The sequence below is a fragment of the Hordeum vulgare genome, chromosome 3H (assembly GCF_904849725.1).
Source record: "Hordeum vulgare subsp. vulgare chromosome 3H, MorexV3_pseudomolecules_assembly, whole genome shotgun sequence".
NCBI lineage: Eukaryota > Viridiplantae > Streptophyta > Magnoliopsida > Poales > Poaceae > Hordeum > Hordeum vulgare.
This window is the reverse complement of record NC_058520.1, coordinates 277,213,553-277,285,641: the sequence shown is the minus strand read 5'-3', so window position 1 is coordinate 277,285,641 and position 72,089 is coordinate 277,213,553. Positions and strand designations below refer to the sequence as shown.

Below are 72,089 nucleotides of genomic sequence, written 5' to 3'. Positions count from 1 at the left end.
CTATTAGTGAATTTGGAGTGACTCTTTGTTCCATGTTGAGGGCTAGTTATATGATCCAATTATGTTATCATTGTTGAGAGAACTTCACTAGTGAAAGTATGAACCCTAGGCCTTGTTTCCACGCATTGCAATACCGTTCGTGCTCACTTTTATTATTAATAACCTTGCTGTTTTTATAATTTCAGATTACAAAAACCTATAACTACTATCTATATTGCACTTGTATCACCATCTCTTCGCTGAACTAGTGCACCTATACAATTTACCATTGTATTGGGTGTGTTGGGGACACAAGAGACTCTTTGTTATTTGGTTGCAGGATTGCTTGAGAGAGACCATATTCATCCTACGCCTCCCACGAATTGAGAAAACATAGGTCACCCACTTGAGGGAAAATTGCTACTGTCCTACAAACTCTACAATTGGAGGCCCAACAACGTCTACAAGGAGAAGGTTGCATAGTAGACAACTGCGGCGCATGTGATTCGCTCGGGGGAGGCGAGAGTGCCGCGGTGCACTGGGAGCGCGCCGCCTGGCGGGAAAAGGATGGCACCGAGAGGGCGTGGTAGGAGGAGTAGTGCCACCGATAGGAGAACGCGGGGAGGAGGTCCACTCCGCAATGGACAGCTCTAGAGGAGCGGACGACAGGGCATCATGGGGGAGCTGAGGCTGACACCCACACCACGACGGAGAGGCGCGCCCCATACAGGGACGTATTGGACGTGGAGGACGCCTTGAGGCCCGAGGGAGACTGTGCGGAATCCCCCGACATAGGGCGGGGTCCCATCGAGGCCAGGAAGGGTGGAGTCGGAGGCAACACCGACGCTCCGGACGTCACAGTGCTAGAGAAGTCGGTCGCCTCCCCCCAGCTGACTCCGTGCCGATGCATTGGGAGCCAGCACCGGGGTGTCGAGCTGCATGCCGTTGTCCAACACCGGGTCCCTTGCGGTGGTGCCGGGTGGGGGGGGGGGGGGTCGACTCGGAGCGGAGCCGGATCCGTCTCCAGGACCCAGCCATAGGAGTCGTGGGCGGTGGCGAGAGACGCCACCAGCTGGAGGGCCGCCAGCGCACTGGCAGTAGCGGTGCGCACTGTCCAGTACTAGTTTGCCGACTGTGCGGTGTAGGCAAAGCTAGATGGGAACACGGCGTTGGGCTGACTGAATCACCTGGAGTAGTCTGTGGCGGTAAGTACTGACTTGTTTTTTGAATTTTTGCTCTTCACGCTTCTCTTCTTTTGAGTGGGGGCAAGCTAGCGCACCCACTAGGTGTATCCCCCGAGACTCAGGACGGCTACGAGGCAGTCGGGTCGAGTCTTTAGGCGACGCTTCTCATTACCTTGTTGTCCATAGGGTCTCCACGACTGTTGGGTGGTCGCCTACAACAGACTTTTGGCCATGAATCGGGAAGCCAAGAGGCGGCTGGCAGCCGCATAGGCGCACCTTCAGCGGGCACATGGTAAGTGTCTACTTTGTGCTTGATTTTTCTTCTGGGAGACGGGTTGTGATCGTGGCCTTGTGCAAGCTTGACCCTAGAGGCAGAGAACCTTCCGCGCCTGCTGACCACGGCGGGTCAACAGCGAAACTACCTGTAGGCGGATTGCGGCCGGCTCTACAAGGCGGCATCCCGCCGGCTAGAGGAGAGGCGAGCGCTCGAGATGACCCACCAGTCGGAGCTAGATCACCTCGACCGAGCCCACAACCAGGCATTGGCAGACAAGGAGGCGGTGGTGGAGAGGACCCTTGAGGAGGCTCGCATGGCAAGGAAGGGGTACGAGAAGCAAGCCTGCACATGGTCCCTAAAGGAGGAGGGCATGTTGCAGGAGGCGCACAAGCTCGACCAGCTCCTTGGCCGTGAGTTCCTCTTTCTTGTTTGCATTTACCTTAGATCTTCGGGAGCTTTAACCTCCTTCTCTTACTTCCTTCTTTGTTCTTTCTTGAGGGGTCTTTCCCTAGATACAGGAGATGACAGATGTGGCCGTAGAGGCCCATCGAGAGGAGCAACATGCCGAGAGAGGTCTACATGGGGAAGATCCCTAGCTGGACCGCGGAGGAGGTTAAGATTGAAGCTCGGGCCCGTATGAACTAGGTGGTGACCGTCACGCAGTAGCTCCAGAAAGCCGCACTGAAACAAGTCCGGACCCTCTGGTCGGAGGCGGTGCGACCTGAGACCGTGAGCCGACTGGCCAGGTGGCTCGAGGTTGGGCTGGCGCACGTCAACGCCTCGAGGGCTTCAGACATGCGAGTCGGAGCGGATAAGGCGTTCATCTTCGTTAGGTCTTGGCATCTAGACCTAGCCCTAGAGCCGACGGCTTCTCGCTGGGAGGGCACGGAGGTGGATCTGGCTACGACCGCCGAGCCCCTAGCGTTCCGAGCGAGCGACCTTGCATCGTACGTTGAGTGGGATGTGTATTTCCCTGAGTGGGCTACTGACTGCGCGGCACTCCCAAAGGATGAGTAGGCGCTGTCCCATCTGACCCAGACGGTAGCTCGAGTGAGACGGGAGATGAGGGGACCGGCACCAGTGTCGGCGCGTACACTGACGCCGAGGAGGCAGAGACTGGTGCCACGGTCGGAGTAGACGGCGCCTACACCAGCTAGAGCCATCTTCTTTTTTCCTGTCTTTAGTGAGTACCAGTACTCACCCACTGGGGGTGTAAACTTTTGTTTAGGAAAAACTCTACGGTTGTGGGCCTTCTGTTTTATTGTAATATATGCATGCAATTTACTTTGAACAACCTTCGCGTCTCGACTCACCTTTCCCTTTTGTCCACTTATCTTTTTTCCGTGCCCTTCCACCTCCGGACTTGGTCCCGCCAACCGGAAAGTCGAGAGCCGGTCTGTGACTGGGGCGGGGCCTCGGACTTTGGGGAAAGCGGTGCAGTACTTGGGATTGGGAGACTTGAGGTGAGGACGAGCACGAGAGGGGACGGTTGGAGGGGAACCGGGCGCCCAAGGCGGCCGTTCTCCCTCGGGTGCCTTTTGTATGCGAGCGCTTTCGACCTCCGACTCTTGCCAGCCGGACAGCCGGGAGCCGGTTTGTAGGTGGGGCGTAGAGTGGGCCTCGATGTTTTGCACACTACTTGGCCACTTTTAGGTGGACATTGCCCGGACTGACCGGCTAGCCCCTGGGTCTGGGGAGCCGGAGCCGAGGGCCGGAAAAGAAAGACAGAAATGCGCTTGAGAGAGACGATGAAAAGGTAGCCCCCGAGTCTGGGTCAGGGTTCCTGCTGCATTCATAAAGCCCGAAAGATGGGGGGAATACATACACATGCTGTGTTAGGTGTAAAACAGGAAGAGAGCGCCACGTTCCATGGGTGCCTTTTCTCTTCGTCAGAGGCAACTCTCTTGCACTTCTACGGCTTGTGGGCGTCTATGAGGTAGTACGCGTTGTTGTGCAGCGCCCTGCTGACGATGAAGGGTCCTTCCCATGGGTCAGCTAGCTTGTGTTGGCTGGCGATCTTTGGACCCGCCAAAGCACTAGGTCACCCTTGTGAAAAGCAAGGGGTCTAATCCTCTTGTTGTGGTAGTGCTGCCGCTTCAGCTGGTAGATGGTCGTCGGGCTCATGGCCAGAAGGCGTGCTTCCTTGAGCAGGTCAATGTTGTCTTCCCTTGTTTCCTTGGCTTGCACCTCCGTGTAGAGCGTCACGCCAAGGGACTCGAACTTGATGTCTATAGGGATGACCGCCATGAACCCATAGACTAGGAAGAACAGTGTGAAGCCGATCGGCCGATTGGGTGCGGTGCAAAGGCTCCAGAGCACGGTCGGCAGTTCCTTGATCCAGCAGCCGACCAAGCGTACCAGCGGCTTGGCTAGTCGGGGTTGATGCCGGCTAGGATGAGGTCGTTGGCGTTCTCCGCCTGGCCGTTTGACTCGGGGTGGGATATGGATGACAGGTTGAGCCAGATGCCGTGGGCGGAGCAGAAGCGGGCCAAGGCACCCTTGGTGAAGTTGGTGCCATTGTCGGTGATGGTGCTTTGGGGAACACCATAGCGGATGGTGATGTCATTGATGAACGTGACGGCCATGGGGTTGTCTAGCTTCTTGATCAGACTCACTTCAATGCACTTGGGATCTTGTCGACGTCCACCAGAAGGTGCGTCATGTCGCCCCGCACCGTCTTGAAGGGCCCCACCATGTTGATCCCCCATACAGCAAAGGGCCACGAGATGGGGATGATCTCTAGCCCCATCGCGCGCAGATGACTTTGGTCGCTGAAGCGCTCGCACCCCTCGCACTTGCCCATGAGGACCTTGGCGTCATCCAGAGTTGTTGGCCAATAGAAGCCATGGCAAAATGCCTTGGCCACCAGGGACCTGAAGGCGGCGTGGTGGCCGCAGTCGCCCTAGTAGATTTCTTTCAGGATTTCGTACCCTTTTGGACGCCTCCACACAGTGCGAGAAAACGGCCATCACTGTATGCTTGACGAGCTCGCAGTTGATGATGGCGTAGGCAGGAGCTCTGCATTGCACTTGTCGCGCCTCGGCCTCGTCGAGCGGGAGCTCGCCGCGCACAAGGAAAGGAAGGATGGCCTCGGCCCAATATGGAGCGGAGACTGCTTCTAGAGCCGACTCTTGCTTGGAGCTGGCCCGTACTTGATTACGGCCGGCAGCCCCTGGGTCGGGGCTGGTCGGAAGCGCCTCTCTGGTAGTGAGGACGATGTCAGAGTCGGAGCCGGTTGTGGTCGGAGTCGGTGATAGAGTCACCGAGTCGGGGAATTCGACAAGGAGTCAGCCTTGGCCAAGCCAGAGCTGGGCGTTGCCGAGGGAGTCCCCGAGTCAGAGGGTGTGATGCTGGAATCTGTTGGGAGGAAAATTGACTCCGACTTGGGAGACGGCTTCACCAATGGCTTGAGTAGCTGCTCGAGGATACCCTATCTGGGATGGCCTGCCGGGTGGATCCGATCTTGGCCAGCGTGTCTGCGGCCTCATTGTCCGCCTGTGGGACGTGATGAAAATCGCAACCGTCGAAGGAACCAGTGAGTTGTTGCACGAGGAAGTGATAGCTCGCCATGTTGGCATCCCGGGCATCCAACTCGCCCGAGATTAGCTACACCACGAGGCTCGAGTCCCTAAAGCAGTTGATGCATCGGGTGCCGATTTCTTGGGCGAGCCGGAGGCCACGGACGAGTTCCTCATACTCGACAATGTTTTTGTAGTCGGTGAAATAGATTTGTAGTGCATACCTGAGTTGGCCCCCTTTGAGGAGTAAAGGACGTTGTCGGCCCCCAGGTCGGTGCGCTTCTTCGAGCCGTCGAAGTGCATGCACGAGTGCGTCAAGTCGGGGCGCGGGTGCACGTACTAGGTCTCCGCCTAGTCAACAAGGAAGTCGGCCACCATCTGAGACTTGATGGTCGTGCAGGGCTTGTAGCGGATGTCGTGGTCGACCATGGTGATGGCCCACTTGGCGATCCGGACGGTGGCATCCCGATTACCCATGATCTCCGAAAGGGGAGCCGTGATTACCACGGTGATGGTGTGCTCCTGGAAGTATTGCTTCAACTTTGTGGAAGCGAAGTACACGCCGAAGCACATCTTCTGGTAGTGGGGGTTAGTTTTGCTTGGATTTGGGGACGACCTCGCTGAGGTAGTAGACATGACGTTGCACCGGTAGTGCCCTTCCCTCCTCCGGCCGCTCCATGACCAAACGACGCTCACCACGCGGGTGGTGACCGCGGTCCAGGCAAGGATGGGCTCCTTCTCCTTCGGTGCGGCGAGGACGGGTGCGGTGGAGAGCACGCACTTGAGGCCGTGGATGGCTTCACCCGCTTGTTCGGTCCACTCGAAGGGCACCATCTTCTTCATGAGCTGGTAGTGGGGCAAGGCCTTCTCCCCCAGCTGGCCGATGAATCGACTAAGAGAGGCAAGGCAGCTGACAAACTTCTGGACGTCCCACAGCTTGGCCAGCTTGGCCACGTGCTCGATGGACTTGATCTTCTCTAGGTTTTCTTTGATTCCATGTGCAGAAAAGAAGAAATCAAGGAGCTGGCCTGTTGGGACGCTGAACATGCGCTTCTCCGGATTGAGCCGGATCTTGTACTCGCACAGGTTGGTGAAGGTCTCCTAGAGATCTTCGAGGAGGCCAAAGTGCTTATTGGTATTGATGATGATGTCGTCCATGTATACGTGCATGTTCCTGCCGATCTGAGGTAGGAGGCACTTCTACATGCATCCTCGGAACGTGGCGTCGACGATCTTTAGGCTGAACTACATGGTGACGTAGCAGTAGGCCCTGAAGGGGATGATGAAGGAGGTCTTGAGCCGGTAGTTCGGGTCAAGCTTGATCTGGTGGTAGCTGGAGTATGCATCTAGGAAGGACAGGAAATCATAGCCGACGATAGAATCGATCACCTGATCGATCCTAGGTATGGCAAACGAATCCTTGGGGCATGTCTTGTTGAGGCTGGTGTAGTTGATGAACATGCGCCAGGTCTTGTTCTTCTTTAGCACCAGGACTGGGTTTGCCAGGTAGTCTGGGTGGTACACTTCCATGATGAACCCGGCTGCGAGGGGCGAGGCGATCTCTTCACTGATTACACGTCGCTTGTCTTCTGAGAAACGGCAGAGGGGTTGTTTCACCGGCTTGACCTCGGGTTGGACGAGGAGCTTGTGCTCAGTGAACTTCCTCGGCACACGAGGCATGTCTTTGGGAGACGATGTGAATATGTCCCAATTCTCATGAAGGAAGTCGACGAGGTCGCCTTCCTATTTGTTACTAAGGCCGACGCCGATGGTGACACACTACTTGGGGTTGGCCGGGTCGAGAGGCACTTGCTTGGTGTCCTTGGAGGCTGTGAAGGCCGCATCATTAGGCGACTGGCGAGGCGGAGCCGGCATGGCCAGCTGCAACGTGGCCTGGGCCACGAGTCGGTCGAGTTGGCGCCGCTCCTCGGCGATGACCAAGTACTCAGCTAGCCAACTGCCGGCTTGTGCGCACTCGATGATATTCTTATCATCCCCGTCAATGGTGATGATGCCCTTGGGACCCGACATATTCATCTTGAGGTAGGTATAGTAGGGGATAGCCATGAACTTGGCCAGACCCTGACGACTAAGGAGCGTGTGGTAGGGGCTTCTTAGGTCCACCACCACGAACCACACCGTCTCATGCCAGAAGTGGCCCTTGGTGCCGAAGAGGAGGTCCAGGCGGATCTTGCCTATGGGAGAGCAATACTGCCCCGACACCATACTGCGGTAGACCGTCCGGGTCGGCTGCACGTGGATCTCCTTGAGACCATACTTAAGAAGGGTGGTGCGGTAGAGAATGTTGATGCTGCTGCCACCATCGACCAGCACCCGCGAGAATCGGCTGATAAGCTTCTCGGACGCGATGGTGGGGTGGAGGACGAGGGTGTAGCTTCCCGAATTCAGCATCATAGCGGGGTTGTCTGACCCACTCCAGGCGATGGGTTTCTCAGACCAATGCATGTATTGAGGGACAGAGGGTACCGTGGCTTTCACCTCGTGATGTAGCTTGCGCTCGGCATGTTTGCTATCATCCTTGCTGGTAAAGAAAATGTATGCTCCATCCTTCTCAGGTAAGTGGTCCATGTGCAGGCCATTGTTGGGAGGCTGAGTCGGCACCGCCGAAGGCGCCGAAGCTGGAGCCCGCTGACTCAGAGTGGGAGGAATCGGAAGACCCTCTCCCCGAGCCAGCCACTGTGAGAATCTACATTGACGAAGGGTGTGCATGGACGGCTTCACGCGGCTGTGCATCTTTCACGATGCGTCGAGCATCTGATCAAAGGTTAGCTTGCGCATCCGTGAGACTTGCCAATGCGCTGCCATTGCGCCGCTCCCTGGCCTGCCAGCTGCTATTCTTCCGTGGTCACCACAAGATAGTTGTTGTAGCACCGGTATGGCTGGTCCTTCTTGTGCTTGATGTTGGGGACGTTGTTCTCCCGGGGCCGGCTATCGCCGATCGACTTCTGGGCAACCGTACAAGCCAACGTGACATTGCCTGTTGCGTCAACCTTCACGTGCATGGCTGAGTCGGCGGTGGCGTACTCGTTCGCCTTGATCATGAGGTCCTCCAGGGAGGTCGGCTCGGAGCAAATGAGCTTGTGCTTTAGCAGGGTGCTGTCGCGGCAGACCTCAGAGATGTACACGGTCTCCTAGACCTCGTGCACTACTTCGCAGGAGTTGGGCAGCTCGGTCCATCACGTAAGGTAGTCGCACAAGGACTCGTCTAGGCCCTGTACGCACATTGCTATCTTACGGGGGACGACACAGAGGATTGTAGGTGTCGCTAAAGTTATGCACGGACACCTTTTCAAAGTCGGTCACGTGTTGATCCTGCCGGCAGGTACGTTGTTGAGCCATGTCCGTGCCGAGCCGAGCAACATGAGTGGAACGTAGCACACCACCACGTGCTTGTTGCCCTGGGCGATGCCGACTGCGGTGGTGTAGTCAACTAGACAGTAATCTGGTTTGGCGGAGCCGTTGTACCTCAGGGTGTCGCGTGGCAATAAAAAGACAGAAAGGAATGGCTCATTGCAGATGTGGGGGCTGAAGCAGGCCGGGCCGATCGGCCCTTCCTCCTCCACGAGGTTCGACTCGGCCGGCCGGTCGAGGTTGCGGCGAGCATTGTTCTTGTCGTGGTCGCGGGGGCCTAGCCGGGCGGAAAGCTGAGGCCGCACTGTTGGGCTAACTACGGCGGCCCTGTCCATTCGTGGTGCACGCACGTCCGTCCGGAGCCGGCCAATTTCCTGCCGATCGTCCGGGCACTAGTGATGACCGACTAATCGTCGAGGCATCAGGGATGCTCGTCTTGGCTCCGGCAGGCACGGAGACCAGAGCCAGAGAGGGAGGGAGTCTGCTGCATAGCCTGAGCCCTGTCGTTGCCACGAACATGGGGGACATCGAGCCAGCATGGACTGGCTTGAATTGGTCTTGGAGGGCATTGGGGGTGTCAATGAGTTCACGGCCGCGCTACTCCTCCAGCATGCGCTCCTCACCCTTCAAGTTTGCTAGGTCATTCATAGCGATGCCAGCGGACTTGAGGTTGGCCACATGCATGTCTTAGGTGGGAAAGTTCCCACCAAGTGTGTGGGCGACAACGCGGCCATGCTACCGCACCTCACCGAGCCGGCTTGGCTCGTTACTAGCTGGGGTGAGGCCGCAGACGGTGTTGTACTCGCGCTACGGGCACCATCCGGCACTGCATGGTCGCAAGGGCGGTAGGCTCTGCAAACAACTTCTTGCGGGCCACGTCGAGCTCAGCCGTGGCAGCGTCCTCATTGGCACATGGCGCGATGAGAGTTCACAGTCCTTCTAGGGTGGCGCACAAGGGATCGGACGGGCGGACGTGTGTCGCGGCCATGGCCGTGGCCGTTGCCGCTTCGGACATGGCACGCTCAGAGCTAGAGGAGGTGTCGGTGACCATCACCTCAACATAGAGGTGACGGCGGCTGGCATCGCCTGCAGAACTGCTCCCGAGGGCAGGCAGTGGGCTAGATATGTCGAGCACCAAGTCGGGGTAGTCGTTGGAGGCGGGACCAGCGCTGATGCACTACTCAGTGAAGATCGTTGATGTCGCTGGAAGACACGCTGCCGGTTGACAGTAGCTGGTCGGAGATGGCAAGTCCCTTGTCACGGTACTCACCGAAGGCTAGCGAGTCACCGATCCACAGTTCACCGAAGAGCTCACAGAGGCCGCCGACGTCGACAGGGTTGTCGTCGCTCAGCAGCATGTCAAGCGAGACGATAGTGTCGCCTGCGAGGCAGACGGGGCCAACGACGTGCGACACACCATCATTCACGGGAGCAGATGGTGAGAGGGTGTAGAGTACCCTGGGAACTATGCGCTCGGACGGAGTCACGAGGAGTCCCGCTTGGAGTGTGTCTAAGGCCGACATCGCGCACGGCCCCACGGTGGGCACCAACTGTCATCATTTTTGTCACAATAGTCGAGATGAGATGGCTTATCTTGTGTGGTTGCGGCCAATGTGCGTCGACGAACTTCGTAAATGAGATTGGGAACAACCGGTGATGACACGCAATGTATGTCGGCATCAAAACCGGCAGATCTTGGGTAGGGGGTCCCGAAATGTGGACCTTAGATCGATGGGTTGCAGCAAAGAGGAGAAAGTGTTTACCCAGGTACGGTCCCTCTGAAGGATGTAATACCCTACGTCCTGCTTGATTATATTGATGTGGATGGTTATTACAGAGTCTATCTCAAGATCGTGTAGACTAAACCCTAAAAAATTAACCTGTCTACACGGACGAGGACCCCCAGTTTATATAGTCACTGGGGGACCTAGGGTTACACACAACTGGCCTAGTCTACTTAACTTGGATGTCACACCTGTCTTAGGTGTTTTCATTATTGAGCACGAGGTGTTCGCACAACTCGACCTACCATAGGCCAGCCATCAGGGCCGACCTCTTCATAGTAAGCCGACCACTTGAGGACGCCTAAATCCCGGACTCCCTTAGTAGCCCCCGAACTAGTCTTCAATGCCGATGTCTAGGATCTTTGGATGATCACGCCCAAAGTGTTTGGCTTCCAAGGTGAGTTCCTTTGTTTCCTCCGAGCAAGTAATGGTGATTTTTTTCCTCGACCGGTTCATGACTATCAAAGCGTCCCAAGGTGTGGCACCCTGGCTCAGAGGAAACCAGAACGCCCCGTATTCCAGCCCAAGGACCAGTCTTCTAGAATACGGAACCGTTGGCACAGAACAAATCAGCTCTTTATTACTATGGAAACGATTACAGGGATACATGAATTTATCGCCTTGGCGATACTACGCCTGCCTACGGTAAATCCTTCGCTAGCAGCGGAACAGCTACCGATGTGATGAACTCTACTCCGCAGGTACTCTGGCTGGAACGCGCATCCTAGCTCGTAACTCGGAATCCTCAACAATCAAACAATCAAGGCATGACCTGCAAACTGGCATGACAAGCCATGTGAGTACTTTGAATGTACTCGCAAGCTCACAACAAACATCACCATTAAGGCAAGACAACATCATAGCAATCAAGATTAAGTAAAGGGTTGTTATTACTAAAGGAGTGGTAGCAAACTAACTATACCAGCCTACTCTCACCGTACTCAGAGAATACCAACTCTTGTGTTATTTCCAAGAACCTTTAGCGAGTATCCTCAAGACGGATACCAATACTTATCACCGGCACGATGCCCAACTGTTACACCGGCACGATGCCCAACTATAACAAACTAAAACATTGTTCTTCCATCATTACTAACATCAACATGGTTGACCATCTAGTAAGGTATGCTCGGCTGTCCAATACCGTGGACTCGGCTATTCGAATAGGTTTGACACGCTGCATAGGTTGCACACTTTACCCACACAATGGAGCACTGACATCGTGATCCCATTCGGGTGGACCAGTGTTACTTCAACGAAACTTGGCTGGACCGTGACTCTTTCATCGTACCACCACCATTCGTCCTCCCTCGGAGTCCTGCCCTGGGTGGCCCCGTGTACTCATGACACCGGCCACCGTCGTGGCCAAACTAAACTGTCCAATCGAGGGACGCCGGCAAAAACAACTCAACTGGCTCAAAGGGTTGTCAAAGCCCACCGGGCCAAGGTAGCACGCGTGCATAACCCTCCCTCTTTGGAAGTACGAGTGAAAGGGCACGCGATCAGCTCAAGTCAAGGCCGTCCTATATCGGCAAATATGGTTGCACTGATGAGCCCAGACAGGTGACTCTGATCAACCAACTAGATTATATTATCTTCGAATAATATGTCTGTCATAGCTGACACTCAAAGGTCATAGCAATCCGATAATTAATAAGCTCAAGCCACTACTGTTGATCCATGTTCACAAAGTAATCATAGACATTAATCTCAACAGTATAGTGTAAATTAGAGGGTGAAAGTAATAGTTACTAACGGTCTTGTGCTCAACACGGCAGTCATCTATTCACACAGTGCATGCTCACATTCCAAACTATAAACAAATATATTCTTTAGTAAAGTAGTTAATTAGACTATGATATTGCAACGCAATGAAGCAAATGAAGGTTGCGGCTTCCCTAGGATGATGAAACCGCCGGGAGGAAGGGTGAGAAGCTCGCGGAAGGGATTGCCGGAAACAGATCTCTCCCGGAGGAGGGCTGTATACGGCAAGGGCAACATGGTCATTTCCACTGTGTGTACACATAGTGCAAATGATACCATCATGACAGGCTCGACGAGGCAAAGACGTGGGCTTTGGAATCACTGGAATCGGAGCTACGGGTAAAAAGATATGAAGGTTTTGGTGCTAGGGACTATTGTGCAAAACGTTTATTCACAAACAGGTCCCTGGCTGAAATAACTATTGGTGCCTTTGGTGGAATACGTTTCCCAGAGGGGGAAACGTATTTACGGCCGGGCGCTTCCACTTATCCACGTGGGCAGTGGCGGGCCGGTCTCTGGTCGCTTACACGTGGGGCCCGCGCTCCTTCTCTCTCCTCCCCGTATCTCCCTCCTCCCTCCTTACCTTCTTCCTCCTACCGATAGAGGAAACAGAGGAGGTCGGGCAACGCTCGGCCGTCGAGGAGGGGGGGGGGTGCGTTTCTCCGGTGAGCTACTCCGGTCGACGAGCGGTCGGGAGTACCCCCCCCCCCCCCGGCGAGCACCGCGTCCCGGGGACGCTTGAGGCAGGAGAAGAGCTCGCCCAGGTGGCAGGGAGGCCACGGCCAGTTGCGGCCATCAGTGGCGCCGATGGCTCCTGGCACTAGGGGCGCTTTGGTGGCGAGCTGAGAAGGGGAAAAGGATCCCCGACACTCAGGGAAAGGGATGGAGGGGCTAGGGAGTGGAGAGAAGTCTCGTAATGCCGGAATCAAGGCTAGATCGCCGACAACACATGGCGGACGTGGGCGAGGAGAAAAGCTCTCCTAAGCCGAACAGGAGGGGGTTTGGGTTCTGCTGGCAAGGAGGGCTCTAGGCACGAGCTGCATAGCGACGACCGAAGCTTCGCGATGGACGTCGGCATGGCGGACTTCCGGCGATCGACAGAGGCGGCCCGGAGCTACGGCACCAGGGGTAGAACACTCCAGAGGGTGCACGCGAGTGGTGGAGAGCTCCCCGACGCTCGTGGACAAGCCAATGCTCGCTGGAGAGGAGCTCCTGTCTCTGCCAATGCACAGAGCGCCATTATGGCTTGCTCTGAGTGTGGTCACCACGTGCAGTACATGCTCTAGTGTGCCACTGCTCCCCTCACTATGTCAGGAGTGAAGCCCATTCAAGGCATAGTCCCCTAGAGGTGATGGCTGGAGCTAAAGACTACGGTTGGATGGGAGGGGTCACCTGAAGGTTCCTGTAGCACACTTGGACACCACATTGTGATCAACAGGAAGGTGATAAGATGAAAATATTATGTCTGGGAGGCTTAGGGTAGGAGGGAATACAATCCTGTGAAGTTTGAGAAGAAGAGGATCAAGATTTAATAGTGTTGCTTTGGAACTAGCTAATCTGGTCCAGAATAGAGATTTTGATGTGGCACTCACATACTTGCTTGGATGGATATCAAACTTGGAGGAGATAAATATTTTGGAGTTATGAAGATGTTGTATAAATTTCATGCCATCTTAATAAGCTAAAGTGGCATTTCCTTCACACAGTATCTCTTTGGACAGAAACTTTAAAGAATTACTGGGATTATTTGGCTTGATAAAATGGGCTCGAAATTGGTTTAGCAAGGTTTTATAGATAGGAGAATGTCCTGGTAACATTTCAGAATTTATGGAGCAACATAAAATATAGTTGCTTCACAAATCCAAATAATAACCAGAGACAAAGATTTGAAGCTATGGTCACATGGTTGAAGGTGTGATGCTCAAATTTGGTGGAGAGGCATAACTTGAGCATATTGAGGTGATGGCAAAGTTTCAACTCATTTATACACTCCTAGCTAGCACTTTCTTCACAAAGCTTCCTCTGGATCAGAAACTTTGGAAATTTGCCAAGAAATATTTACTAGCTAGATTGAGTTGAATTTTGTCATGAGGCAATGATATGGCTAGGAAAGAGTGCCCACAAATTTTGAGAGCAATCAAGCAAATGAAAAGGGTACTTGCTTCACAACTTGACAGATAGGGCACAATTAAAAAAAGAACTTTTGGGAAATATTTTTGAACATGGCAAGGAAATATTTTGTCATATCTGAGGAAGATATGACCCAATAGATTTATGAGAATTATTTGGGAATTTTTGGAGAGATATAAATGGGGGTTGCTTCAGAACTCAAGGAAAATAGGATTATTCCTTTAAAAGAAAAAGGAATATTCCCATGGAAAAGAATCTTGGGATTGGCTCAAGATGGAAATGGCTAGGTCTTGGGGTGGTTTGGATATTGGCAAGCCACTAAGAAAAAGAAATCAAGAGTAATCCCTTTAGGTTTCAAAACTGTTAAGCCTCAAAAAGCAAAATCAGATCAAAATCAAAAGAAAAAGAAATTGGCAAAATCCAGGGTGTTACAAACCTACCCCCTTAAAGAAATCTCGTCCTCGAGATTTGATTGCTCAAGGTTCAACATGAATATCCTTACTTGAGGAAACCGTTTCCAACTCGGGCTTCCTTCTTACCTTAGAATGATACTTCCGGTAAATCTTCGCTAACTGACTATCTGGCTTCGGGGCGGTTTGTTCCACTGGATTCTCATATGTTACTCTAACTTCCAACTGTTTATATATGCTGACTTGACTGTCGGAGGTTCTGGCAGAGATATCTTGTTCACGACAAACTATCTTTTGACGGATTCCCATATGTGCGGACACATGCTCCGAGGCTGTTGCCCCATATTCTCATCGTTTCGTTTTTCGTCATCTTTAAACGAATAATAGGTCGTGTAATCTTTTGACACTGCTGTTGCAATGTGACTGCTGAGTAGTCTTCATAGATTTGAGTATCTTCTTATAACGATTCTGAGTACACCTGATTGGGCTGACTGGGTTGACTCGATATCGGGTTCTTGCAACTGGGATAGGCTCACGGGTGTGTTCCCAATGTGACTGTTATCGAACCAGTCTGTCTTGAGTATATACACCATGCTGATCTTGCAACCATTATTGTACCTGTATGGGCAAGCTTGCTCTTCATTAGAATTCTCTTTGCCTGGATCCTTAGTTGAAAGAGCTTGGTCTCATGTATTCTTTATTCCTTCGGATGACCATGGGTGCTGCCCGGTACCATGTTCCGACAGGCATATTGCTTAACAAGTCATCGTTGTAGGATAACAACCGTCTGAACCCTTGGTTAAAACGGGCAAATAAACTAGTAGCCACCAGAACGGTATTTACAACTCAGATCTGGGACATTACTGGAGTAACTCAACTCCGACTCAAGACGGCTGAAAAGCACCTCAGAGCATGAGACGGTGTCGATAAGAAGATAGTAGCAGTTCTCTAAGACGGCCAATAAACAGCTCAGAGCATAGGGTCACTACTACGAAGAGAAACTCAACAACTGTCCAAGACGGCCGGGAAAGCACCTCAGAGCACGGGCCAGTTGCTGACAAGAGAAATAAAAGTCACCATCCACCCCGGATAGCCAAAAATAGCTCAGAACACAGGCGATGTGCTGTCACCAAAGAAAGATAGGCAAGGGGTTCATCCGTGTCCCATTCAGCTTATCCATAGGTTTTGGTCATCTCACTGAAGTGTACCATGGGTGTCCTTCTTCTTTATATAGCTCATACAATAGTCTGATTCTCATCGGGCTGACGTCATTGTATGATCAACTCTTATGGCCTCGGTAGCATGTCCACCATATATATTGGGTCTATGTAGCGTAGTGGTTGATTCCAGAAGCAGGCTTGTGTCTTGACTGACTATTTTGTTTTCTGGCCCATTGTTGTGGACCTGATCCTTGTGATGCATGGTCATATGCTGCCAACTGTTAGTGGAATAACTTGTATCATTGAGGATGCGATGCCTTTCGAACAAAGGTTTACTTAGCTTGTCTCGTAATTCATCAAGAGTATCGTGTCAAGGAAGACTGGGTAACTTGTGCTTGATGCTTTGATCGGGGTAGCTTCTTGAAGAAGCTTGGGTACTATATCTCCCGTGCTTTCCTTTCTTGAAGACTTGCTGGGTACGACTCGGTACCTTATGCTAGAAGCTTGTTGTGATGTCTTACTAGAGAAGCATGGGTGTCTTGAACAAAGCTCCGTGTGTCACATTGAGGAAGCCACCTGAATCTTGTGCCATAAGCTTTTTGGGTAGCTTGCGAGGAACGACTGGGTTGGTTACACCCGAAGCTTTCTTTTGCCATATGCATGCTAAGTGCATGAATATCTCCTTAACGTTCTTGCTGTCGGTCACTTGTTATATGCAATAGCGAATTCGGCTAACCTTTCACTCGCACTGTACGCATCTCTTCCTTCTTGTTGATGATTGCTGCTGAAAAGTTGCATGGATGTATATTTGATGTTGATAATTCATCTGGTCAGGATATCATTTTTATTCGGGCTCGATATTCCTCATATAATACAGTCTACTGATAATTCCATCTTGCTGAACTGAGCTTCCAAATAACTGGCTCTTCATTGTTTCCTTTGAGTCCAATGTCGGTGAGCAATTTCCATAAGGGGAAAATAAGGTAACACCAAGGGCGCAAAGAAAGAAGTGAACGACGAACACACAAAGCAGCAAAATCTCATACCGGTAATAGCACACACTCTACAACTATTCACAATAATGATATGCATTCCTACTTAAGCACAAAAATCTGGCAAGAATTCTGGTAATACGGTCTAACATGCTGTGGTGGTGTGCACGAAGATGAATCAGTGTGTGGAAGGACGTCGGTGAAACAAGGCTACACCAATCAGGGGCTTACAGTGCTTCCGTCTGGATGGACACGATGGCAAGGAAGAACTTGGTGATCGTGGGTCGGAATACAGGGTCTCGACCACGTCATCATCAAGCGTACGGAACGGAACCGTGCTTGTCCAGAGAATGAATGGAAGAGAAGGATAACTATGAAAAGAAGGGCTTGCGGGCATTGCCCTTTTCTGATAAGCAAGATCAGTAAGGTTTGCCAACGCGGCTAGAGGGATGGGCAAGATCCAGGATAGAACCATGTCTATCATCGAAACAACAGGGCGGCTGAAGAGAATGCATTGGTGTGGTACCGGTGCGTCAATCCGACAAGGGATCGACATTACAAAGCACCTTTGTATCACTCTGCTGAAGCAAAGATGACACCACACCAAGAAAGAAGAAAGCAGGCTGGAGAGTGCATGTGGTGAATCGACACTGATGCCACCAACACTCACCAGATCTATTGTTAGTAATAACATATCTAGTCTATATGCATGCCATGCACAATCAAATGCAACAAACAAGTGCAGCGAACCAACTAGATCCTGTACTACCGGTTACTAACGCTCGCGCGGTTCAGGGCATCCTACAGCTAGACCTGCTCTGATACCAACTATTGTGGCACCCCGGCTCAGAGGAAACCGGAACTTCCCGTATTCCAGCCCATGGACTAGTCTTTTGGAATACAGAATTGTTGGCACAGAACAAATCAGCTCTTTATTACCATGGAAAATATTACAAGGATACATGAATTTCATCACCTTGGCGATACTACGCCTTCCTATGGTAAATCCTACGCTAGCAGCGGAACAGCTACCGATGTGATGAACTCCACGCCGCAGGGACTTTGGCTGGAACGCGCATCCTAGCTGGCAACTCGGAATCCTCGGCAATCAAATAATCAAGGCATGACCTGCAAACTGGCATGACAAGCCAGGTGAGTACATTGAATGTACTCGCAAGTTCACAACAAACATCAACATTAAGGCAAGACAACATCATAGCAATCCAGATTAAGTAAAGGGTTGTTATTACTAAAGGAGTGGTAGCAAACTAACTATACCAGGCTACTCTCACAGTATTCGGAGAATACCAACTCTTGTGTTCTTACCAAGAACCTTTAGAGAGTATCCTCAAGACGGATGCCAAGACTTATCACCGGCACGATGCCCAACTGTTACACCGACACGATACCCAACTGTAACATACTAAAACGATGTTCTTCCATCATTACTAACATCAACATGGTTTACCATCTACCGGGGTCTGGTTGGGTTGTACAATACCGTGGACTCGGCTATTCGAATAGGTTTCACACTTTACAGAGGTTGCACACTTTACCCACACTATGGACCACTAACCTCGTGATCCCATTTGGGTGGACCAGCGTTGCTCCAACAATACTTGCCTGACCCGTGACTCTTTCATCGTACCACCGGCATTCGTCCTCCCTCGGAGTCCTGCCCTGGGTGGCCCTGTGTCCTCATGATACCTGCCACTGTCGTGGCCAAACTAAATTGTCCCATCCAGGGACGATGGCACAAACAACTCAACTGGCTCACAGGGTTATCACCGCCCACCGGGCCAAGGTAGCACGCGTGCATAACCCTCCCTCTTTGGAAGTACTAGTGAAAGAGCACACAATCAGCTCAAGTCAAGGCCATCCCATATCGGAATATATGGTTGCATTGATGAGCCCACACAGGTGACTCTGATCAACCAACTAGATTATCTTATCTCCGAATAATATGTTTGTCATAGCTGACACTCCGATGTCATAGCAATCCGATACTTAATAAGCTCAAGCCACTACTATTGATCCAAGTTCACAAAGTAATCATAGACAGTAATTTCAACAGTATAGTGTAAATTAGTGGGTGAAATTATTAGTTACTAACGGTCTTGTTCTCAACACGGCAGTCATCTATTCACACAGTGCATGCTCACATTCCAGACTATCAATAGATATATTCATTATTAAAGTAATTAATTAGACTATGATATTGCAATGCAATGAAGCAAATTAAGGTTGTGGCTTCCCTGGGATAATGAAACCGCCGGGAAGAAGGGCAAAAAGCTCGCGGAAGGGATTGCTGGAAACAGTTCTCTCCCGGAGGAGGGCTGTATACGGCAAGGGAAACATGGTCATTTCCACTGTGTGTACACATAGTGCAAATTATACCACCATGACGGGCTCGACGAGACGAAGACGTGGGCTTTGGAATCACTGGAATCGGAGGTACAGGTAAAAAGATATGAAGGTTTTGGTGCTAGGGACTATTTTGCAAAAAGTTTATTCACAAATGGCCCCTGGCTGAAATAACTTTTGGCACCTTTGGAGGAATACGTTTCCCAGAGGGGGAAACGAATTTTCGGCCGGGCGCTACCACTTATCCACGTGGACAGCGGCGGGCCGGTCTCTAGTCGCTTATAGGTGGGGCACGCGCTCCTTCTCTCTCCTACCTCCTTACCTTCTTCCTCCCCCCGACAGGGTAAATAGAGGAGGTCGGGCAGGGCTCGGCCGGCGAGGGGGGGGGCGCTGCTCCAGTGAGCTACTCCGGCCGGCGAGCGGCCAGGAGTGCCCCCCCCCCCGTCGAGCACCGCGTCCCGGGGACGCTTCGGGCGGGAGAGGAGCTTGCCCAGCTCATAGGGAGGCCACGGCTTGTCGCGGAAATTTGTGCCGCCGGTGGCTCCTGGTGCTAGGGGCACTCCGGCGGCGAGCTGAGAAGGGGAAAAGGATCCCCGACACTAAGGGAAAGGGATGGAGGGGTCAGGGAGTGGAGACGAGGCTCGGGCTGCTGGAATCAAGGCGAGATCGCCGATGACACAGGGCGGCCGTGGGCGAGGAGAAAAGCTTTCCTATGCTCGAACGGGAGGGGGTTTGGGTTCTACTGGCCAGGAGGGCTCGTGGCACGCCTTAAATAGGCATGCGGAGGAGCTGCACAACTACGGTCGAAGCTTCTCGATGGACGTCGCCGTGGCGGCCTTCCGGCGATCGACAGAGGCGGCCCGGAGCTACGGGAGCAGGGGTAGAACACTCCAGAGGGTGCACGCGAGTGGTGGAGAGATCCCCGACGCTCATGGCAAGCCATTGCTCGCTGGAGAGGAGCTCGTGTCTCTGTTAATGCATAGAGCACCATTATGGCTTGCTATGGGCATGGTCACCATGTGCACTACGTGCTCTAGACTGCCACTGCTCCCCTCGCTATGTCAGGAGTGAAGTCCCTTCAAGGCATAGTCCCCCAGAGATGATGGCTTGAAGCAAAAGACTGTGGTTGGATGGGAGGGGTCCCCTGAAGGTTCCTGCAGCAGACTTGGACACCACATTGTGATCAACAGGAAGGTGATAAGATCAAGATATTATGTGTGGGAGGCTCAGGGTAGGAGGGAATACAATCCTGTGAAGTTTGAGAAGAAGAGGATCAAGATATAATAGGGTTGCTTTGGAACTAGCTAATCTGGTTCAGAATAGAGATTTTGATGTGACACTCATATACTTGCTTGGATGGAGCTGAAGCTTGGAGGAGATAAATATTTTGGGGTTATGAAGATGATGTATAAATTTCATGCCATCTTAATAAGCCAAAGTGTCACTTCCTTCACACAGTATCTCTCTGTACAGAAACTTAAAAGAATTACTTGTATTAATTGGATAAATAAAAAGGGTTCAAAATTCGTTTAGCAAGGTTTTATAGATAGGAGAATGTCCTAGAACAATTTCAGAATTTATGGAGCAACATAAATTATAGTTGCTTCACAAATCCAAATAATAACCAGAGACAAATATTTGAAGCTATGGTCACATGGTTGAAGGTGTGATGCTAAAATTTGGTGGAGAGGCATAACTTGACCATATTGAGGTGATGACAAATTTTCAACTCATTTGAACACTCCTAGCTAGCACTTGCTTCACAAAGCTTCCTCTGGATCAGAAACTTCAGAAATTTGCCAAGAAATATTTACTGGCTAGATTGAGTTGAATTTTGGCATGAGGCATTAATATGGCTAGGAAAGAGTGCCCACAAATTTTGAGAGCAATCAAGCAAATGAAAAGGGTACTTGCTTCACAGCTTGACAGATAGGGCAAAATCAAAAATGAATTTTTGGGAAATATTTTTGAACATGGAAAGGAACTATTATGTCATATTTGTGGAAGATATGACCCAGTAGATTTATGAGAATTATTTGGGAAGTTTTGGATAGATATAAATGGGGGTTGCTTCACAACTCAAGGCAAATAATATTATTCCTTTAAAAGAAAAAGGAATATTGCCATGGGAAAGAATCTTGGGACTGGCTCAAGATGGAAATGGCTAGGTCTTCGGGTGGTTTGAAGATTGGCAAGCCACTAAGAAATAGAAATTAAGAGTAATCCCTTTAGGTTTCAAAACTGTTAAGCCTCAAAAAGAAAATCAGATCAAAATGAAAAGAAAAAGAAATGGGCAAAATACAGGGTGTTACACAGGGCCCACAACTTTTGATTATGCCCAAAGATTAATAACAATTCCCTCTGTGCCTTTGCAGAGGCAAAAACCTTTAGCAATCCCTAAGGGAACCGTTCCCTATAGCATGAGGGCGTAGTGCTCTTTAGAAATAGATCAAAATCTGTATTGAGGCTCCATCGTCTCTCAGCCTCGCCAAGAAACCCTAGAGCTCTCAACACCCCCGGAGTCATGGCAGGTTCCTCTTTACGCCCCCTCGGTTCGCTTCCAGGGGACTCGACCAGTTGCTTTGTTTCTCTCCTCCGCCCGAGTGAGCTTGAAACATAGGCATATCTTCCCCAATTGGATCTCGCACCTACTCGCATCGGTCTGACCTCCATTGATGAGAAGGCCTTCGCGGAAAATTTCCCTTACCCACAAAGGGGAGAACGGGTTTGCTTCGTTTCCTTCCTGCTGCGAGGGTTGGGATTCCCCATTCATCCTTTCATAAGGGGGTTAATGGAGTTTTATGTGCTGCAACTCCACAATGTCACCCCCGGTTCCATCCTCCATATCTCAGGCTTCGTGGCCTTATGCGTGATGTTCTTTGGTTGCGAGCCCCACTTTGATCTATGGAGAAAGTACTGTTGCATCATTTCCCGGACTTGAGGAATGACAATTCTGGAAGTGGGTGGAGCCGAAGTGTGGCGCATAGCCGCCACCAGATAGCCGGTTGGGACACCGAAGAAGGAGCTCGACGAGTGGCACTCGGAGTGGTTTCATATTGAGGATGTTCCCCTATTTGAGCCAGTTCAGAGAGGCCTTATCGAATTCTCATGGATCCTTTAAACAAGCGATTTAGCTGGAGGCCAAAGACTCTTTCCCAAGTGGAGAGCTCCAAAGTGAAGCGCCTATATACCCTGGTCAGGACGCCTACTCATTGCGGGCTAACTATCATCGATATGATGATCGCGGTGATTACCTGGTGCGCCCAACCGCTTCAAAAGTGCACACATCTTTTGTGGTGTTACATTGGGATGAGGAATTCCACCCGATTCATAAGGCAAGGACCGGATGACCAGAAGGCCTTAGTGGCCATTCTGGCCAATTTCTTCAAGGGCGAAAAAGTATATTTTACCCGCCTCATCCCTAAGGATCGTTATTCGGCATACAACCCCATCAAATGGGTAAGTATGTTCACGCTCAAAGTTTCATGCGTTCATGCCCTTTGATGTTTGATTTATAATTTCTACCCATTCCTCGCAACCCTGGAAGCGATGGATCGAGACGTTAAACTGTCCCGCGCCTCAGCCCGAGGACTTCACCCGTAACGATGATCCTCAGTTTCATGAAGTCCTGGAGCTTTTAATCATCTTCGAGGACGGGTTTTTTTATGAAGAAAGAGTTGACGAGAAAATGGTGGCACTTATAGCTGACAACCCAGGCCCCTTCCCTCTTCAGGGAGTAGGACAAAACAATGGCCCGACGAGGGGCCCTGCCTAGGGGTCGTCGGAGTGCATGCGGGACAACTCCTCAGACTAAACCGGACGGGGTTCTGTCAAGAGAGGATAGGATTCCCAAACAAGAGGTGGCGGGAGAAACCTCATCCTCTGCCTCTCCGGCAAAAATGTACACGGAATGACTTATGTCCCTTACGGTAATAATTGTCCTTCTATACTTTTATGACCCTTGACCGACCAATATAGGAGAGACAGGCAACCCTCCTCGGTCGAGGACGGTGTTGAGGTATTGGGTAGTCAACCAAGCCCAAGAGCATAGGCTAACGCCGGAGTCCCGAACACGGGCCCTCTCCCGGAGGGATCGAACTGACTATCGGTAATTAACTCCGAATATGTGAGTGCAATGAATCATCGGTAGCGGAAGGAGTCTCTATGTCATCCTGTATTTTCCGAACAAGAGTTTAATGCTCTCAACTCGGTGATGCATACCTCGGAGCCGCACGAGCCGTCCTTAAAGAAGTGGTCGAGCAAGTGTCTGCCCATCTATAGGTAGGTTATAAATGTTATTATATGCGAACAAAAGTTCAGACCTAGTAGCACCTGAGCCTGAATTTGTGCGAGAAGGCTGAGTTAAGGGTCGATGTTAAATAACTTTCAATCTGTAGGCTTTAAAGCAGGAAAACGAAAGTTTATCCCAAGATTTCCATGAGAGCCAAGCTCATTTAAAAGCTAGTAGGGCCGAGTTGGAAGATGTGAATAAATTCACAAGAGAAGCGCATGGTAAGGGAGTTAATTTATGATATGCTAAATTTCCGTAAAATATTTTTTAATAGCCAAAACAAATTGCTATAGCAGGTGAATCAATAGGCCAAATGCAAAAATATTTGGATGCCTCCCGAGAGTCTCATCGATATGCCGAATCGCAGCTTGGGGGTCGGTCAGCGCGTATTGAAGCGATGCCATGAGGAAAACAATAATCTCAAGGAAGAGAATAAAAAACAAGGTGAGGAAGTGGACAGTTTGAAGACTCAATTGGGACAAACTCGAGAAGAGAACCATAGATTGAAAGGCGGCATATTATGTAAGTGAAGCTTTGACTTGTAACCGATCCATTGTGATGATCCAAAAAATGTGCACTTCCATTGGATTAGGTCTACTGACTGGGCATCCTGAAGAGATCTCCACTTCCTTTGGGGGGGACTTGTTGAAGGAATTTTCTATTATGCATGAGCGGGCTTGGAAGGCTATGCCCAGTATGGTCCGAGCTTTATGGCCGAACCAAAACCATCCGACAGGGATGGCCAAGCTTGTCGAGCGTTCTACAGGAGCGTGAAGTCGCTTGAATTGTGGAAGACCTCTACCTGCTGAGAAGGAACTCGGGAGGCATGGGGTATGGTGAAGACCCGCTTTACTCGTCTGGATCCCGAGCACCTGGCCCGGGTTAGACCAGCGAGGCCAAATAGGCTTCTACCTCCCCTGTTATCCACTAAGCAGTGTTTCGTACTTTGTATCCTACAAAGGTAGCAATTAGTTTCCGATAACTAGGCAATCCGGCCATGTGGTACTAACAGACAAAAAATATACGGGTGGATTATGTTATATTATGACGAGACGTAAGAAACATCTTTCGGAAAAAATAGTACCTTAATGGGTTCCATTTTCGAGGTTGTTGCATAGTTTGTAGTCGGTATGGCTATTTCTCCACACAACACGGCCAGCAGTTGTATGATGCGAAATTCCCGAGTAGATGGGCATCGTCCCAACTGATCAAGGTGTATCTCAAGAAACGCTAACTTTTGGCTTTACCAAGTGAGGTACGTATCCGGGTGAACCAGTCGTAACAATCGCAGGGGTGCCCCTCTAGCCGAATATATCAGGAACGTAGAGAGTAAGCACAAGAGCAAGGCAACCCAACATTGCTAAAATATTAAGTCCAATTGATGCATAAAAAGGCAAGAGTCGATGCTTTAAGTCAATATGTATACATGAACAAGTAGGTATGACAAATATATTAAACAACTTCTTGAGGAAGCCCGAGGTACTACTTGATCATTTCGTTTAACACGGATACCTTAATAAATGCTCGAGGACGTCCAGTTAAGCCGAACATACCCCGGGAACAACTAATGAGCCGTACAGAGGAAATATAGAAATGTGGGTGAAACGGGAAAAAGGGAGTGATGGAGAAGGGATGATGACAGTGGTTTAGCCGTAAAAACGCGGAAGGGGAGCTGCATTCCATGGGTTTGGCTCGAGGCGGTTGTCTTCGGAGTTGTGCAGGCGATAAGCTCCTCGTGATAAGATTTCATCTATTATAAAAGGGCCCTCCCATTTTGGATGAAGTTTATGCTTGTGCTTCGCGGGGAGTCGTAGGACGAATTGTCCCATGTTGTATGCCTTTGCCCAAACTTCCGTGCTCTGATAGCACTAAGCTTGTTGTTGATAGAAAGCAGATCAGGCCAGAGCTATGTCGCGCTTGCCTTCTAGTGCATCTAAGTCGTCCTGCCGATCTAACTCGGCTTCTTTTTCCTCGTACATACACACCCGAGGTGCCTCATGTATAATGTCGGAGGGGAGGACTGCTTCAGCCCCGTACACCATAAAAAGGGGGTGTACCCTGTGGAATGATTCGGGGTGGTGTGCAGGCCCCATAGCATGGAGTTGAGCTCTGTGATAGTCTGGCTTATTAGGGGTGATAGACTACTCATATCAATAAGTAATTCGTTCTTTTCGGGGATCCCATTTGGATAGAACTCCCAGGTTAAGCGTGCTCGGCTTGGAGCAGTTCTAGGATGGGTGACCGACCTGGAAGTTGTTCCCGGGTGCGCATGAGTGAGGACAAAGTGCGTAAAAAAGACTAGTATTGATATGTGGAGCCAGTCTAGATCCCGCCGGGAGTAACGAATGTCAGCTGATGTGTCTGGGGCGTTACAAGTTGGTATCAGAGCCGACCCTCACGGTTACACGGATGTTTGCGGACAGGTGCGCAGTCATGTTGTTCATGATGTTTGTGACCCGTCATGGCACACGCATGGCACATGTACTAGACTGGATGCATAGACGTTTGTGCCAAGAGGGAACGCTCCTACGGCCCGACGAGGACGTCGGTTCCTCTGAGTGGTGGCCTCTGAGTGGTGGTATATGTGATAGCCTAGCTTATTAGGAATAGACTGGCTTATTAGGGATGATAGACTACTCATATCAATAAGGAATTTCTTCTTTTCAGGGACCCCATTCGGACATAACTCCTAGGTTAAGCGTGCTTGGCTTGGAGTAGTTCTAGGATGGGTGTTCGACCGGGAAGTTGTTCCCGAGTGCGCTTGAGTGAGCACAAAGTGCGTAGAGAAGACTAGTATTGATATGTGGGGCCAGTCTAGATCCCGCGAGGAGTAACGAATACATCTCATAATAAGCCCGTTGGGTCTTTCAACTTGTCCGTTGGTCTACGGGTGGTATACGGAAGGATAGTCGAGCTTTATAACCAAGTTTGCACACCAATCTTTTACCTCCCGGGCGGTGAAATCGGATCCATTGTCTAATATTATGCTATGCGGAACACCATAACTGTGTATGATACCGGAGATAAAGTCGATTACGGGCTTAGCCTTGGCAGAGCTGACCAACTTTGCTTCAATCCATTTGGTGAATGTGTCATCCATAACAAGGAGGTCTTTCTTTTTCTTAGTCCCCCCTTTAAGTGGGTCGACCATATCCAAACCCCAAACCGCGACGGGACTTGTGATCGGAATTGTCCGAATAGATGTTGGGGGCAAGTGGCATTAGTTTGCAAAAAGTTGACACCCCGTACAACCCTGAACGAGCGCTTGAGTGTTCTCTCGGGCCATGTGAACTAGAAGAAACCAACTCAAAAATCCTTGTTGACCAGGGCCCGGGCTGCTGCTTAGTGACCGCACATACTTGCGTGTACCTCGGCCGAAACCTGACTTCCCTCCTCCTCGGATATAAACCGCCGGAATACTCTTGTGGTGCTATTTTTATATAGCTCACCCTCGTGGACCTTGTAAGCCTTTGATCGGCGGATGATACGTTGCACCTGTGTGTGGTCGTTTGGGATTTCCTTGCGTAGTAGATAAACAAGGAAGGTTCGGTCCATGGCACGATTATGGCCATGAACTCATGGGCCTAGGGCGTTTCTTAAATTGAAGATCCATTGATGACTTGACCGTCATGCTCGCTTGTTGGGGGTACCACATGTGTAAGTGCATCTAGTGCCCCTTAGTGATGTTGGTGGTTTGAAGACTTATAGGTTAAGTAACTAATGTGTTTGTGAGTATACACATCATCTATAAGTCATTGAGGAGTTTGATATATTTGAAGAATATCGACCCCTAAAAATATAAGTATTTAGTTGAAGAAATTGGTCTGAAGCTGAAGAAATGAATCGCGAGGAATCTGCGATGAAATTGATATTCCTCATGAAGATATTGATATTGAGAAGTCCGGTGGTTCCTGAAGAAAATCATTCTGAAGAATTTGAATCATGAAGATTTACACTTTCTGTTTTACTTTCTTCGCATTTGAGTAATAGGAACACCGTACTATTAAAGGGGGTCGAAGTTACACTATGGAATGAATTTCCTCATGATGCTCAACCCAAGCCTAATCCTACCAAAAGCCTCAAGTGAGGAATATGAGTGACATGAGGACTCTCATAGTTGAGGGTTCCGACTGTTTCGATAACCACGCCAAGTCACTGGTCTTATCCACTCCAACGGTCATATTATTTAAGGGCATTAGTGTCAAATCATGTCGGGATGCTCCCAGGCTATAAATAGCCACCCCCACAACCACTAGCTGGTTGGTTGCTCCGTTAGAAACTGACACTTGTCATAAGAGCAACCCAAATTCCTCAGAGTCTTCGAGAGTAATTCATCAGTGAGGAAATACACCATCCACCGAAACCACAAACCAAACCTAGTGATTGAGCATCACTGAAGAAGTTGTTCCTGTGTGGGACTGAAGCCTGTTACCTTTGAGGACTGTGCATCCTCCAGACGGTTAGGCATCATGGTCTAGAACGTTCCAGCAGTTAATTGTGGATCGTCGAGTGACCAAGTTTGTGAGGCTTTGGAAGTCTGCCCTGAAGACTTACCACGAGTGTTGGGCGAGGACTATGTGTCCTTAGCTCAAAGAGAATACGGTAGGGACTGTGTGTCCCGGGACTGGGTGTCCTTTGGTTTCAATACCAAGCCGCTCCAAACCAGATGTACAACTGTCACAACAGTTGGAACTGGGTCATCAACGACTTTCTTCACTGAGAAACGGGTTCTAATTCCTCAACTCTTTACTTTCCCTATATTATGTGTTGATGACTTTCTCTATGACTGTTTGAAGAATTTGCTGAAGACTTTCCTCAACCCCAAATTCTTCACGTTAGTTAATCCTCATCTATATTCTGCGTGCCTGCTCACTTTGCAATCTGTTTTCACATTCTTTACTCTGAAATACTGCGGTTGTGAACGTTTGCACGTCTGATCCTTTACTGTTTCCGCTATAAGTTAGTCATCGGTGAGGAATTTCCTCAAAAGGTATTTCCTCAGTGATGAAATTCTAAAAATCTCCTATTCACCCCCCTCTAGTCGATATAACGCACTTTCAATTGGTATCAGAGCAAGGTACTCCCTTGTTCTGTGTGATTTTGGTTTAACCACCTCGAGTTTTAGTTATGTCGACTGCAGGCATGTTTAAGGTGACTGCAGCATGTCCTACCTACGAAGGAAAGAACTTTCCCTTCTGGCAGAACAAAATGCAAATGCATCTTCAAGCTATTGATAATGATCTCTGGTATATTGTGGAAAATGGCGTCCCCATCATCTCTGCCAGTGTCACTGCGGCTGATGTGAAGAAATTCAAGCAACTCGATTCTCAAGCGAAGAACATCATCGGTGGCCATCTGATCCCAGGCCAGTTTGGAAGAGTAAGTGCTTTGGGCTCTGCAACACTTATCTGGGAGAGACTGCACAAGGTAAATGAAGGAGTATCAACCCAGCGAGACTCTCGTGTTGATATTCTTCGCAATCTCTTCAATCGCTTCAAGAGACATGACAATGAAAGCTGCCAAGACACCTTTGATCGCCTCACTAACATATCAAATGAACTGCAAGCACTGGGAGCTCGAGACATCACTGATCACAAAGTTGCGAAGAAACTGCTGAGATCTTTGGATTCTTCATTTGACACTTAACTCTGATGATTCAAGAAAGACCAGACTACAAGATTCTGGATCCAGCTGATATACTTGAAGGGCTAAATACTCATGAATTCCAGCTAGAAGAAAAGAGAGATCTATATGGACAAAGCTATTCCAAACCACGTGCACTGAAGGCTAGAGAAATTTCCTCATCTGAAGAAGAAGACACAGATGATAACATTTGTGACCCTGAAGAATTTGGACAGGAGCTTGCAATGCTCGTGAGGAAATTCCAGAGATTTACACGACATGCCCAGTTCGGTAAATCTTCAAGAAGAGACATGAGGAAATAAGAATCTTCATCTGAGGACTACAAGAAACGAACCTGTCACAAGGGCAAGAAATCTGGTCATTACATTGCTGATTGTCCCCGTTGGGGAAAGGAATCAAAGAAGAAGAAATACAAGGATGACAGTTCTGATGACTCGAAGAAGAAGAAGAAATCTTCAAAATCCTCATCTTCAAAGCCCTCATCACACAAGAAGACTAGTTTCAGAAAGGCTCGGGCACATATTGGCAAGGAAATGGACTACGAGGCAGAATCAGAGGAAGGTGATGAAGAAGAAGGTTCTGAAGAAGACTCAGAATCTGGACAGGCTAGTCTTGCACTAGCAACCACTTTCGTCAGCAAGTCAATCTTCAATCTTGAAGAAAATCATTGCACCATCCAGACTGATGACTATGCTGATGACTTCGCTCCAACCTATTGCTTCATGGCAAAGGGTTCGAAGGTACCAAATAATGCCTCCACCTCTGATTCAAGTGAATGTGAACCTGATGACTATAAGAAACCCAGTTACAGTAAACTTGCTATCATTGCCACTAAACAACAAACTGCTCTGGAAAAGCTTCAGAAACTGCTAGACAAAAGTGATGATCTGTTGAATGATGAAATGAACCTTACCCAGATCCTCACTGATGACATGAAAAGTCTTCGGTCTAGATTTGATAATCTTCAGGATCGTTATGATACACTCCTCACTGATCATGAGAAGCTTTCCTATGAATTTCTTCAAAGGAAGCTTGATCTTGAGAAGTTGAGGATGTCTCATGATGATCTTCGTATGGAAAATGATTCATTACTAGCTCAACAGATCAGCGCTAGTCAAGTTGAATTTATTCCTCGATGTCTTCAATGCATTGAACGTGAAACTGCTAATTCCTCACCAGAATCTTCAAATACTACCGTTGCTACAAATTCTTCATCTCCACCTGTTGTGTCTATTTCCTCACTTGAGGAAAACACAAATGTTACTGATGAAAATGCAGGGTTGAAGGAATTGTACGTAACAGGCATGTACAAAAGCCTCAAAGGACATCAAACCCTTTGTGATGTGCTCAAAAAGCAGGTCTTGAACAGGAACCCGAGGAAAGAAGGAATTGCCTTTGAGAGGAAATTAAATGCTGATGGATCTTGTTGGAAACCTGAGCAGTATCCCAAAACCTCATGGGTTGCTGCTACTGTGCCTCCTTTTGATCCATCTAATCTAACTGGCTTTTCATGTGAATTATCCTATTCCTTGGATGAGTCAATTGATTCCAACTATAAACTGTTCAAAAATCAATCTGGTGAAGTATTTGCTAGATATCTGCAGGAATGGCCCTCCTGTGAGGAAAATCTGGGTTCCCAAAAGCTGTCTTGAAAATCTTCAGGTGAATGTCCTCATGACACCACCACTGAAGAATCTGAACCCCAGATCAAATTCCTCAGGAGGACCAAAGTCTTCAAGACGATCAAAATCCTCAACTGGTCAAAACTATGCTCGTACCCGTGCTTATGCGTCTAACATGCACGGAAACTACAAGGAATATGATTATGAGCGTTACTCCTCAAATCATTATGTTCATAAATCCTCAAACCAGTTCTCTTCATATTCATATGAGTACTTTAATCCCCCTACTATTAAGCGAAGTGCATTGGCTTCAATGCCACCTTTCTCGTATGGTGCTCGCAGGATGATGAACGCTTTGCCACCCCTTCAGATGTGGGTGGTGAAGAAATCAAACTAATCACTTCTGCAGGTCAGGTCTCCAGATGAAAATCATCATCTGAAGAATTTGCTGGAGACCTGAGGAAATGCTTGATAGGACGCAAGCTAATGATTGATGAAATAGAAATATTTCACACGTCCTTACATTTCTGTTATGATGAAATTACTGATCTGATGAAATTAGTATCATATTCTTCAAATCTGAAGCATATGAGATGGTAAGTTGTACTAATTCATGTGCAGGATGACAAACCCAAGAATACTGAGTGGGTTCTTGATAGTGGCTGCACACATCACATGACTGGTGATAAAAGCTTACTGATGAATATGCCACTAACTCCATCACCTCTGAAGCAAATCACATATGCTGACAAAGGTAAAAGCAAGGTACTGGGACTTGGCAAAGTGGCTATTTCCAAGGATAGGCATATGGACAAAGTGATGCTTGTTGAATCCCTTTGTTTTAACCTTATGTCAGTCTCGATGCTTTGTGATCTTGATATGATTGTTATCTTTGGTAGGTATAGATGTGTAGTCATCATGGAATCTGACAGATCCAAAGTCTTCGAAGGTGTAAGAAGAGGGGATTTGTACATTGTTGATTTCTCTACAGGTCCTCAACCAACCACTTCCTTACTAGCAAAAACCTCAGAAGGATGGCTTTGGCACCGAAAACTAGGTCATGTAGGCACGAGGAATTTGCACACGCTCGCGAAGAAGAAGCATGTCATCGGCATCGAATCAATCAAATTCCTCAAGGATCATCTCTGCCGTGCTTGTGAATCTGGGAAAATGACCAGATCCAAGCATCCCTCTAAAACCATCATGACCACTACACGTCCATTCTAATTGCTTCATATGGATTTATTTGGACCTACTCACTATGCCACACTAACCAATGCAGCATCTTTATATGGCTTCGTCATAGTTGATGATTATTCCAGATATACCTCGGTGCATATCATAGTGTATAAAACTGAAGTGCAGGAAATCTTCAAACGATTTTCTTCAAGGGCCTCGACGAACTTTGGCATCAAGATCAAACATATCAGGGGTGATAATGGAACCGAGTTCAAAAACACTTGTCTTGATGATTATCTTGATGAACTTGGTATTACTCACAAATTGTCTGCTCCTTACACTCCTCAGAAGAATGGTGTCGTCGAAAGGAAGAACATGACTCTGGTTGAAATGGCTAGAACTATGCTTGAAGAATATCAGACTCCTCGTCGCTTTTGTCCTGAAGCAATCAACACTGCATGCCATATCATCAACACGGTATATATTCACAAATTCCTCAAGAAAACCTCATATGAACTCCTCACTGACAAGAAACCCAATGTAAGTTATTTCAAAGTCTTCGGTGCAAAATGTTGGATTAGAGATCCTCACCATAACTCAAAATTTGCACCTAAGGCACATGAAGGTTTTATGCTCGGTTATGGAAAGGACTCGCACACTTACAGAGTCTTCAACAACTATCACAACAAAGTTCTTGAGACTGTAGATGTGCGGTTCGATGAAACTAATGGCTCGCAAAGAGAGCAATTGCCTTCTGATCCAGATAAGCTGTCTCCTGGGGAAGCAATAAAGCTTAAGCCTACTGAAGACATTGTCCCCACTGAGGAAATTGGTGAAGAAACGATTCCCATCGCTGATAAAACCAAGAAGATGCTCCTGAGGAAATTGCACCAGCACCAGTTCCTCAGCCCAGACAAAATCCTCAACTAGCTCATCCGAGGATTGCAAACGAAGTAGAACTTGACAAAATCCTGAACGACATCAACGCGCCAGTTCCTCTCACTCGCTCAAAAGCTTCACACTTAGTTAACTTTTGTGGGCACTTTTCCTTTGTATCCATCACAGAACCCTCAAAAGTTGCTGAGGCTTTTCTGGAACCGGAGTGGATCCAAGCTATGCAAGACGAACTTGTTCAATTCAAGCTGAATGATGTATGGGAGCTCATCAAACGACCAGATCCTCGCAAGCACAACATCATAGGCACCAAGTGGATTTTCGGAAACAAGAAAGATGAGGACGGTCAAGTGGTGAGGAACAAGGCATGACTTGTAGCCGAAGGCTACACCCAGGTTGAAGGAATAGACTTCGATGAAACTTTTGCACCTGTTGCTAGACTTGAACCTATTCGAATACTACTTGCTTATGCTAATCATCATAACATCACCTTATATCAAATGGATGTGAAAAGTGCATTCCTCAATGGTAAGCTTGAGGAAGAAGTATATGTTGCTCAGCCCCCAGGTTTTGAGGAACCAAAGAATCCAGACAAAGTCTTCAGACTCAAAAAGGCTCTGTACGGCCTCAACCAAGCCCCTCGGGCATGGTATGATACATTGAAGGAATTCCTCATGAAGAAAGGCTTCAAACCTGGTTCACTTGATCCAACTCTTTTCACAAAATCCTATGACAATGAGTTGTTTGTATGTCAAATATATGTCGATGATATCATATTTGGCTGTACTGACAAAAGATACAGTGATGAATTTGCCTACATGATGAGTGAAGAATACCAGATGTCCATGACGGGGGAGCTGCAATTATTCTTAGGTCGTCAAATTCATCAACAAAGCAATGGAATTTTCATATCACAGGAGAAATACCTCAAGGATGTTCTGAGGAAATTCGACATGCACGAATGCAGAGGTGCCAAGACTCCGATGCCTACCAACGGCCACCTCGACACTGATGAAAATGGTAAAGATTTCGATCAGCAGGTATATCGTTCTATGATTGGCTCTTTATTGTATCTATGTGCATCTACGCCAGATATAATGCTTAGTGTTTGCATGTGTGCACGTTTTCAAGCAAAACCGAAGGAATCACACCATAAGGCTGTGAAACATATTCTTCGATACTTAGCTCACACACCAACACTAGGATTATGGTATCCCAAGGGCTCCAATCTTCATCTGGTAGGGTATTCTGATTCAGACTATGCTGGTGGCTGTGTGGATCGCAAGTCAACTTCTGGCACATGCCATTTCCTCGGAAGATCACTAGTTTGCTGGTCCTCAAAGAAGCAGAACTGCGTATCACTCTCCACTGCCGAAGCTGAGTACATTACTGCTGGTTCTTGCTGTGCTCAATTGCTATGGATGAAGCAAACCCTCAAGGACTACGACATCAACATGAAGAATGTGCCTCTCTACTGTGACAATGAGAGTGCTATAAAGATTGCATACAACCCAGTACCACACTCGAAGACCAAGCACATCCAGATTCGTCATCATTTTCTTCCGGACCATGACCTCAAGGGCAATATCCTCATCGACCATGTGAAGACTGATGATCAACTGGCAGATATCTTCACTAAGCCCTTGGATGAGAAAAGGTTTTGCAAGTTGCAGTGTGAGCTAAATATCTTCAAATGTTTTGTAAAAACATGCACACATCCTAACATTTATGCAAAGTTGATGACTTAGATGTGCAACACATGATGAATAGATTTTCTTCAACTAATGAAGAATGTCAATCTGAATGTGAAGAAATTAACGAAGAAATTGATTCTCAGGGCCCTACGACAATTGTACGCGGCGTGTGTAATCAACATTCTTATATGGTGGGTCACGCCACCGCCCAATGTGAAATTCCTCAAGTTGATTTTCTTCAAATGCTCTATTTCCTCACAATGTGTTTTTCTTCAAAACATCTGTTCTTCATTGTGATGATTTATTACAAAATCTTCAAAAACACTTGATGACTTTCAGTTGACTAGATAGACTGTGATTTCTAGTCCTCAACAGCATTCACTTAATGCTATTTCTTCAAGTTGATGTTTCTGCTAAGTGAATGTGATCGGACCCTACTTTCCCTCTATGCTATACTTATCGAGTCTATTCAATTCTTCATATCCGTTCTACTTGAAACTTTGTTCAAAATCCTCATTGCATCCTTGTCAGCTGATGATTTTGTAACGAAAATCCTCAAATATTCAAAATTTGTTTCATTAAAGGCAGAGTAACTGAACCCCCACTTCTCACGATCGGATAACCACGATCTCCACTATCTCCACCGCATCGTACGGGAGCTACACGTGTCCTGCGGAGACGTAGAGGCAGGGGCTATTTGGTCCGACATTCTCGCGCCAACAGTAACTTTTGTGTATAAATATGTCCTTATCCCCCTCGGCATCCTCTTCTTCGCCTCATCGCTCTCCTGCCACAGCACACTCCACCGAACCCTAGCGCCACCGCTGGTAGTCTCGTCGCCGGTGAGGAAGAGCTTCACTGCCTCGACTTCTCCGTCGTCGGAACCACATCGGAGTCGGACCATCTTCGTCCGCCGCCGCCGTAGACGTCCTCTGTCGCTGAGTTAGGGTGCATTGGACACTCGAACGAAGAGCCTCTCCAACACAAATTTCTGTGTTCTTCGTGCGCACCTTCCAGGGTAAATATATCCCATTTTTACAGCAGATTAGATCTGAAATTTTACATCTTCTATGTGAAATCTGTTTTTCCTCAAGATACGATGCGCACATGATTCCTCAAACACTACCTATCACCACAATCATTGATGAACTATGCTAAGCATCTAAGATTTTCACGAGATTCCTCAATTGTGCGAATTTTCGGATCTGTACAACTCTGGAACCCAAGAACATTATGCTTAGGCAAATTCATTGCTGGTTATATTCCTCAAACTTTCAAACTTTTTCATTTTCCTCAAATCTGAGAATGCATATGACCTCTCCAAATTCCTCGCAACTATAGTCTGTTCACAGGTACACACATGTCAGCTGATGAATCTCTCGGTTCTCACCACATTAACTCATTTGCAGCGTTTCTGGAAGAAACTCTTCAAGGCTCATCAGAATCCTCAAGAGTTCAAAATCATCAGCAAAATCCTCAACTGAAGAAAATGGAGGAACACAGAAAACAGAAAGGATGAAAGAAACTTGAGCAAAACACAGCTGCTGATATCCCTGAGGACATTTACTTGGACTATTGCACGCCTGATGAAAATGAGACAATGGCCAAGAGAAAGATACGACTGCAGAAGATTGAACGCCGATGGGCGAAGGAATGGAAGGAGTACAGGTTTGTGACTCCCAAATATGCGAAGAAATTCGCTTTGAAGCCTCCTGGCAGAAGGGCCCCACTTGAGGATCATCAAGTAGCACATCCCTCAAGCCTCATGACAGTTGATGACCATCCAGATGAGAAAGAAAAGCATCTGGCCAAGCTCAAGAAGCAGGCAGAAGCTGCAGTGAGGAAATTTAATGAATCCTCAGCTGCTGCCTCCGGTGCTGCTAAATCCTCAACTGCAGAAACCTCAGGCTCAGAAATTCCTCAATTGCAGTCTGTGCCATCAAAGCCAAGGGCTCCGAAGCCTCAAGAGAAGTCTGCTCAGGCTTCTGTCACAAAACCCTCAGCACCAAAACCCTCATTACCAAAACCTTCAACACCAAAACCATCAGTGCCAAAACCCTCAGTACCAATCTCCTCAGCTCCACCTCCAAAGCCTCAAGAGAGACCAGTACAGAAGCAAGTCGTGAAGCCTACGACCGCCAGCTCCAGCTCCTCACTCCCAGCTGCAACCAGCTCAGAGACAAAGTCTTCAACACCTCCTGCGAAGACTTTGGTAACTGCTGAACGTGTACCTCTGCCCAGCCCCAGCAAAATCATCACAGTCCCGTCTGCATCATAGGGAAGTGATGAATATGATGATGAAACCCTGCAAGCTATCATCAGAAACAAGCAAGAAAGAGTAGCTCAAGCATCAGGCAGTGCCATTCCTCTGGCCATGGACCCCAAGGTCCTCCTTGACTACAACAACATCTGGTATGAGGACCTAAACACTCCAATTGATGACTTGAAGCTTCCGCCTGGCATCAGTCACATGGTGACCACTTTCATCAATGAAGCTAAGTGGAAAGAAAAGTAGGCCAGGCAGGCAAAAGTTGCAAAGATCAAAAAGGAGAAATTCCTCAGGTACAATCTCCTCAAAGTGACTCCTGATGCACTGGTGACAACACAGGCAGAGCTACAAAAATTGACTGACAAGTATGCCAAGCTGTCAGATTGCAAAAGCCTCAAGAGCAATTTCATCAAGCTGGCCACAAGTGCTGTTGATGACTACAACAAGAGAACCGCACCCCCAGCACCAACTCATTAGGAGGAAACTCCTCAAGCTGAGGAAGTACACCAAGAGCGACGTGTTGATGAACCGGCCATTGAAGAAATCATGATGGAAACTTCAACTGATGAACTTGCTGCCACTGATGAGACTGCTCCTGTTCCAGCTGCTTCATCAAAGCAGGCTGATGACTCTATTCTAGCTGGTTCCTCAATACCAGCTAAAGAAACTATAGAGAGAACACCTTCACCAAAAGCTTCAAAGGTGAAGAAGATAATTCCGTCTGCATCAGAGGTGAAGAAAACAAGGGCTGCTGAAAAGGAAGCCTAGAAGAGAAAAGCGTCCTCAGCAGTAGAAGAAACAGAGGCAAAGTGCCTCAAAGAAATTGAAGAAACTGCTCCTCTGGACCCTGTGCCCCTGAATGTCGCTCCTTCCTATGAGATGGTCGTCATTGATGACCCAGCTACAAAGGCAGATGAGGAAATGAAGGATGTCGCCCCTGAGGAACACACTGACGAGGAAATTCAGATAGACGACAGTCCTCAACCTCTCATTCCTGAGATAGAAAATGTTCAAGCATCAGCTGCACCAGCGGATGAAACTGCCTCTGCCACAAAGCCAGCTGAGGAAAAACAAGCTGAAGATCCTCAAGCTGACAAAATTCAACACCCTGAGCACACTCCTCAAGATGAGGAACAGGCTGATCCAACTCCTCCAACTGAGAAAGAAGCAGAAATTCCTCAGCCTGAAGCTCAGCCAGAGCAAGCACCATCTCCTCAGCCTGAAGTACTAGCTACTGAAATTCCTCACCCTGAGGAAAATGCTGAAGAAAATGCACCCGCCCAAGACAATGCATTCATTGTGCTCAACCCAGAGACTACAATTGTTGTCTCTCCCCCTATTCCTCAGCAAAATCTTTAGCCAGTTCAGCGTCAGCCATTCTCCAAGCGTCCCAAGTTTCAGAAAGACAATTTCTTTGAAGAACACATGTACTTCATCGGAGAGAACACTTATGACAAGCCTCAAATGAGGCATCTGAAGTTTTCGAGAAGGACTCAGATGAACTACTATGCCTCTGTGCTCTGTGGACGAAACAAGATATTCCAGCATAGGCATATTCCTCATGTTGAGCTTAAAGCAATACCTTGCCTCGAGCCAGTCCTCAGTGTCCTCCATGATGCAGGTTTGCTCCCAATGTGCTCTGACATATCTGACTGGAACAGCGAGCTTATTCTTCAGTTCTATGCCACTCTTCACATATCTGGCAACCCTGAAGACATCAACACTTGGGTGTTTGACTGGATGTCACAAAACACTCACTACAAGGCTCCTGCTACTGAACTCCTCAGAGAACTGCCCCGTACCAATTCCCTCAGATGGGGCTGTGAAACTTTATGGTGAGCCTGAGCTGCCAAATGGAATGATGGAAGTCCTCATGAAGCCTTTGCCTGAAGGAAAATCTCCGAGAACAACCTTCCTCGTCCACGAGCTCAAGTACACACCCAAGTCTGTCTACAGAATCCTCTGCAATGTGCTCGCACCGATCAAAGGCCATTACGATGAAGAAGATGTTGTAGGCCTCATGAAGAATATCCTCTTCAACCTCATTCACGGTATTCCTATCAATATCCATGATTTCTTCTTGAGGACTTTGGCCGACAATGCCATGTGCCCCTTTGATCACAAGATATATGCCCCGTGGATCATGAGATTCATCAGGTCAAGGACATGCATCAAATTCCACGCTGATTTCCAAAACCACATGGGCTATATGCCTCCTATCCGGGTCAACAAGAAGACTTTCGAGCCCATTGAAGGAAAAGGAAAATCTGTGATTGAAGAAGGCAGCAGGCCCCTTGATAGCCGGTTCAGAGAGCTAGAAGCTTATTCTTCATGGGATGATACTGAGACTCGTCCAGCAAGCCCCGTTCCTCCTCGCGTGCTGAATACCAGAGAGCTCCTCCTCGGTCTTCACCAGAAGGTGGATCGCAACCACAAATGGGTCAAACGCCAGTTTGGTGCCATTGTGAAAACCCTCACTGAAACACAGAACTCTGTGAAGCTCAACCATCACTATCTGCATGAGGTTTTCGATTGCACCTGGGCTACACTTGCACATCTGAAGACTCAGACTCAGCTTGAAGAAATGGACATCGAGCGAGACTTTGAATGGTCGTGGCCTCCCAGGAAGAATTTCAGGCCCATTCCAGTGCCAGACCTTGAAGACAGCTCCTTTTCTTCATTCCGCACAGCTGAATCTGATGAAGAACACCCCGACACTTCTACCGGCCCAAGGAAGAAGACTACTCCCAAGAAGCATCACGGCTCTTCCTCAACCGCCAAGAAGTGAAGTCTTCACGGGCGTTAGTCCTCAGTTTGTCCCTTTTTGTCACTTGATGACAAAGGGGGAGAAACTCGAGAGTTACTCTTCAAGCGGGACATTTTTGGGGCTTATGAACTATATTAAAGTTACAAACTCTTGGCTCTTCTGAAGTTTTTATGTAATGAGTTGTAAATTAAGCCCGATGGTACTCTGACGCTTTTGAACGTTTTTCTTCGCATGCTTATTCCTCAAGTTTTAATGCGCGCATGTTGGAATTCGTCAGATACCATTTGTCATCATGCATCTTCATTTTCTTCATATGATATGTTATATGTATGCATGATTTACAAGACTCAGGGGGAGATCTCCATGATATAAATCATCAATGTGCATTTGCTATAAAAGCAAAATCCTGAAGGTATGCACATCTTCAGGGGGAGTCTCTCTGAATCTTGTTTTCAAATTCCTCAAATGAGTATTTACACTTCATATTTTTTTATTCCTATTGAGGACTTAACCTAATTGTCATCAACTACCAAAAAAGGGGGAGACTGTAAGTGCATCTAGTGCCCCTTAGTGATTTTGGTGGTTTGAAGACTAATAGGTTAAGTAACTAATGTGTTTGTGAGTATACACAGGATCTATAAGTCATCGAGGCGTTTGATATATTTGAAGAATATCAACCCCTAAAAATATACGTCTTCAGTTGAAGAAATTGGTCTGAAGCTGAAGAAATGAATCGTGAGGAATCTGCGATGAAATTGATATTCCTCATGAAGATACTGATATTGAGAAGTCCGCTGGTTCCGGAAGAAAATCATTCTGAAGAATTTGAAGCATGAAGATTTACACTTTCTGTTTTACTTTCTTCGCATTTGAGTAATAGGAACACCGTACTGTTAAAGGGGGTTGAAGTTACACTATGGAATGAATTTCCTCATGATGCTCAACCCAAGCCTAATCCTACCAAAAGCCTCAAGTGAGGAATATGAGTGACATGAGGACTCTCACAGTTGATGGTTCCGACTGTTTCGATAACCACGCCAAGTCACTGGTCTTATCCACTCCAACGGTCATATTATTTAAGGGCAGTAGTGTCAAATCATGTCGGGATGCTCCCAGGCTATAAATAGCCACACCCCACGACCACTAGCTGGTTGGCTGCTCCGTTAGAAACTGACACTTGTCATAAGAGCAACCCAAATTCCTCAGAGTCTTCGAGAGTAATTCATCAGTGAGGAAATACACCATCCACCGAAACCACAAACCAAACCTAGTGATTGAGCATCACTGAAGAAGTTGTTCCTATGTGGGACTGAAGCCTGTTACCTTTGAGGACTGTGCATCCTCCAAACGGTTAGGCATCATGGTCTAGAACGTTCCAGCAGTTAATTGTGGATCGTCAAGTGACCAAGTTTGTGAGGGTTTGGAAGTCTGCCCTGAAGACTTACCGCGAGTGTTGGGCGAGGACTGTGTGTCCTTAGCTCAAGGAGAATACGGTAGGGACTGTGTGTCCCGGGACTGGGTGTCCTTTCGTTTCAATACCAAGCCACTCCAAACCAGATGTACAACTGTCACAACAGTTGGAACTGGGTCATCAACGCCTGTCTTTACTGAGAAACGGGTTCTAATTCCTCAACTCTTTACTTTCCCTATATTATGTGTTGATGACTTTCTCTGTGACTGTTTGAAGAATTTGCTCAAGACTTTCCTCAACCCCAAATTCTTCACGTTAGTTAATCCTCATCTGTATTCTGCGTGCCTGCTCACTGTGCAATCTGTTTTCAGATTCTTTACTCCGAAATACTGCGCTTGTGAACGTTTGCACGTCTGATCCTTTACTGTTTCCGCTGTAAGTTAGTCATTAGTGAGGAATTTCCTCAAAAGGTATTTCCTCAGTGATGAAATTCTAAAAATATCCTATTCACCCCCCTCTAGTCGATATAACGCACTTTCAACATGCTTTTCACCATCGGCTCTTGTGCGGACCATCTCGTCTTGCCATACTACCGATGACTTGAACATCCGTTCTAGGAATATGTTGCTGGGATGGGGTCACACTTTCCCCCTAAGCGGGTGATGTCTACTACACAACTTTATTCTTGTAGACTCGTGTTGGTCCTCCAAACGCAGAGTTTTGTAGGATAGTAGCAATTTTCCCTCAAGTGGATGATCTAAGGTTTATCAATCCGTGGGAGGTGTAGAATGAAGATGGTCTCTCTCAAGCAACCCTGCAATCAAATACAAGAAGTCTCTTGTGTTCCGAACACACCCAATACAAAGGTAAATTGCATAGGTGTACTAGTTCGACTAAGAGATGATGATACAAGTGCAATATGGATGGTAGATATAGGTTTTTGTAATCTTAAAAATATAAAAACAGCAAGGTAACAAGTGGCAAATAGCGAGAAAAACGTTGTATTAATGCTTGTAAATAAGGCCTAGGGTACATACTTTGACTAGTGCAATCTCTCAACAATGCTAACATAGTCGGACCCCTCAACGTGCAACAAAGAATCACTCCAAAGTTCCTACCTAGTGGAGAACAATAAGATGAAATTGGTGTAGGTAGTAGAACCACCTCGAAGTTATTCTATTCAAGAGTTCGTACTAAGATAACATCAAGCTATCCTTTCTATTCAATTTATCTAAGAGTTCGTACTAGAATAACACCAATGATAAATATCAATCGACCCTAATGTTACCTAGATACTCCAATGTCATGTCAAGTATCCGTGGGTAAATTATGTGACATGCATCCAACAATTTCAGAGCTATCATATTCAATCCAACACAAGGAACATGCAAGGAGCACCCTAAGATTTATATCGGAGAACATGGTATGAAAACGTGCAATCAACCCCCATGCCTAGATCCCCAAGGTCAACGGAACCAACAAGTTGATGCCTTAACATATATCAAGTGAATCAATAGAATACCCCAATGTCACTACGGGTATCAAACGCAAGACTTACATAAAGTGTTGTCATACCAATATGCTCAATCCAACATGACGAGATCTTAAAGGAAAAGACTCAATTCATGGTAACTAGATGGTAAGGGAAATACATCATATGATCCAACTATATTAACAAAGCCCGTGATCTTGAGATCGTGCCATCTCAAGAACACAAGAGAGACATAGAGAGAGATTGAACACATAGCTACTGGTATATACCCTCATCCTCGAGGATGAACTACTCCCTCCTCGTCATGGCCTCCGCTGGGATGGTGAAGATTGCCACTTGCGATGGTTTTCCCTCTCCGGCAGGGTACTAGAATCGCTCCATACTGTTTTTTATAGATACAGAGAGTTGCGGCGGCGGAGCGGAAGTTCTCTCTTTATTTCTGGGGTCTCTGGGATTTATAGGATTTTTCAGCGTCGGAATCACGCGCAATGGAGCCACATGGGCCCCACAAGCCATCAGGGCGCGACTAAGGCCTAAGCCGCACCCTGTTGGCTTGTGCCCCTATGGCATCCCTCCTCTGGTGGTTCTTTGCTCCAACATTTCTCCTATGTTCTAGAAAAAATCATAAAAAAAATTCAGGCAATTCCAAGAACTTTCATTTTCTGCACAAAAACAACACCACGGTAATTCTGCTAAAAACAACGTCAGTCTGGGTTAATTCTAAATGAATCATATAAAGTGCATCAATACCATATAAAGTTATTATAAACATAGGAAAATATGGCATGAATACTTCATAAATTATTGATACGTTGGAGACATATCAAGATCCCCAAGCTTAATTCCTACTCGTCCTCGAGTAGGTAAATGATAAAAGGAATAATTTATGAAGTGTGAATGCTAGCATAATATCTAATATTGATCAAGGATAATTTCAGCCATTTTTCTAGCATCATAACGAGCAAGTATTTCTCATAAAGCTTCTCAAGATCGAGTAGCAAGTTATTCATATGTTAAAGTATAAGCCATAAACTTTCTTGATAAATATCAAACTATGTTTTCAGTCATCAAACAATTACAACTCATCATATTTTCAGGAAGCGTCTATGTAAGAGCTTTGGTTCAGCAAATTCCACATACTCAACTATCAGTTAGTCTTCCATGATTGCTCACACTCAAAGTAAATTTCTAGAACAAACAATTTCAATCAAACACATGGAAGATAGGGGCTTAAGGTTTTGCCTCCCAACTTATTTATCTCGGGGATAATGTCAACAAATAATGAATCATAATCACCTATATTCAATTGGATATATGTGTCTGGATCCCTCCCCACCACATGATGCTTGCAAACTAAGGAATTAATAGATTTGAATAATAAGTTGACTCGACATGAAAAGTAGAAGATAGGCCTTCACAGAGGGAAGCAAAGGTTGTAATGCACTTTTTACTTTTGGATGTGCAATCTATTAATGAAAAGGAACGTCACTTTATATTGCCCCTTGTGAAGGCAACCTTTATTATACTGTCCGTCGCTTTTATTTCTTCACCATCTCAAGTTTGTACAAAGCTTATTTTCCCTTCAAATAAAAGATCATATATATATATTAAGGAGGAATTTTTATTGCTTTTTACACCGATGACAACTTACTTGAAGGATCTTATTCAATCCATAGGTAGATATGGTGGAATCTCATGGCAAGAAACTAGGTTCAAGGATTTGGATGCACAAGTAGTATATTTAATTAGTACGAAGTTTTGGCTAGCAAAAGGTTCTAAACAAGCACACCTATTAGAGGATCCATGACAATATAACTGCTATGTGAATAAAAAAACATAACCATTAAGTTGTCTTCCTTGTCCAACGTTAACTACTTGATCAAGTTTGAAAATAATTAATGGGCCTCACAATCGTTTAAGATGTCCAAGATAGTATATCTATATGTGAAACCTCTCTTCCTTCAATGTTCTTTCATGAATCATTTAAATGACCAATGTTATGTTTGCTAACTTCCAATAAATTTTATCGCTTATACTCCTAGTATTTTAAGTTACTACTCCCCATGGGATAAGCATATGAAGCTTATATATAATTTCACATTTATGATATTCAATTCATTCAATGTTTTACTCTTCGGATATAAGTGATGCACAAGAGTAAACATCAAACTACTCTCAAAAGATATAAGTGAAGATCAATGAGTAGTCAAACAATTAAGTAGCTATATGAGGACTCTTTCTTAGTAAATATTTTTAGATCTTAATATTTTATTCAAACGACAAACAAAACAAAAAAAGCACTCCAAGAATAGCATATATCATTTGAACGAATGAAAAATTAGGCTAAACATAGGCTAACCGATAGTTGACGAAGAGGGGTGGGATGCGTAGATCCCCAAGCTTAGATACTTGAGACTTATTGTAATATTGTATTCCAGTGCCTTGGGCATCCCCAAGCTTGAGCTTTTGTATCTCGTTCAATCTTCTCATGTCCCGGTTTCACTGATAGTATCGAAGACGAAAGAGGGGATGCTTTCTGGGGCATACCTAAGCTTAGACGCTTGGGTCTTACTTAAATATTACCTTGGGGGTGCCTTGGGCATCCCCAAGCTTATGTTATTTCTACTCCTTATTCTCCTCATATCGGCATCTCACCCAAAACTTGAAAACTTCAATCACACAAAACTTAACGGAACTTCGTGATATGGGTTAGTACAATAAAGATAGATCATTCACTTAGGTACTGTCAAAACAAGATTCATAATAGTTACCACATGATAGCTACTGTATTCTATCATTCCAATAACTTATATCACTAAACATAAGCTACAGAAACAATAAAACAAGCAAACTATGCATGCAAAATAGAATCTATCAAAAACTAAACAGTTTGTGAACATCTGACTGAACACCATACTTATCTGCCTGTAAAAATTCTAAAGAACTAGTAGAACGCATAGAATTTGCATATAAATAACTATGTGAAAATTTAATTTTTTTTTACTTTCGAGTAAAATCAAATAATTCATATACTTGAGGCAAAAGTTTTTGGTTTGGCACAGATTGAAACTAACAAGTTTCCACACTATCCCAGAGGCTTTACTTGGCACTTTATTGAAATAAAATACACAAAACATGATTAATAAAGTAGACTAATCATGTGATCACACAAGAACAGAATGTAGAAGTGTTGGGTTGTCTCCCAACAAGCGCTTTTCTTTAAAGCATTTTTAGCTAGGTATGATGATTTCAATGATGCTCACATAGAAATACTGAACTGGAACACAATGGAGCATGATGAAGAATATGAAAAGAACATTTAAGTATAACCCTCTTCCTATGCATAGGTATTTTGTGAGCAAACAATTTATGGAAACAAGAATCAACTAGCATAGGAAGCCAAAACAAGCATATCTTCAAGATTTTCAACACATAGGGAGGAAACTCATAATAATTTTCCCTCATAATAATCTTCAAGATATTATTGCAATTCCTACAAGGATATGTTTCTCCCTCATAATAATTTTCGGTAGCATCATGCAGGAATTCAGCAATATAACTATCACATAAAGCATTATCTTCATGATGCACAAGCATAGAATTTTCCTTTACTCTCCACATAAGTAATTTTCTCCCCATTCATAGTAGTGGGAGCAAACTCAACGAAATAATTGTCATGAGTCAATTGATTGACATAACCAAATTTAATATTAAAAACATGATGACAAGTTTCATGGCTATCATTACTCTTTATAGCATACATGTCATCATCATAATCATCATAAACAGGAGGCATGACATAATCATAACAAATTTGCTCATCAAAACTTGGGGTACTAAAAAGATCATCTTCATTATGCATATCATCCCCAAGCTTGGAATACACATCAATTGCAGCTAATATATTCTCAAATATTTCATTCCCATCAAGCATAGCATCCCCAAGCTTGTGGGTTTGCATATCATTATCATAAACATCAATAGCATGAATAGCACAAATAGTGTAACAGTTATTATCATCACAATTTTCCAAGTTGGTGTCAAAAAAGATTTTCAATACTATAAGGAGTATCATTATGTTCCCAATCACCCTCATGACAACAAGTAGTATGCATACAAAAATAATCATCAAGTGTATCATCATCCACACTATTTTTGTATTCATTCTCAATGATTATAGGAACAACATTATTTGGGAGAGATACCTTTTGACCTCTCCTTTTCCATCTTTTCTTCTTCTTCACCACCTTATGTGTGGGTCTAAGTGATATTTTCGAGCTTCTTAAAGAGATTGGTTTGATGGAAAGCTCTTCATTGCAGCCTGATTCATCACGAGAACCAATAGGGGGGTATTGGGAGACCTTCACATTATTGTTCCTTTTATATTCTATTGGTTTCTCATTCTTTCTATAGTTGACGATATAAGCATTCTCATTGCAATGCACTATGCAAAACATATAGATTTCTTGTAGATTAGTTCCATTAGTGATAATGAATATATCAAACCAATCATTTTATGTGACAATTCATCCTGCCCCAAAAATAAACAAAGTTCATTATAGAGTTCATGGGAGATCAAATTATCACAATATTTGGAAACGGTTTGATCATAAAAAACTTGCTTGGAAATTAAGATGACCATCTCTATTGCAAAGTTCACAAGTAATGGGATGAAGAGAGCATAATTGTATGGCACTTTTATCTATCACTTTAAGCCACCAATTATTTTTGATCATGTTTATGCTTCTTGCAAAATCTATCATCCCTATATGGCATGTCTTTGCAAATATTATTCACTCCACACAAATTGACATGCTTATAGGAAATCTTTTCATCATGACTAGTGCAATCATCATTAGCATCATGGATATTAAGAGAATGTGGCGCCCCGCCTGATTACCACAATAGCCAGACGGTCACGACACATACCATCCCAGGAAATCACTCTGGCATGCGTGTTTACAGCAAGTATCATGAACACCTGCATTTCTATTAATGGATATAAGAGTCATACATGATGAACTACAAGGTTAATGGTAGCGGAAAAGCTCTATCTAAGGCAGCATTATCCTGGTGCGGCTCCACTCCACAGGGTTATGACTAGGATACTCTTCTAGCCGCGAACGCTCCGGCTCCTAGACGACGGACGATGGATCCTTATGTGAACCTGGCCATGTAAAAAGCCGTTGAGTACTTTTCACGTACTCGCAAGCAAACCAAACTAGCATATACACTAAGCAAAGCAATCTGTGGCATTGAAGCATGCACTTGTTATTAGAGAAATATTAATTATCATGGCATAGCTTACCTATGTAGCAAGATTTAATATCATGATCTAATAGGATTATGCAGCAAGATAACTACTAAAGTAACCATGATAAGGTAAAGCATATGAAGTAAATAATTTATACTCCGAATATTCTCACGATCCAATCAGAATTTGATCCAAGTACAATCCAACTCATGTGGTCCTCCGACCACTCATCTCATAGCCATCCCATGGCTAACATATCATATACGTGACATCTTCTGATGTCTGCACAAGACGATTTCTTCCATCATTCTTATCATTATTACGGTTGACCACCTACTGAGGTCTGGACGGGCTGTCCAATACCGTGGACGCGGTTATTCGGATATGTTTATGACTTTGCAGAGGTTGCACACTTTACCCACACCATGGAGCACTGACCTCGTGAACCCATTCGGGTGGACTAGTGTTGCTCTAACAAACTTGTCTGGCCCGTGACTCTCTCATCGTACCACCGACATTCATCCTCCCCCGGTGTCCTGCCCTGGGTGTCCCCTGTCTCCCCATGACACCTGCCACCGTCGTGACCAAACTAAACTGTCCCAACCGGGGACGTGCACACAACACAATCAACTGGCTCACAAGGTTATCTCCACCTATCGGGCCAGGTTAGCATGCGCGCATAACCTTCCCTGTCTGGTGGTACCGGTGAAAGAGCACGCGATCAGACCAAGTCAAGGCCGTCCCATACCGGCAAATGTGGTTGCACAGATAATCCCGGACAGATGACTCTAGATCAACCGACTATGTTTCACTTTAGCAGCATTTAACAAGAATGGTCATGTCTCACGACAACTTGAGATGACAGCTACTATGTATTAAAATAAATTACTTTCAATTATCACATAGCAAACTATGCAAGTAGTGTAAATAGTAAGTGCAATGTAACAGATGTTTAACTATTCCTATCACATGCATGATTATTAATTAAACACACAAGAATAACACAGAGAAATGCTTTAGGGCATGTATTAGATGGTTGGCTTGCGTGTGGTCGAAGAATAATCTCGGAAGAAGTGCGGAGAGTCCGCAGAAAGGATCGCCGGAAACTGTTCTCTCTCGCAAAGGGATGATTGGAGGCAAGGGCACAATGGTCGTATTCAATATGTGACAACATGATGAAAATTGTCCCAACAGAACGGGCTCGATGAAGCCTCGGTTAAAAAGTTATAGCCGTTTGAAGTCCAGGGACCAATCTTTAAAAAGTATATTCACAAACAAGCCCCTGGCGGCTAAAACCGAAGGCGCACTAGGAATATTATGTTTCCTCAAAAGGAAAGCGCACTTCCCTCGTAGTGTAACCGAAATACGCCTTCGAATTTCTAAAAAACGTACTCTGAAAGTATGCGCTTCCACTTAAAATACCAAGGGCCCGGTCGTCAGCCACTGTACCCCCTCGTCGGGTCTCTTACAGGTGGCCCGCACCCCACCTTCTCTCTTCTCCTCTTTGTCTCCTTCTCTTCCTCCTCCCGACAGGGCAACAGGGGCGGCCGGTTGTGGCTGATGTCGGCGAGGCAAAGCATGGCGGGCTCGGCCAGCGAAGGGGACGGGCTCACGGCTCCTTCCAGGGCCCTTGGGTGGTCGAGGCGAAGGCGGGGATGCACTGAGGCGTCGGTCGAGGTGGAGACAGAAGGCGGCGGCCATGGCGGCAGATGGCGGTGAAGAGGGGCTCCCCGACTGGATGGAGGGCTCGGGAGGACTAGGGGAGGGAGGAGAGGCTGCCGGTGAGCTCAAAGGGCTCCGGGGCGGGCTATATATAGGCGGGCCATGGAGGTGGATGATCACGGCAGCGCTGGTGATCTCATCGCCGCATTGGACAGCGGTTGGCTAATAGTGGGGTCAGGCGGCTTCACGTGGAGGAGAGAGAGCTCGAGGGCGCTCGAGAGATCTCGAGGGAGATGATGATAGAGGGAAAACGCCACCAAAGAGTCATGGGCAAGGCAGTAGACATGGCGGCACTTGCTGTGGCGTGAAGAAGAAGAGAGAGGTGGGGGAAGCTACTGGAGAGGGGCTACGTGGACTCCCTGAGGCCGTTTGACACGCCAGGACACGCCGAAGCTGGCGGAGCTGACTTGCCGACTAGAGCAGTGCGCTAACCATGCTTTTGGCCTGTCCCAAGCGTGGTCATCATGGGTGCCACGTGCTTTGGTGTTTTCTGGGATGCAACACTATGTCAAACAGATGAATCTCTGCTCAAAGCGATGAGAGATGTGAATCGAATCATCTGGGAGGCTCTGAGGTGACGGAAACTTGTTGAAGAAGTTTCTGATAGCAAGGTGTTCGGAGTGTAGTGGGGGAGATTGAGCTCATTATAGATGCTGATATTTGCCTTGCTGTGATCTTACACTAAGATGAGTATTGTGGCCAAGTTTCAAACCAAATGGAGGATTGTAGAAAGCACTTGCTGTACAAAGCACCATATTGGACAAAAATAAAGATGGGGAAGCTGGGGTCACATGGCTGCATGAATTAGGCTCAAATTTGGTGGGGAGCAATTATTTAGGCATATGGAGTCACTGTAAAAATTTCATACCATTTGCATAAGTAGAAATGGTACTTCCTTTAGAGTGCTCTAATCTGGACAAAAACTTGAATAATTTGTTGAGGAAGATTGGCTAGAGGGAATGGCCTTAGTTTTGGTGTACAAGGGTAATATCTCATAGTGTATCACCCTGCAAAATTTCAGCCCAAGGATATCAGGGAATCAAGCACTTCCTTTGCAAACAAGAAATCTGCACAGAATTTGCAAAGGGATGTTGTGCTCAGAATTTGAACTATGAAACTTGATATTTTGGTGGGAATGGAGAAGATATGGATAGAGTAAGCTCCAGAAATTATTCTGGATTTTTCCTCACTACCAAAATGGTAATTCCTTTAGAAGGTGCCCAAAATGCAATATTGGCATTAAATAGGAAAATGCAATTTTTCCCCATTTAATAATGGCCAATGATTTATGGGAGCTCAATATGTTCACAAGGAATATCTCCACAAGTTCTCATGAACTTTGGAGATGGATACATATTTTCCTGGATTTAATTCCTTCAACGGGAGGAAAAAGGAGTTAGTTATAAATGAAAAATATTGCAAATGACTTGGCAATATTTTTCATATCCAGGGTTTAAAGATGAAGGATGATCACTTGGAAAACTTTGGGAGGCAACAGGGCAAAGGAAATTAGGGTTCCTATGTAACTGGAAGGATTTGGGTTTCCCTTCCGTAACTCGGAAGGTAGGATTTTGATGGCAAAACCCTGAGAATAGATCCTAGGTGGCAAGGTTAGACTGAGGAGAATCTTTGATTGGATGGGGCACGCAAGGCTAAATGACCATTTTCACATACCCAAGAGCTAGAGAAATCCGATAACACCGAGAAAAAGGACGGGAGTTGAATCCTGCAGAGGAAAAAAACAGGAGCGAAAACCAGGGTGTTACAAACCTACCCCCCTTAAGAAAATCTCGTCCTCAAGATTTCCAGGTTTACTTCCCGAGGAAGGGGGACTTACCTGTGTGTGACTTGGATCCATAACTTATCTTGTCTTTGCTGGTTCACCGACCTTTTAGCTACCTCTTCTGTTGGACCCTGTTTTGTCTTTATACACAATTTTCTTGAATCCTTCTTTTTCGTGTCAGATGTACCCTTTATTCTGATAGTGTTGTTGTGGGGTGGGATAGCGGGTACTTAACTGTCATGGGAATGCATCCTTTCCTGGTACCAAGCTCACGTGCTCGTATGGCCTTGAGTGAATGGGAGTGGCTTTCTTGTTGATGTGTCAGAATGCTCAAGCTGGTTGTAGATTCCATAGTACTGGTGTTTCTCTCTTCCTTAGGCACTCTGACTTTGTCCTACGTGTTCCATAATTCCATGAACAACATGACCGACCTATTGCTGTCATATCCCTAACTGGAGTGTCGGGCATGGTCATGAAATAATCATCGACAGTAATCTCTTATTCCAATGATGTTATGATGTCTACGAGTTGTTGATGCTAATGTCCCTTGAGCCATTTTACCTTATTGTTCAGACTCTGTTGCTCGTGGAGATGGCTCTATCATATATAGCCTCTGTAGTCCTTGTTGTGACTACTAAGATGAGCATAGTATGGCTATCATTTGGTGTATCTTTAAGGGCAGAGCCTCTTATCCGGGTTGATGGCCCATATTCAGGATGAGTGCGGCAAACTCACTTGTAACTGCAAGTACTACATTGTTGTGGCCGCATATGCAAGAGTCTCACAAGGGTTGGTAATACCTCTTTGTGTGTGAAGCTCTATCTTGTTGACCGTCACGGGGGTTGTTTGTCCATAACTTCTTTGGTTCTTGAAGGTTCCTTTGATGGACTTTTCCTGTCCTGCCAACACTATTCCTTGATTGTTTTCCCTGTTTGTTGGCTTGTTCTCACAACTTATTCTTGCATATCTTGTAGGGGTTGTTATGTGCATATTCTCCCTTCAACATAGGGCCGATGTTGCTCTAACACGGTTATTCCCGTGTAAGTGGCTCGCATGAACTGATCCACCGGACTGCATGCTCACAACATTTGCATATGTAGGATAAATCCTTTCATAACCACTAGGTTCTGAGGCAAATGTGTGTACTGACTAGTTCTTGCTTCTGACAAGCTTGTGGTAGGCACGATGGCATGTTGAAGAAGACTGAATTCCTTATGCTCGGAGCTACTGCCAGGGTAGTGTGCTGAAAAAGGGAGGGTATCATACCTCAAAATCTTTCCTTCATGTGCCTTACTGCTGAAGGCGGGGTTCCTTCTGTCAGAAATTTTTCGGGGTAGCACGCTATGGAAGATGGGAGTGTTGTATCCCAGAAAGATCTCCCACTGAGTGCCGTACCGAGGAAGATTGGCAGTCTGGTAAGCTCTTCTTGGTAGCTTGCGGGACGGCTAGGTTACCATAAGTCTTGTGTACGTAGTCAGATCTATGGCCGATTCTGGCTTCTTTTTGAAGTATCCGGAATTTTACCCATAGCAGAGCCAAAACTTGATATAGGCCATACCTTGACTGAGGATATTCTTTTGTCACACATATCGCTCGTCCTTCTACTGGTGTGCTCATTGTTGCTGTAAAGGTTGCACAAGTGATGCAGGCTTCATGTTGATAATTAATTCAAAATACCCTTTCTATTTAACCCAGGTGTTGCCGGTAATAAGTAGTTGACAGATAATTCCATTCGGTTCAGCTGAGCTTCCAAACATGTGAAGTTCTCATTGATCCTCGCAACCGCAAACTTATCCATATTCCTTGCGAATCTTGTTCACCGTGTCCAGAAAATTTTATATTTGCATGAGTGAACTTCAGAGTATGCTTTGAAATTTGGGCCAACGTACCGGAGTTTGGTTTCTACTTTTGGATCATTCACATTCTTGAAATATTTCCTCGGTGGGGAATAAATGATTCTTGGATCCATTGAAAGAAAACTCACGGTTCACCCCACTGATTGAAATAATCCTTGTATTGCGGACGGAATAATTTGTCCTTACTGATGTTCATTCTTGGTAGCTCATCTGCCTGTTCCTTAGGCGTGATTTGTTCTGAGGAAAACTATCGCACGTATATTCTGGCCCTGTCTGTTGCATATATATTCTTCCGTTGACTCATTCTTCATTCCTGACATATCTGGTGCTGCTATTCTGAATACCACACGGTTGGCTGGGATTGACTCTTGGTGAATCTGGATAATTGGGTGTTATCCAAGTTGTATACTAATCTTCTTAGGAAACTCTTGTAGATAGATCCAGTCAAAGCAATAAAATGTAATCGGAAGAAAAAAGAACCGCGAAAAACCAAAAAGAAAATAAAGCTCAAGTGTTGCAGACCTTACACACATGGCCAAGGATCCACTAATATGACCGGTATAGCGCCCTCGATGCACCTCTAAGGATTTAGAAGCGAAACCACACAGTGCTCCTGGTAGCACTTGTGTCAAGATCCTACTACTTCCTTAGGGAGCATCACACTCGACGCAGGACCATAGCCAAAGTGGCTTAGTCAATGATCCTAGGGTTATCGGGGAAAGATGGAATTTATAAGCGTTTCCCAAAGGAAACTACAGTAAGGAGAGGAATGCCATGGCTAGCAAGCAGGGCAAGGATATCTGGTTTACCTAGGGGTTTCTAGGCTCACGGGTCATTGCCTCGTGCGACCTTTTCACACCGAAGGCAAGGGCCACGAGAGTTGGGGTATGATGTAGCCAAAGACCTGTGGGGTTGCCTTATGATCAATAGTAGTCGTGCCAGGTGGCAAAGATGGCTGAAATCCGTATGGACTTTCTACTGAACACAAGACGGTGATGTCTGGCTAGGGTAACCTATAGTCAGCTTGGCCGCTGTGATACCATTCGTTGTGGTGCCCCACCTGATTACCACTATAGCCAGACGGTCGCCACACATACCAGCCCAGGAAATCACTTTGGCATGCGTGTTTACAAGAAGTATAATGAACACAAGCATTTCTATTAATAGATATAAGAGTCTTACATGATGAACTACAAGGGTAATGGCAGCGGAAAAGCTCTATCTAAGGTAGCATGGTCCTGGTGCGGCTCCAATCCACAGGGATCTGACCAGGTTACTCTTCTTTCTACAAATGCTCCGGCTCCTAGACGATGGACAATGGATCCTTATGTGAACCTTGCCATGTTAAAAGCCGCTGAGTACTTTTGAATGTACTGGCAAGCAAACTGAACTAACATATACACCAAGCAAAGCAATCTATGGCATTCAAGCATGCACTTGTTATTAGAGCAATATTAATTATCATGGCATAGCTTATCTATCTAGCAGGATTTAATATAATGATCTAACAGGATTATCCAGCAAGATAACTACTAAAGTAATCACGATAAGTTAAAGCGTATGAAGTAACTAATTTATACTCCGAATATTCTCACGATCCAATCTGAAACTGATCCAAGTCCAACGAACTCATGTGGTCCTCCGACCACTCATCTCATAGCCATCCCTTGGCTAACATGTCATATACCTCACATCTTTTGATGTCTGCACAAGACGAGTTCTTCCATCATTATTATCGTTATTACGATTGACCACCTACTAAGGTCTGGACGGGCTGTCCAATACCGTGGACGCGGCTAGTCGAATAGGTTTATCACTCTGCAGAGGTTTGATAACCCATACGTGTAGGGGATCGCAATAGTTTTTGAGGGTAGAGTAATCAACCCAAATTTGTTGGTTCGCCAAAGAAGGGAAATATTCTTCCCCGGCAACGGTGTCGGAAAAGGTCTTGCAACAAGTAACAACGAAGTAGCAAGGAATTGCAGTAGCAGCAGCAGGAGAGTAACAGCAGTAGCAATAGTAGCAACAAAGTGGCCCAATCCCTTTTGTAGCAAGGGACAAGCCTAGACAAAGTAACGTAGCGAGGACCAGTAGTAGAAGACTCGTAGGCAGTGGATCGGTGATGGATGAGTATGACGGATGTGATTCATCATGTAACAATTATAACACGGAGAGATAAGTAACTAGCTCCCATTCGTCAATCTAATGTAGGCATGTATTCCGTATGTAGTCATACGTGCTTAGGGAAAAGAACTTGCATGACATCTATTGTCCATCCCTCCCGTGGCAGCGGGGTCCTCATGGAAACTACAGGATATTAAGGTTCTCCTTTTAATAAAGAACCGGACCAATGCATTAACACGCGGTGAATACATGAACTCCTCATACTATGGTCATCTCCGGGAGTGGTTCCGGCTATTGTCACTCTGGGGTTGCCGGGTCATAACAAATAGTAGGTGACTACAACTTGCAAGATAGGATCTAAAACACACATATATTGGCGACAACATAATAAGTTCAGATCTGAAATCATGGCACTCGGGCCCTAGTGACAAGCATTAAGCATAGCCAAGTAGTAGCAACATCAATCTAGACCATAGTGGATACTAGGGATCAATCCCCGTCAAAAACTAACCCGATTACATGATAGATCTCATCCAACTCATCACCGTCCAGCAAGCCTACGATGAGATTACTCACGAACGGTAAAGAGCATCATGGAATTGTCGATGGAGAAAGGTTGATGATGATGATGGCGACGATTTCCCCTCTCCGGAGCCCGAAACGGACTCCAGATCTGCCCTCAAGAAGAAGAACAGGATGTGGCAGCGCCTCCGTATCGCAAAAAGCGATGAAACCTTCTCTCTGATTTTTTTCCGGGCGAGACAGAAGATATAGAGCTGAGTTTGGGGGCGGTGGAGCCACGTGGTCCCCACAAGCCCTCATGGCACGACCAGGGGGGTGGCCGCAGCCTGTGGGCTTGTGGCCCACTGGTCCACCTCCTCCGGTGGATCTTTGCGGAGGTATTTTTCTTTTATTCCAGAAAAAATGTCCATAAATTTTCTGGGCATTCCGATAACTTTTATTTCTGCACAAAAACAACACCATGGCAATTCTGCTGAAAACAGCGTCAGTCCGGGTTAGTTCCATTCAAATCATGCAAATTAGAGTCCAAAGCAAGGGCAAAAGAGTTCGGAAAATTATATACGACAGAGACGTATCAACTCCCCCAAGCTTAAAGCCTTGCTTGTCCTCAAGCAACTCAGTTGACAAACTGAGAGAGACAAAAGAAAAACTTTGACGAACTCTGTTTGATCTTATTGTTGCAACTATGTCTAACTCATAACCAGAATTTCAGCAAGATCACAAGAAAACCACATAAGAAAATGACATCTAGGTCTCACGGTAAACTCATATCAATGGCATAATCAACTAGCGAGCAAATAATAATAAGTCTCAAACGTCAACACGTCAATCAAAACAACATGAAGCAGTACGAATAGATGGTATCTCACGAGCTCTTTATGAGACCGCAAAACATAAATGCAGAGCACCTTAAAAGACCAAGGGATGACTAAACATTGTAATTCAAGGCAATGAAGGTCCAGTCATAGTCATACTCAACACAGTTAAAAGAAAGCATAAAAATGACAGAGGTGCTCTCTAATTGGTGCTTTTGCAAGACGAACATAAATAGACAGGCCCTTCGCAGAGGGAAGCATTGATTTGCACAGGTGCTAGAGCTCAAGTTTGAAAACAGGGATGGCATGCTTTCATTGTCAACGCAATGACTAAGAGTTCTCAACATCTTCCACGCTAGACATGCTATAGGCGGTTCCCAAACAGAAAAGTAAAGTTTTGACTCCCCCACCACCAATCAATCACACTCCACGGCTAGCCGAATCCTCGGGTACCGTCCATACCAACATCAATCTTGGGGGAGATTTGTTTGCAATTATCTTTTCGATTTGAGCATGGAACTGGGAATTCCAATTACCAGCCCCTTTCTCGTGCATGATAGTGAATAAACACATATCGAGGATAACACACCTAGCATGGAAGATACCAATAGCCCCCTGTCACCACATGAGCGGTTCGGGCATGCAAAATAGATTATTTCTTGAAGGTTTAGAGAGTGGCACATGCAATTTTACTTGGAACGGAAGGTAGATACCGCACATAGGTAGGTATGATGCACAAGCAGTGTTCCCACTTAGTACAAGTGAAGGCTAGCAAAAGACTGGGAAGCGACCAACTAGAGAGCGACAACAGTCATCAAAATGCATTGAGATTAACTAACATTGAGTGCACGCATGAGTAGGACATAAATCACCATGAACATGAACATCATAGAGGCTATGTTGATTTTGTTTCAACTACATGCGTAAACATGCGCCAAGTCAAGCCACTTGAAATATTCAAAGGAGGATACCATCCTATCATACTACATCATAGTCATCTCAACATTCATGTGGGCATCCAAGACAAACCATTATAAGCTACTAGCTAAGCAAGCATGGCATAAGAAGCTATGATCTCTAAGTTGTCATTGCGAACATGTTTCTCTCACACCAACACTGACTCAGGCATGATGAGCTAGTCATATTTAAAAAAACAAAATAGATTGAGTTCATACCAGCTTTTCCAAGCTCAGTCACTTCAACATATATCGTCATTATTGCCTTTGACTTGCACGACCGAACGATGTGAACAATAATAAGCATGCTCGTGCATTGGACTAAAGCTGGAATCTGCAGACAAACACAAAGGAGAAGACAAAGTAATATGGCTTTATGAAAGCTAAACAGGTATGCATTCAAGAGCCACTAAACATTGTAACCAATATCTTCTACCTTGACCCAAAGAAAAAGAAAACTATCTACACGGGAAAGCTCCCAACAAGCAAAAGAAGAAAAAGAAATATTTTTGGTTTTTCTCAAACTAGACGGACACACGAAAAGAAAACTAGAAAAAGAGAATAAACTAGCATGGATGATACAGTGGCAAAGTGTGAACACCGGCCAACAAGGTGAAAGCATAAGTAAGAATGTAAAGTCGGTGAGAACACGTACTCCCCCAAGCTTAGGCTTTTGGCCTAACTTGGTCTACTCCCAAGGAGGGAAATATCCAGCTCCGGGGTACTCCGGAGTGGATTGAGGATGCCACTGTTGTGTGAGCTCCTCTGGCTCCCACTGATAAACTAGCGTCTGGTACTCGACTGGCGGCTCGGGCATGGGCACCTGTGGTTGGGCTAAGCCCTAGTATGCGTAAATGTCCGAGGGCATAATAGTGTACCTACCTGCATGAAGATTGAACAAAGAAGGAGCAGGCAAAGTAATAGTCTCACGAGTACCCTGACTAAATACCAGGTTATAAATCATCCTTCTATTTATATCTCTATCAAGAAAGTCATGGCGAACCATGCTATCGTAATCTAGATATCTCTCGGGAAGAAGAATGTCTTCTTCCTCCTCCAGTCTAATAGGTATCTCAAAGTGTCTGGCAAGACGGGTAGCATAGATACCTCCATAGACAACACTTTAGAACGGTTCAGGTTCAACCGTTGAGCTACTATAGCGCCCAAGCTATAAGTTTTATCATTATAAAGGGCTTCGCGCAAGACCGCAAGATCTGAGGAACTAAGTGACCTAGCTTTCCCACGGCCAATCAAACATTTTCCCACAAATAATGAGAAGTACCGAAGCACGGGAAAATGGATGCTAGCAGCTCTAGCGCAAGACACTCCTCTCTCCTCTCCTACAGCAATAGTACCGACGAAAGCTTCCAAGTCCCGTGGACGAGGTTCATGAATATCCCCAACAAAAGGCAATTTGTAAACATTGCAAAAATCCTGGAGTGACATGCGCTGGGGGATATCATAAAGTTTAAACTCAACCATAGGAGGATTCTTCCTCAGATAGAAGTTAAAGCTTTGTACGAAGATATTAGTGAGGAGGAGGTATTGCGGACACTTATCTTCAACGAAGGCGGTAAGGCCTACGTTCTCCACCAAGTGATAAAAGTCCTCACAAATTCCAGCGGCGCGTAAGAACACGTCGCTTGGCCACTCGCACGCCCGAACTTCTACGACTCGAGGGACCGGATAAATGGGCTTCTTCTCACTCCCATCATCCTTGGGTCACCTCTTGAAGAGCCTCTTAAGAACTTCCTCATGTTTTGTCTTTTCTATCTCTGAAAATTTCTGAAATTTTTAGTGATTCTAAGGAAAAGTGAACAAGGCTCAACAAAACTCGTAGCAACTACTCCCACAAATGCCTAGAGGCCATATTACGTATCAAAACTACCTGGGACCAGCAAGAATTAGCATGCAAAGCTCAAGAACATGGTCACCAAGGGAGAAAAAATACGTGGAGTATAAGGCACTAGAGCAAAAACTAAATAAACCAATGGAGGAGTCACTTACCAAGGAGTAATTTCCCCCAAAACAGTTCAAAGAATGGTGATTTGAGCAAAGAGATCGAAAATCCCAGCAAGAGGAGCAAGAACACGGGTTTGAGCTGCGAAACAATTTTTTCTGGAGGTAGGAGAACCAGATGAGAGCAAGAATGAGTGGAGGGGGTGCCTGTGGGCCCCACTAGCCTGGGTGGCGTGGCCAGGGGGGGTGCCCGCTCCCCATGGGCTTGTGGCCTGCTGGTGCAGCCCCTAGACAGGCTCTTTGTCTCAGAATTTTTCAAAAATTCTAGAAAAACTCATACTTGATTTTCAGGACGTTCGGAGAACTTTTATTTTTGGGGTACTTTTCTATCGGACGCTAAAACAGAAAACAGGTAAAACTAAACTAAATCTATCATTTTTCTTCTAAGCAACCGAAGGTTAAAGCTTAAAACAGAGGTTTGTGACTCCTTGGCTCATCCATCTCATGTTCATCAAAAGAAATCTGTCAATGGGGTTGATCAAGCCTCTTTGACAAACCTTTTCGAATCGCAAAAGAAGACGGTGAATTTTCGAATAGTCACTAGGTCACCTCAATGGGGATGTGAATCTCCCCAACAAGCAAATCATACTTCATCTTGACACGGGGAATAGGGCATTCAAAGCTCCCAATAAGAATCGATGATGTTTTTTCGGTAGCATTGATGCAATGTACTCGATATTGTTTCTTCGGAAAGTGCACCGTATGCTCATTACCGTTGACATGGAAAGTGACATTGCCTTTGTTGCAATCTATAACAGCCCCTGCAGTGTTTAAAAAGGGTCTTCCAAGGATGACCGCCATGTCATCGTCCTCAGGAATGTCCAAGATAACAAAGTCTGTTAAGATGGTGACATTAGCAAGCACAACAAGCACATCCTCACAAATGCCGATAGGGAAAGCAGTTGATTTGTCGGCCATTTGCAGAGAGATTTTAGTGGGTGTCAACTTATCCAGTTCAAGTGTATGATAAAGGGAGAGAGGCATAACACTAACACCGGCTCCAAGGTCGCATAACGCAGTTCTAACGTAGTTGCCTTTAATGGAGCAAGGTATAGTGGGCACACCGGGATCACCTAGTTTCATAGGAGTTCCAGCCTTGAAGGTATAGTTAGCAAGCATGGTGGAAATCTCAACCTCAGGTATCCTCCTCTTATTAGTCACAATATCCTTCATGTACTTAGCATATGGAGACATCTTGAGCATATCCGTCAAACGCATTTGGAGAAAGACAGGTCTGATCATTTCAACGAATCGCTCAAAATCCTCATCATCCTTTTTCTTGGATGGTTTGGGAGGAAAGGGCATGGGTTTCTGAACCCGTGGTTCCCTTTCTTTACCATGCTTCCGAGTAGCGAAGTCATTCTTATCGTATCTCTTATTTTTAGGTTGTGCGTTATCAAGATCAACAGGTTCAATCTCCACATCCTTATCATTGCAAGGTTGAGCATCAACATGGTCATCACTATTGAAATTATCATTAGGCTCAATTTCATCACCAGATTGTGTTTCAGCATCAGAGACAGAGGCATCGTTTGGACTCTCAGGTGTAGCAGCAACAGGGTTGCTAGCGTGCAGGTTCCTCTCATCTTTCTTCTTATTTCTAGGATGACTAGGTGCATCAGCGCTAACTCCTTGAGAATCTTGTTCAATTCTCTTCGGATGACCCTTAGGATACAAAGGTTCTCGGGTCATTCTACCGCCTCTAGTAACGCTGTGACAGAATTGTCATTCAACTCATTGAGCAAGTCATTTTGAGCTTTAAGTACTTGTTCTACCTGAGTAGTAACCATAGAGGTATGTTTACTCAGAAGCTTAAGATCATTGACATTTCTATCCACACAAGCACTTAAATGACTAAGCATACGAGCATTCTTTTCCAATTGTCTGCTAACATAATCATTGAAACTCTGTTGTTTGGCAACGAAGTTACCAGATTCATCAAAGCATAAGCTAGCAGGTTTATAAAAAGGAATATCACTCTCATCAAACCTACGCAGAGAATTTACTTCTACTATCTGTATCGGGTTATCGAGACCATGGATCTCTTCGATAGGTGGTAGATTTTTGACATCTTCAGATTTAATGCCTTTCTCTCGCATATATTTTTTGGCTTCTTGCATATCTTCAGGACTGAGGAATAGAATACCTCTTTTCTTTGGAGTTGGCTTAGGAGGTGGTTCGGGAATAGTCCAAGCATTCTCATTGCACAAGATGTTATTCAGTAGAATCTCAGCTTGTTCTACAGTTCGTTCCCTAAAAACACTACCGGCACAACTATCTAGGTGGTCTCTAGAAGCATCGACAAGTGCATTATAGAAGATATCAAGTATTTCATTCTTCTCAAGAGGGTGATTAGGCAAAGCATTCAGTAGCTGGATGAGCCTCCCCCAAGCTTGTGGGAGACTCTCTTCCTCAGCTTGAGCAAAGTTGTATATTTCCTGCAAGGCAGCTTGCTTCTTATGTGCAGGGAAATATTTTACAGAGAAGTAGTAGACCATATCCTGGGGGCTACGCACACAACCAGGAGCAAGAGAAGTGAACCAGGTCTTAGCATCATCCTTTAGCGAGAAAGGAAACAACTTGAGCATATAGTAGTGGCGGATCTTTTCCTCACTAGTGAATAGGGTGGCTATATCGTGTAGTTTGGTAAGATGGGCTACAACCGTTTCAGACTCATAACCGTGAAAAGGATCAGATTCGACCAGAGTGATTAACTTAGGGTCGACAGAGAATTCATAATCCTTATCGGTCACAAAGATAGGCAAAGTAGCAAACTTTGGGTCGTATTTCATCCTAGCATTCAGAGATTTTTCCCTCAACTTGCGAAGAAGTTTCTCAACATCATAGCTATCCTTACACGCAAGAAAGTCCTCAGCTATCTCTCCCTCCATAACATAGCGCGTATCAGGCATAACAGGCAATTCAGGCATAGTAACAGGTTCTACTTCAATAGTATCACCAGTTTCAGAAGTATCATCACATCAAGGAATGCACCAAGTGGCAAAGCAGTGTCAGGCATAGCACGCATAGTATCAAGCATGGCATCATCAGGCATAGTGTCAAGCATAGCAGCATCATAAGCATCATGGACAGCAGAAGTAGCATCATCAAGCACATGCGACATATCAAGATTTCTAGCAGGAGGTGAAGTCGCAAACTTACTCAAAACTGAAGGTGAATCAAGTGTAGAGCCAGATGGCAGTTCCTTACCTCTCCTCGTAGTGGAAGGTAGGATTTTAGTTCTTGGATTTTTCAGATTCCTCATAGTGATCAGCAGACATCAATCCCAAGTGACTCAGAGAATATAGTTGTGCTTCCCCGGCAACGACGCCAGAAAAAGCGTTGATAACCCACAGGTGTAGGGGATCGCAACAATTTTGGAGGGTAGAGTATTCAACCCAAAATTGTTGGTTCGCCAAAGAAGCAGCGAAAGAATATTCTCAAGTATTAGGAGCTGAGTTTGTCAGATTCAACCACACCTGAAAGATTAGTGTCTACAACAAAAGTATCAGTGGCAAAGTAGTATGATAGGAACGGTGCCAGAAACGATCTGTTGATGGCAGACTATTCCTAACTGTTGTATCAATGGCGCGAGTAGGTTGCACATGGACGGGAAATATTCTTCCCTGGTAACGGTGTCGGAAAAGGTCTTGCAACAAGTAAAAACGAAGTAGCAAGGAACAACAGTAGCAGTAGCAACAGAGTAACATCAGTAGCAAAAGTAGCAACAAAGTGGCCCAATCCCTTTTGTAGCAAGGGACAAGCCTAGACAAAGTAACGTAGCGAGGACCAGTAGTAAAAGACTAGTAGGCAGTGGATCGGTGATGGATGAGTATGACGGATGTGATTCATCATGTAACAATTATAACACGGAGAGATAAGTAACTAGCTCCCATTCGTCAATCTAATGTAGGCATGTATTCCGTATGTAGTCATACGTGCTTAGGGAAAAGAACTTGCATGACATCTATTGTCCATCCCTCCCGTGGCAGCGGGGTCCTCATGGAAACTACGGGATATTAAGTTTCTCCTTTTAGTAAAGAACCGAACCAATGCATTAACACGCGGTGAATACATGAACTCCTCATACTATGGTCATCTCCGGTAGTGGTTCCGGCTATTGTCACTCCGGGGTTGCCGGGTCATAACACATAGTAGTTGACTACAACTTGCAAGATAGGATCTAAAACACACATATATTGGCGATAACATAATAGGTTCAGATCTGAAATCATGGCACTCGGGCCCTACTGACAAGCATTAAGCATAGCCAAGTAGTAGCAACATTATTCTAGAACATAGTGGATACTAGGGATCAATCCCCGTCAAAAACTAACTTGCTTACATGATAGATCTCATCCAACTCATCACCCTCCAGCAAGCCTACGATGAGATTACTCACGAAGGGTGAAGAGAATCATGCAATTATCGATGGAGAAAGGTTGATGATGACGATGGCGACGATTTCCCTTCTCCGGAGCCTGAAACGGACTCTAGATCTGCCCTCCAGATAAAGAACAGGATGTGGCGGCGCCTCCGTATCGCAAAACGCGATGAAACCTTCTCTCCCATTTTTTTCTGGGCGAGACGGAAGATATAGAGCTGAGTTTGGGGGCGGTGGAGCCACGTGGGCCCCACAAGCCGTCACGACGTGGCCAGGGGGTGGCCGCGGCTTGTGCCTTGTGACCCACTGGTCCACCTCCTCCGGTGGATCTTTGCGCACATATTTTTATTTTATTCCAGAAAACATCTCCGTAAATTTTCACGACATTCCGAGAACTTTTATTTCTGCACAAATACAACACCATAGCAATTCTGCTGAAAACAGCGTCAGTCTGGGTTAGTTCCATTCAAATCATGCAAATTAGAGTCCAAAACAAAGGTAAAAGAGTTCGGAAAAATAGATACGACGGAGACGTATCAATGTTGCACACTTTACCCACACCATGGAGCACTGCCCTCGTGATCCCATTCGGGTGGACCAGTGTTGCTCCAACGAAACCTGTCTCACCCGCGACTCTCTCATCGTACAACCGGCAATCATCCTCCTCCGGAGTCCTCTCCTGGGTGGCCCCTGTGTCCTCATGACAACTGCCACCGTCATGGACAAACTAAATTGTCCCACCCGGGGACGTGCGCACAAAACAATCAACTGGCTCACAAGGTGATGGCCACCTACCGGGCCAGGGTAGCGCGCACACATAACCTTACCTATGTGGTGGTACCGGTGAAAGAACATGCGATCAGACCAAGGCAAGGCCGTCCCATACCTGCAAATGTGGCTGCACGGATAAGCCCGGACAGGTGACTTTAGATCAACTGACTATGTTTCACTTTAGGAGCATTTAACAAGAATGGTTATGTCTCACGACAACTTGAGATGACAGCTACTATGCATTAAAATAAATTACTTTAAATTATCACATAGCAAACTATGCAAGTAATGTAAATTGTAAGTGCAATCTAACAGAAGTTTAACTATTCCTATCATAGGCATGATTATTAATTAAACACACAAGAATAACACAGAGCAATGCTTTAGTTCATATATTAGATGGACGGCTTGTCTAGGGTCGAAGAATACTCCTGGAAAAAGTGCGGAGAGTCCGCGGAAAGGATAGCCGAAACTGTTCTCTCCCGTAGAGGGCTGATTGGAGGCAAGGGCATGATGGTCATTTTCAATATGTGACAACATAATGAAAATGGTACCAACAGAATGGGCTCGACGAGGCGAATATGTGGGCGCTGGTTTCACCGGAATCGGAGCCTCGGTTAAAAAGTGTATTCACAGAGAAGCCCCTGGCGGCTAAAACCGAATGTGCACGAGGAAGATTACGTTTCCACAAAAGGAAAGTGCACTTCAGTCGTAGTGTAACCAAAATACGCCTTCCAATTTCTGAAAACGTACCTTGACAGTATGCGCTTCCACTTAAAATACCACGGGCCCAGTCCTCAGCCACTGTCCATGACAGTATACGCCGAAAGTTGTCGGGTCTATTACAGGTGGCTCTCTCCCCACCTTCTCTCTCCTCCTCTCTGTCTCCTTCTCTTCCAGCTCCCGACAGGGCAACAGGGGCGTCCGGCCGTGGCTGATGCCGGCGAGGCAAGGCACGGCGGGCTCGACCTATGATGGGGATTAGCTTTCGGCTCCTTCCCGCACCCGTGGGTGGTCGAGGCGGAGCCAGGGGTGCACTTAGGCCGCCGGTCGAGGTCGATACAAAAGGCGGTGGCCATGGCGGTAGAGGGCGGTGAAGAGGGGCTCCCCGGCTGGATGGAGGGCTCGGGGAGGACTAGGGGAAGGAGGAAAGGCTGACGGGGAGCTCGAAAGGCTCCGGGGCGGCCTATATATAGGCGGGTCATGGAGGAGGATGAGCACGGTAGCGCTGGCGATCTCATCGCCGCACTGGAGCGCAACTGGCTGATAGCGGGGTTGGGCGGCTTCGTGTGGAGGAGAGAGAGCTCGAGGGCGCTCGAGATATCTTGAGGGAGATGAGGACAGAGGAAAAAACGGCACCAGAGAGTCACGGCCGAGGCAGTATCCATGGCATCACTCGTAGTGGCGTGAATAAGAAGAGAGAGTTCGGGGAAGCTGCTGGAGAGGCGCTACGTGGACTCCCCGAGGCCGTTTGACACGCCAGGAAACGTTGAAGCTGCCGGAGCTGACCTGCCGGCGAGAACAGTGCGCTGACCACCGTATTGGCCTGTCCCAAGCGTGGTCACCACGGGTTCCACGTGCTTTGGAGTTTTCCGGTATGCAACACTATGTCAAAGGGGTGAATCGTTACGCAAATAGATGAGAGATGTGAATGGAACCATCTGGGAGGCTCTAAGGTGAGGGAAATTTGCTGAAGAAGTTTCTGATAGCAAGGTGTTTGGAGTGGGGTGGGGATATTGATATGGTTATAGATGTCGATATTTGCCTTGTTGTGATCTTACACTAAGATGAGTACTGTGGCCAAGTTCCAAACCAAATGCCGGACTGTAGAAAGCACATGATGTACAAACCACCATACTGGACAGAAATAAAGATGGGGAAGCTGGGGTCAAATGGCTGCATGGACTCCAATTTGGCGGAGAGCAATGATTTACGCATATGGAGTCACTGTAAAAATTTCATACCATTTGCATAAGTAGAGATGGTACTTCCTTCACAGTGCTCCAATCTACACAGAAAATTGAATAATTTGCCGAGGATGATTGGCTAGAGGGAATGGGTTTAGTTTTAGTGTCCAAGGGTAATATCTCATAGTCTATCACCCTGCAAAATTTCAGCCGAAGGAGATCAAGGAATCATGCACTTCCTTTGCAAACAGGAAATCTCGATAGAATTTGCCAAGGGATGTTGTGCTCAAAATTTGAACTATGAAACTTGATATTTTGATGGGAATGGAGAAGATATGGATAGGAGAAGCTCCACAAACTAGTTGGGATTTTTCCTGACTACCAAAATGGTAGTTCCTTTAGAAGGTGCCCAAAATGCAATATTGGCATTAAATAGGAAAATGCATTTTTCCCCCATTTAATAATGGCCAATATTTTATGGGAGCTCAATATGATCACAAGGAATATCTCCACAAGTTTTCATGAACTTTGGAGATGGATAGATATTTTCCTATATTTAATTCCTTCAACTGGCAGAAAAAGGAATTAGTTATAAATGAAAAATATTGCAAATGACTTGGCAATCTTTTTGCATATCCACGGTTTAAAGATGAAGGATGATCACTCGGAAAAGTTTGGGAGGCAAGAGGGCAAAGGAAATTGGGGTTCCTTCATAACTGGAATGATTAGGGTTTCCCTTCCAGTAACTTGGAAGGTAGGATTTTGATGGCAAAACCTTGAGAATGGATCCTAGGTGGCAAGGTTAGACTAAGGAGAATCTTTGGTTGGATGGGTAAAGCAAGGCTAGATGACCATCTTCACATACCCAAGAGCTATAGAAATCCGATAACACCGAGAAAAAGGACGGGAGTCGAATCCCGCAAAGGAAAAAAAACAGGAGCGGAAACCTGGGTGTTACAGAGAACTTGTAGTAACAACATTGCAATCACGCTCATCATTCAAGGAGCTCACATGAGCAAAATTTTCCAAACCAACATTTTCATGGAAGACTTTAAAACAATGAAACCATTTAGGCAACATAGGCTCCATTTTTTTGTAGTTTTATTTTGTAAAACCAAACTAGTGAAAATTAAGAAACTAAAAAAAATAATTGCACGATCTAAAGATATACCTTCAAGCACTCACCTCCCCAGCAACGGCGCGAGAAAATAGATTCATGTCTACTACACAACTTTATTCTTGTAGACTCGTGTTGGCCTTCCAAGCGCAGAGTTTTGTAGGACAGTAGCAATTTTCCATCAAAAGGATGACCTCAGGTTTATCAATCCGTGGGAGGTGTATAATGAATATGGTTGCTCTCAAGCAACCGTGCAATCAAATACAAGAAATCTCTTGTGTCACCAACACACCCAATACAATGGTAAATTGTATAGGTCCACTAGTTCAGCAAAGAGATGGTGATAGAAGTGCAATATAGATGGTAGATATAGGTTTTTTTAATCTGAAAATATAGAAACAGCAAGGTAACAAGTGGCAAAGAGCGAGCAAAATGTTGTATTAATGCTTGTAAATAAGGGCTAGGGTACATACTTTCACTAGTTTAATCTCTTAACAATGCTAACATAGTTGGATCCCTCAACGTGCAACAAAGAATCACTCCAAAGTTCCTATCTAGTGGAGAACAATAAGATGAAATTGGTGTAGGTAGTAGAACCACCTCAAATTTATTCTTTCCGATCAATCTATTCACGAGTTCGTACTAAGATAACATCAAGCTATCCTTTCTGTTTAATCTATCTAAGAGTTTGTACTAGAATAACACCAATGATACATATGAATCGACCCTAATGTCACCTAGATACTCCAATGTCACCTCAAGTATCCGTGGGTAAATTATGAGACATGCATAAAAAAAATTCAGAGCTACCATATTAAATCCAACACAAAGAATGTGCAAGGAGTACCCCAGCATTTCTATCGGAGAACATGGTATGAAGTGCAATCAACCCCTATGCATAGATCCCCAAGGTCACCGGAACCCGCAAGTTGATGCCTCAACATATATCAAGTGAATCGATAGAATACCTCAATGTCACTACGGGTATCCCACACAAGACATACATCAAGTGCTGTCATACCAATATGCTCAATCCAACATGACGAGATCTTAAAGGAAAAGACTCAATTCATCACAACTAGATGGTAAGGGAAATACATCATATGATCCAACTATATTAACAAAGCCCGTGTTCTTGAGATCAGGCCATCTCAAGAACACGAGAGAGAGAGAGAGAGAGAGAGAGAGATAGAGAGAGAGAGAGAGAGAGATTGGACACATAGCTACATGTATGTACCCTCAGCCTCGAGGGTGAACTACTCCCTCCTCATCTTAGCCTCCGCAGGGATAATGAAGATGGCTACCGGTGTTGGTTTTCCCTCTCCGAAAGGGTATTTGAATCGCTCTAGATTGGTTTTTAGTGATACAGAGAGTTGCGGCGGCAAAGCGGAAGTTCTCTCTTTATTTGTGGCATTTCTGGGATTTATATGATTTTTCAGCTTTGGAATCACGCGCAACAGAGCCACATGGTCCCCACAAGCCATTATGGAGCGGCCAAGGCCCAGGCCGTGCCCTGTTGGCTTGTGCCTCCATGGAAGCCCTCCTTTGGCGGTTCTTCGCTCCAACATTGCTCATATGTTCAAGAATAAATCATAAAAAAGTTTTGTGCGATTCCGAGAACTTTCATTTTCTGAACAAAAAACAACACCACGGTAATTCTGCTGAAAACAGCGGCAGTCCGGGTTTGTACTAAATAAATCATATAAAGTGCATCAATACCATATAAAGTTATTATAAACATATGCAAATATGGCATGAATACTTCATAAATTATAAAGAACGTCCGTTGCTTGGTTGTTGTCTCTTGAGACGTAGTGGAACCCTAACCCTTAAAGTCGTGCTGATATTTTGAGGACGGCGTTCCTATAAGCCGCCATCTTTGGATTCTTTGTTTCAAATTTGCCTTTAATTTGTGAGATGGCGAGATTAGAGTCTCCTCGTACCTCGAGCTATTGTATACCCATTGTGGGTGCCATCTGAAGAACGTGTCATAGCGCTTCGTATTCCGCTTCATTGTTTGAGTCGGCGTACATGATCTATAGCACGGACTGAACATTATCCCGATAGGGATGTGGCAATCACTCCAACCCCCAGATCGGAGAGAGTTTTGGACCCGTCAAAATACATGGTCCAATGAGCATAAGTGTTGTACTCTCTGGGAAGTTCAGCCTCGGTCCATTCAGCCACGAAGTCGGACGGGACCTGAGATTTGATGGCCCATCGTGGTTTGTAGGTGATATCGAATGGTAGGAGCTCGATAGTTAATTTTCCTATTCGTCCAGTGGCATCCTTATTGTTGATGATATCATTAAATGGAACTTCCGAAGTCACAGTGACCGTACACTCCTGGAAATAGTGTCGAAGCTTCCGTGATACCACAAACACTATATAGGCAATCTTTTGGTAGTGTGGGTACCTGGTTTTGCATTGGTTGATTACTTCAGATAGTAATAAATCGGCCTTTAAATCCGTACTCGTTGGCCCTCAGCTTCTCGTTCTACGACGAGTACTACGCTCACGACTTGATTGGTGTCCGAGATGTATAGCAACATTGGCTCCCGTGTGAAGGGTGCTGCTAGTATGGGGTTGCTGGGTAATATTGCCTTGATGTCCTCCAAAGCCATTGTGGCCTCATCAGTCCACTTGAAGTCTTTGGTTTTCTTAAGAAATCGATACAGCGGGAGGGCCTTCTCGCCTAGACGAGATATAAATCGGCTTAGGGCCTCCATGCAGTCTGCCAACTTTTAGATGTGTTGTACCTTGGTTGATGTCGCGAGCTGTGACAATGCTCGTAGTTTAGATGGATTGGCTTCAATTCCTCTTTGCGACACGATGAATCCGACGAGTTTGCCGGCGGGGACTCTGAAGACGCATTTATCCGGATTAAGCTGAATATCGTATGCCCGTAAGTTGGCAAAGGTCTCCCTGAGGTCGTACACCAGCTGGTTGACGTGTCTGGTCTTACCGACCACATCATCCACATATGCCTATGAGTGTTTTACGGATTTGTTTCCCCAAGCTAGTCTGGATCACGCGCTTGTAAGTGGCACCCGCATTTTTTAGCCCGAACGACATTGTGTTAAAGCTGGATGACATGTAGGGTGTAATAAAAGCGGTTGATGCGTGATTGGATTGCTTCATCTTGATCTGATGGTATCCGGAGTAGGCATCAAAGAAACACAAGGAATCGTGTCCGGCTGTAGCATCGATAATTTGGTGTATTTAGGGCAATGGGAAAGGATCCTTAGGGCATGCTTTGTTTAGGTCTTTAAATTCGACACATAGCCGCCATTAATTATCATTCTTTGGTACCATGACCAGGTTTGAAACCTCTCAGGGTGTTTAATGTCCCTGATAAACCGGAATTCAAATAGCTTGGCGAGCTCCTTGCACATGGCTTGGCATTTTCGTTCGGAAAATCGGAGCAAGGCCTGTTTGACAGGTTTGAAAATGGCGATTATGTTCAGGCTGTGCTCCGCCAGCCCCCGAGGGATTCCTGGCATGTATGAGGGGTACCAGGCAAATATGTCCCAATTTTTGGGTAAAAAGGAATGTAGTGCTTCATCGATTTCGGGCTCCAGTTGTGCCTCGATAGATGTTGTTTTATTGGGATCCATTGGGTCTACCTGGAATTTGATGGTTTCGTCTGCAGGTTTGAAGGATGTGGACTTGGGCCAGGTGCTGAGGATCACGTTGCCTTTTTCCACCATGACACATAGTTCTGTTAGTTCTTCTGCGGCAAGGGACTCCGCTAACACCTCAAGGATGAGGGATGCCGTTTTGTTTTCGGCTCAAAGGGCTCTTTTGGAGTCACTATTTACTGTGATCACTCCATTTGGCGCTGGCATTTTGGGTTTCATGTACCAGTAATGTGGTATGGCCTGGAATCGTGTGAAGTCATTGCATCCCAACAATGCATGATAACCATTGTGGAACGTGACAATATGAAAGAGCAGCTCTTTGGATCGGTAATTCTGGGATATACTGAATACTACATCGAGCGCTACTCGTCCGGTGCAGTGGGCCTCTCTCCCGGGGACAATACCCCAGAAGATGGTTGTGCTTGGCTCGATTCGAGATCGGTTGAACTGCATTTTTTCAATGGTGTCTTCATAAATGAGGTTGAGGCTGCTGCCCCCATCCATCAGTACTTTATTGAGTCTGAAGCTGTTGAATATTGGGTTCAGGACTAGCGTGGCAGGTTCTCGGCCTGTGCTAGCCATCGGCTCGTCTCCCTGGCCGAAGGTGATAGGTGTGTTCGACCATGGGTTTGCCACCGCTACATGGTGGATTTGATGGAGCTCCCGAAAGGCTCTCTTTTGCTGATTTTTTGAGGTGAACGTCTCGTAGGTCATTAAGATTTCTGTGGTTTTTTCCGGCGGTGCCACTTGCTGGTGCCTCGAGGGTGTTGCGTTGAGGATGTTCTCTCCTCTTTTTGTGACCTGCTTGAGGACCCAACATGCTCTAAGGCTATGGGTGGAGCTTGATTTAGGCGGGGATGAATTAATGGGGCATGGCTTGTCTAGTTATACATCAAGGACCAACCAAGTCTGGTTACGTGTTCTTTTCACTGAGTTTACGGTCGTGACCAGCCCCGTGAACGCGGGTGTGCATATTATCCGGATTCGTCTGGTGAGGCTAGGGTCATTACACATTTGTTGAA

General features: G+C 46.0%; 1 pseudogene; it reads left to right on the top strand.

Moving 5' to 3' along the window:
• The first annotated feature begins 29,884 nt into the window (after positions 1 to 29,884).
• On the top strand, positions 29,885 to 41,105 carry LOC123441693 (annotated as a pseudogene).
• The last annotated feature ends 30,984 nt before the right edge of the window (positions 41,106 to 72,089 follow it).